Here is a 60,948-nt window from a genome sequence, read left to right as displayed (position 1 = left end):
GCTTCAGCAATTTGTATAAGTCCTTGATTTTGTATACATTTTTATTTAACACTATTCATGAACTAATACATAAGCTCTTCTAAACTAACATTCTCCTCTTGAGGTGGTTGTCTCACTTCGCTTTCATCCCAACAAAAGTTAACATTAAGCCCATATGAAACCGCATACTTGTACGGTCTAGAAATAGAGTAAGACTCTTCAAAAGATGAATCATAAGAGGAATACTTACCTGCTTGACAATCAACACATAGATGATTGTCGGGTACTACAATAGCAGATTTGTGATAATGCTCAACTACTAACTCTTCAACCGTTTTCTTAGGCTGATTGTGCTCCATCTTCACAGCATTTAAAGTTCAATATCAGGAATATATACTTCAAGTTTTCTTCCTAGGACTTGTCACGTACTACAAAAAAAATCTCGATGACAAGTTAACTAATTAAAAAAAAAGACAAAAGCTAATTCTTGAATTAGCACCAAAATTTATTTTGAACACTATTGGTTGTCAATCTCCGGCAACAGTGCCAAAATTTGACGACCGTAAAATACAATGCGAAATTAATACTCGCTAGCCAAAGATAGAATAGTTAAATTATCGTCTCCACAATGATTGAATTTAAATAATGTTCAAGTAATTTCTGATTTAATTGCTATTCGGGTGGATCAACACTTGAGTTAAATGATTATAAACTAAGTTTAACTACTAAAATAAAGCAATTGACAATTGACAATAAGGAATTAGAGATTCGCAGAGTTAGTTTCTTATCAATGTAAGGAATAAGGGTTTGACACGATAGGTGCAAGATAGCTATTTGGGATTTAACTCTAGTTTAATTCACTCTAATATTCTAATGATTCTCACGAATTCACTCGATGATTAGTTCAAACGTGTAGTCAAGACTCCTCTCTTGATCAAATCTTAACTCTACGAGGTGAACTAATATAAGCACTGAGAAGTATGCAAGCATGCGTTAATGGACTGATCCTTAGGAAAACGTCTCTTGAATATTCTCCTAACTTGATTTAACCAACAATTCAACAAGCTCTTCCGATTAATTAAGAGAATCAATGAATTAAATCAAACAAAATAATGTAAATATAATCACCAAGATATTCCTCTTTCGATTAAATAAACCGATGAATAAAGTTATAACAATTCAAAACTCCATAAACGAATTCAAGCATGAACTAGAGTCGAAATCCACAAATATTTATCAACATACCAAATCCGTCAAACCCTATAAGAAACTACTCCATAATCATGAAGGAAATAATCACAAATATAATTAAAGAATAAGAAAGTATCAATATAACGTTACAATCCAAATTCTTGTATTGAATTGATGGAAAGATGATGAAATCCCGTGTCTTGTTGCCTCCAATGCTCTCCCAAAGCTTCCAAATTCAAGAGTTCTCTAAATTTCGTATTTTTGGTGTATTTATATCATGTAAGAATGAGTCTGGACAAAACTATCCTTTTCAAGGTGAACTAGGAGAAATACTTTGTAAAAATTGCACATGCGCGGCGCATGGCGCGCCGCCCCACACAGTGTGCCTGTGGAAAAGTTCAGAGAGTTGATTTTTACACTCTGCAAGAATTTTGCTCTAGCGCCCCGTTACGCATGGCGCGACGCGGTAGTGCAATTTTCTTAGAGTAATATTTTTTCCTCACTTTTTGACATCCAGACTTAGTCATCGATCCCCGAACGTGATTCCGCCTTAATTTTTTGGGCTTTTACTTAGACTTCAAAGCTCTAACTTGTTCAAATTATCTTAATAGCTCAAAATCACTTCCTGCAAGGCATAAAACACATAATAAGTGCAATACACTAATATTTAAGCTCAAACACAAGTAAAATACAGTAATTGAAGTGCAAACTGTGACTAAAATACGGGATTTTAGCATACCATCACTAACCATAAATCTATATGTTTATGAAAACAAAAACTAAAAATCAGTTCGCTAGTTCAATTCAATGTGTACTTGTCACGCCCCAAAATGGATTGCGACGTGGCCGGCACCCAGTGCCTCACCGTTTGCACCGACCAAACCATTGCAGCTTAATATTTACCTCAACTCGCAATCGTGTAGCTCAATCTATTTAATAAATTATAATATTAGACGAGAGAAATGAGATAAACTTCATTAACAATAAAAGTTCATAGCGTAATTTGGACATAAGTAAAATGTCATATGTGATACCATGTGAGTACCCACTGCCTAAAATAATACACATACTTTATGGAGCCTCTATGACGCAACGAATGGAATAATAAAGTTGCAGGGGTAGCCCGCACTATTCAAAAATATACAACTGAAACAAAGTGGCCCACGAGTGCAAAGGTGGACTCACCAAAAACAAGAAAAGAGGCTGCAGGAACTCTAACTTGTGCGCTGACCGTCCTGCACCCGACCGTCTGCTAAACCTGATATCATTTAAACAAACGATGATGACTGAGTATTGAAATACTCATATATGCGTCAACCACCACTCGTGTAGGGAAAGAGTTATATAGATAATCATATGTAACAAAATAAATGAGATCAATAATTTCAAGTAAGATGTATAAATAATGTAAAGTACATAAAATTACACCAAGGGATTTAAATTTGCAAGACGAGAAATGTATTTCTTATGTGTCAGGCATCTTATTATAATTATTGTTCTCATTATCTTGTGTCTCAATATCAATGGCACTTATGGTGCTGGAATACATCAGGATGCCATCCACGAAGACTGACGTACCATCCCCAAACAGTTAGGCTAATGTATATAGTCAAGGATCCAAGAGGCTGCCGTACCACTCTCGCACAGCTAGACAAAAATATATTTTTCATTCTTTTATTTATTTATTTATAGAATCGTGTCCATCGACCAAGAATTATTTCATTATGTAATACATCAAGGATCTAAGAAGGCTGTCGTACCATTCCCGCACAGCTAGACCATAGGTGTTAGTCGCTATGGATAGCGTTTTAACTTTAATTTTATGTAAACCAAATAACCAAAAGAAAGGAACACAACAATATATGTAGAAGCATGTCACGAATTATATAAATCTATATGGATCAAGAATATCATACTGGTAGTGTGGGGCATCACTCAATAGCACAATATATGTATAGCACCCATAGATATCTTCATCTAATTTGAGATTTAGTCATATAAGTGATTTTATTCGTTTAGTTCCAACAAAGAGTAAATAATGCGAGCTTGTCCCGCACGTGCAAGGAATATCATCAAGTCACCAAAATAAATAAATAAATCATAGATTAGTTAGTTTTTTTTTTTTTGGAAAGCAACAAGAAGCTAGAAGCTCGACATACCTCGATATTCCGCTAAGTTAGTTAAAAGTCGCACCGGCCGTTCCAACAATATTCAACAAATTCATTCTACATATATGAGCTTATATTAATTAATAAAATATCCCAACAATATCAATTTAATTTATTATTTTTTTTAAAAAAAATGTAAGAGACAGATTAATTATTAAAATTTTCTAAATCAACCTTGCTGGTAATATCATGCTCAATAGCTTTAAGAACCTCAACAATGGTAATACTAGGCCCATTCAAGTTAATAAAGTCCAACATTTAAATTCCAACGACATTATCCATCACCCCTTCCCCCAAACCACCAACACCATTAACAACAAGCTATTGTTACACATTATGGTCTCCAACAACCAACCAACTCAAATACTATCTTTCACAACCATTACTACTCATAAATAACTCATACTTATTTTCCAAAGTGTAAAAATTACCTTCTTGAAGAAACCCCCAAAAATCAACTTTAGGGATTTTTGAAGACACTTAGTATTCTTATTGAATCTACTCAATTTAAAGGGGTAACAATGTTAATATAGATGCTAATATCTCTAACTGATACAAAATTTTGGACAAAAACTTACTTTCACTGGTATAGGAGTCGTCTTGGCCGAGAGCTTCTTGAGGAGCCACACTAACTATTTTGTTTGGTTTTGTAATGTAAAATTATCGGGTATAGCAATACAAGGGAGGTTTATTCCATGTTCATTATTTACTCCATTGTCTTGGACCCACTTAGTGGAAAAGATTCTTTTCATTTAAAGGTCCCATTTCATGACCAAGAATAAACATATACAATCAAATCTCTCTATAATAACGTCGTTTGTTCTGAATATTTTTGGATGTTACAGAGAAGTGCTGTTATACAGAACATATATTATAACATAATATAAAAATTAGTTTCGAAAAAGCTTGGCTTTTATAATGAAATGTTGTTATATAATGATTCTATTATAGAGAGGTCTGACTGTATACAAAAGCTATAATTTGGCCATTAAGTGCATATTCACGCCAACTTCTTTTCGTTCTCTTTTTTTTTTTTTTTCATCTCATATTTTGAACATAATTAAACGTTAATATATAAGTATTAACATGTCCATTAATATTTTCTCAATCCCTCGCTGTCATTGGTACACAAAATAATATTTTCTATATTCATAATCACGATTAAAGTATTAAACTAAATTCGAAAATTTTCAAAGCGCTACAGTTCTGCCGGTTTTAGGAGTTCTTTTGAGCCCCCTAGAGAAGAGTATTGAGGCATATAAGGACGATAAATACTTATTATCAATGAGTGTAATATATGTTTTGCATAAAAACTTTCAAACACTTAACCATGATTGTTAAGGTTAATTTAGTTAGGTGTAAATATCTTCGGATTAGCTTTTTGAATTTTGGGTTTTCTTATCTATTTCAAACAGTAAACTATCAATCATTTTTGCTCGTGCTAGTCCCCAGAGATTTTTGGATTTCTTGAAATATGAGATTGAATGCCAAACTCTTATTTGTATTTTGTATTTTATTTTATATTGGTGATGTTAGGAAATTTGCACACCTGATGCTATGGAGGCCTTACTTCTAGCATGCGGTTTAATGCATATTAGCTACTATGGTAACAGTTGGCGTTTCATTATAGCAAGGTCCTCGCCTTTATTATGAATATCCACATATGGTTTTGATTATTATGATATCATTCTTTGAGGCATCTCAATTAGGCTATATGATTTCTACTTGCGGCATCTCTAACGGTTCAGTACGGATAAGTATTTACTAATGCAAGACGGTGTTTGCAACTACTCCATACAATATAATCTAACTGAAGGAGTGAAGAAAGTAATCATGAACATGAATGGGATCCCATATGTTTGGCAAAGACAATTACTGCTAAAAAACAATGCACGGATTGCTGGAGTTGGCAATGCGAGGATGTTAATATTTCGAGAACAGTAAGGTGCACAATAGTTTTCGCCTTAAATGACCCACTAAATTCTGTTTCCTTACTTTGCAAATCAGGAATTAAGATCAGCATAATCCACAACATTTCACACACACTTTTCTAGCATAGCTAGGCTAAAGCTATCTTTCAAACACATGCAGTAAAACTAGCATGATGCTATTCTGATGCTACAGAACCATATACCATTCCACATAACATATATATGACTCAATGAAATTGTTGAGAGTTTGGCCAACTTATTTATGAGCTATCACACACCACAAACGATCGAGTATCCAACGTGCAGTTTTTTTTGGTAACAACTGTGAATATTACCATACCAACAATCCAACGTGTAGTTAATGATCACATTTTCAACTCTTGAATTGAATCTGAGACTTCCTAAAAATGGAGAGATATCAAGTTTCCTTCTAAGAGTAGCTTATTGTTTTTCTTTGCATGCCTTTGACAGAAAGCAGTTAGTCTCTTGAGACCATCTTCTAGAGTTGATAGTTCACATGCAAAGGTTATCCTGAGCCAATTCTTGAGTCCTACAGTAACACCTGCACCAAGCCTTATTGTCATATATCTATACAACAAAGCATCGAGTACATGCAGTAAATTCATGCAACAAAATCAAAAGCGCATAAATTTGACTTTCATATAACTCGGTTACATATATTTATGGAGTCTAAATCAAATTTGACAAATGCTTGTCTGAATACGAAAGTTCTAACTACTAAAGGCGTGCGAGAAATCCTCCAAAAAAGACATTTTCTGGAGTACGAAAATACTACTGTCTTTGATAGAGTTTGATGCTTTATAAGAGAGTTTGCTTGTTCTTTTACCTGGTAAAATTATCAAAGACTCCTCCTTAGCAAGCTTGACACAGAAGTCCAGGTCATCTTCAATGTCTTCTAGAAGGTTTAAGTGAAGTTTGACCTGGAAAGGGAAAGACCTTAATTAGATATTTGATTATATCTACTAATCTCAAACTAAAAGTTAATTAAGCTTCCATTTTTCTCTTACCATCACAGACATAGATCCTTCAGGTTTACTTGGGCAAGTGATGCAAGGTATATCCTTGATTTTGTCATAACAAATGTCTGCAGCTTGTCTTAGTATATTTACTATTTTAGAGAAGAAATCATCTTTTGTTTTCTGAAGGATCATAGGAATTGCTCCCTGTCAAAAAGAAATCAGATACCTTAGTAAAAGATGTGGAAAATACATCCAAACTAATAAGTTCTTAAATAACTACGCCATTAGACCAAAGTGTGGCTAGAAGCAGAGGCGGATTAAACTAATAGGGTTTGAACCAAAAGCTAATGGGTTCGACCGAATTAACCCGTATGCAACATGCTGGCTCCCCCTGGATAGAAGGAATAACATGCATTAGATTTTCAAAAGAAGGCAAGCAGAACAGAGTATTATAAACCTGAATAAGGGTTGCGGGGTCAGAAATTAGATTGAGATACCCCATAATAGAATCTATGACCTGCAAATAGGAAAACACGAAAGTGAGAATATGCAGACATATGTGAATATAGTACAGAATGACCATCTTTCAAAGAAGAGTAAGTACCCCATATTCTTTTAGTATTCCATTTGGATCGTTTGTAACAAGCCAACCAAGTCGCCAACCAGGGACAATCCACCTCTTTGATATGGATCCAAGTGTAATAACAGGCGCAATCGATCCAAATATTCCCATAGGCACAAATGGTTTACTTCCAAAAGTAAGATGATCATAAACTTCATCAGCAATAACTAAAATTCCAAGCTTCTTTGCCATCTCCGCCACCTGAAGAAATTAAACCACTTTGTTACAATCAAAATAACTCGAAGTCAATATATTACCAAAAGAAAAGGATATGCATACCTCCTTCAAATGTTGGTATGTGTAGACATTACCGCAAGGATTCCCAGGATTAATAATGACAATAGCAACAGTATTTTCATCTGCCAAAGACTCAACTGAATTAAGGTCTACCTCCCACTTCTTTTCAGGGAGAAGATTAAAGTGACGCATTTCAAGATGATTATATGCAGCTCGCGCTTCATAATAAGGAAATCCAGGCCTTGGAAGTAGAATATTTGCATTCGGGCGAGCAAGAACATTCAAAATTATTTCAATTGCTTGAGTACATCCAATTGTCAAGTAAACATCATCAGGTGACAACTTGTATGGAAGATCTTGAGATAAGTGTTCTGCTACAGCCCTTTTCAGAGATAAAAAATTTAATGAATTTTTCTGAATTTGAAGAAAATCAATGGTGTTTACAAGAATCAGTTAGTTGATGTTTGTTGAAAGTAAATTAACAAATACACTCTAGCATCAATTCCTCCTCCCCTCCCCCTAGGTCTAAAAGAAAATAAAAAAACGAAAAAACGGAAATTAAAAATAGATTGAGTTGTGATCCTTTAATTTGTTCACACAATGCTGATAGTTTTCTTGCCTTAGGGAGAATTCTTAAGTGGACTAGCTCCATACTTGCTTCATAGTCTTGTATGCCAACAATGTAGATAGAAGGTACAGCATGTTTCGTCATGCTTTTAAAATCAGTTTATTTTGAAAAATATTTTCTCAAATATGCTTTTCAAAAAAGATGTGTTTTTCAAAAAAATACTTTTAGTGAGAAGCAATTTGAATTTGGCTAATTAATTTGAAAAGTATTTTTAAGCCGCAATTATTATTTGGCTAAGCTTTTAAAAAGTCCTTATAAATGTATTTTCTCAAAAGTACTTTAAAAGAGATACTTTATGAGGAAAAACTACTTTTTTTCAACTTCTCAAAAACATCTTCTGCTTCTAATTGAAAGCACTTTTTTTCCTTCTAAATATTTGGCCAAACACTTTAACTTTAGAAAAAACACTTTTGGCGGCAAAAAGAAATAATTTGGTCAAACAAGCTATTAGTAAGATTACTGGCTACAACTGATACATAGAGTACGCAGGAACTATATGACAGAGGTCGATGGCTCTCTCTCAAAAAGGTCCATGGACTAGCGAAGAGCGGAGATAGTAAAGCAAAGGGAGTTCAATTAAATCCTTGTGCAAATAGGGTAAAAATGAAAATTATTCGGTATATAAACGTTTAAATCCCTTTAACATAAGAAAAATAATGCTAATACGGGTTGAAAAGTTGCCATAAGTCATAATTTTAAATCTCAACTATGACATCCTAGTAATTTTTGTAATTTTTTTAATCTCCTTATCCATATAAAGTGTTGGCTCCACAAGGAGCAGCAGAAACCAATGAAGGGAAATGCCATATAATGGACCACTATATTCATTGAAGGAATTAAAATATGTATATACCGTAAGTAGTGTACCAATTAAAGCACGGCCTTTTACTTTGAATGACTGCTTTTTTCTTTTTCTCATACTTCGAATGATTGCGTCAAAGTGTTAATGGATCAACTTCAACACTTGGGAAACTGATGGAAAATCACCTGTTGCGCATGTGAACTTTAGCCTTCCGTTAGTTTCTTAACCTTCAGTAACTAATTAGGGCCCGTTTGGACATACAATTTGATTGAAGATTTTTTTAAAAAAAATTTACTTTTACCCGAAATCGTTCATAAAATTTCCAATTTTCACTTAGATGCATTTTGAAAATTTTCGAAAATTTGAAAAACCGCAAAAAGCTGTTTTTCAAAATTTTCACTCAAATCACTCACCAAACTTCAAAAACAACTCAAACTGAAATTTATGTCCAAACACAACTCTAAATTTTAAATACCATTTTCACTTGAAAAAAAATTTCAATCATTTTTTTGAATTTTACAATTCTTATGTCCAAACGCCTACTAAATGACGTCTTTTGGTCATTTTGCTAAACTTTAAGGAAGTTTTTTGTTTACATAGATACTTAAAGGATGAAACTTAAGTTTGAATATAGTTAACGAACTAAAATAGTTCACACAAACTAAACTGTAGTAAAAGTTACACTCAGTTATTGTGACCATTAGCTAGAATGAGTAGACTAGAGCATGTATAATTAGCAAACATGTAATTGAAGAAAAGTAAAATACTCCGAAATGAAAAGTAGAATGTAGAAAGTACGTACCTTCTAGCTGAAAGTATGCCGACGGAGGAGGAATAGCCGTTGAACTTAGCTGAGCGAACGGAATCAAAGATAGCATCTTCAGCGACGGGAGTGGTCCGAAAGCAGGAGAAGGAAGAAGGGTCGCCGTGGGAGAGAGGGATAACGGGTCGGGTGTCGGACGGGTCGACGCTCTGCATTAATGTATTACGAACCACTCTTATGGACAAACCCGACCCAGCCAACAACTTGTCGTTCTCTCTAAAATTCCATCTTGTTTTTGCACCCTTCTCCTTCATACTTGATATATGCTCTCCTCCTCTACCTTCTTCCCCTCTGAATAAATATTTTAGAAGTAGATATATGGTGTGGAAGGAGGAAAAAAGTAGACAATATATAATGGAAATAGATTTCTACATGTGTACTGCAAGATATACTTGTTACAGAAATATATATAAAGTCAGAAAATAGAAAAGAGAATTGTGTTCGTGGAAATAATTACTAATATTTGTATATTATAATAGGTTGTTTATATCACTAACGGTCTTTCTTGAGGTTGTGCGTGAATACGAAATGCATGAGACTGCTTTTTTAGGTCATTGGAAAAAAGAGATGGATCATGCCTGATGCTCTCCTCCTCTGATCCTCCTCAACATTTTTGTCATTTTCTGGAGGTAGTTGTGGTGGGAGCATCAAACTGTTGTCTTGTGCAGTGGAATTCTTTTATTTTTGGTCTGAAAGATGGGGTGCATACATTGCTTTAAAAAAATTAGTATAAGAAGCATCAGTTGATAATCACACCTACTGACGAAGCTGGTGGATTAGGAGCAAAAAAGGCGTGTATCAGCAGGAGTAGGGTGGCAAAAAGCTGTTTCCATTTATTATATTCGTTCCCAAAAACATAATACTAAGTATATTTCTATATTTCTTACCTCCAATTTGGTATCTTAATTAATATAGTCTGACAAACAGTGCTCCATTGAGTTATGGACCGTAACTAATTAAATTAACATTCACCCACCTCAAGATCCTCACAAATTTAATTAGGATTCATTGAAATCGAGGGCACCATGTGATAAGACATTTAGTAAAAATACCCGAGCATATCGGAAGACTAAGCTTAAAATATCTTTATTCATCGGGTGAAATTAAATATTTGAAATAATCAGTACTATAATTCTTTAATCATGTAGGTTAGACTAAGGTCATGTTTGATTTCACATTGATAGCATAAAGAGTACTTAAAAACCCTACATTCAACAACCTGCAAGTAAAGTTTTCTAATCAAGCTCAAAACAGGAGCTGAAAAAAAAGAAGAAAAGTTTAGTGCAATACAGTCAGCAAAACAATCAATCAAGAAAAATATTTAATTATGTATTTCATACTCTTAAATGATATTAACAAACGGAATAAAGAAAGCAAGAAAGAAAAAGCATGGAGAATGCCAGAAAATGACCGATAAGAAACAAATAAAAACGATAATTAAGTATGTTCACCTTCAAATCGGATAACAATTAAATTTGTAAGTGGCTTTAAAGATACGCGGATTAACTTGATACAAAGCGATAAATTGAGTTGATATTGAATAAATAAAGATAAAATAAATTCAAACCACACGAGTTGGATAGTTTCAGTTTCGATGGAATAATCGTTCTCGAGCCGGGCTCACCACGACCGATGTTGATTAAAAAAGAACAAAAGCTTAGAGACAGAGAAAATAATAATGTATTGCCTTTTAGTGCGTATTACAGTGTGTCAAATGAATTGTTAGACCCCCTTTATATAGTAGGGGAGTCATATTTTAGGTACAACTTTATAAAAGATAAAAAATCTTCTGATTCGCTGATTGTCGGTTCCTTATCGATACGTGTCGAGATTCTTGCCGTAATATTCGGCCAATCACGGATATTTCGGGCTTCTTTTGGCTATGCTGGATTGTCTGACAATGTTCTTCGAAGTCGTTCGAGGTTAGGATCGATTCCGGGATCATGGCCTCGATATCCTCGAAGGCAGGCGTCATGCCCCCGGATTCTAGCCCGGGAGACTTTGACTCGATTTCGGTCTCTTATTACCATATCTCGAGCCTGGCTTATCTTGTCGAAGGCTAGGAATATGGCTGTCCAAAGGACGGGATAAAATTAACGGGACGGGACGGGACGATATTTAGCCGGGACAGTGGCAGGACGGGACGAAACGGTAGGTCCATCCCGTCCCGCTAACAAACGGGATGGGACGGGACGGGACGAACGGTAGGCCCATCCCGTCCCGCTAACAAACGGGATGGGACGGGACGGGTTCGCGGGCCTTAAGTACTGTTTTTAAAAAAAATTATTTAAGCATTGAGTTTGGCAATGGATATTCTTTTGACAATGACTAAGTTTTTAAAGTTTGCAATATCTAGTTTTTTGACTTATTTAATAAATTTAAAAATTAAACAAAAATTAGAAAACTAAGTAAAGAATTATAAAATATTAAAACAAAAGACCTAGCAATTATAAATATATAATAGAGTTATAATTTATTTAATATAATTTTAATCCATTAAGTAACTAAGTAAGAGTGTAAGACAATTCATAAAATAAATTCAACGCTTAGAGCCTTTTATTTTATTAATAGAATTTTCAAATCTCACATACAAATATAATTCTTTTGAAGAGCACCTAATCTACGCAGCCACCTTCTAGGAAGGGTTCTGTTTGAACTAGGCCTCTTAGTAGCCAATAACAAATTATCATACTAATATTTGTAAGCTCCTATATAACTTCGTTGTAACTTATCTATAATTTCTCTCGGACATTGTTCTGGAATTGGCAATGTTAATTGATGTTCCATGAGTTTCATGCCGTCATCGCTCCCAGTGCTAAGTATCTCATTGTATTCTTCTTCTTCCCTAGTGGTTAATTTTTCAAAACCAAGATTTCTTCTTTCTGAATTAATCCAATCTCTGAATAATACGGAAATCTCTAGGCTGTCCTCCGCTAATGAATGTCTATGATCTCCGATTTGAAATCTTGCCACGCTAAAAGCACTCTCCGATGCTACTGATGATGCTTGAATAGCAGGGATATCTCGGGCCATTATTGAAAGTGTTGGAAAAGCCTTGCCACGCTCCCTCCACCATGCCAAAAGTTGTTCGTTACCTTCTTCGTCTTTAATACTTTCCAATCCTTGATTAAGATAAGAATCAAGTTCATCATCAATAGAGGAATTAAAACTTGTTATATCATCCATATCTTCCCATAGAACTTCTACTCTAGACTTAGAAGTAGAAGGAGCAGTTTCACCACCTGTTGTTTTCATAGATTTATATTTATCAAACATTGATCTAACATAAGAATATATGTTAGCTTGGCATTCTTCGAAAGATGGTTGTTCATTTTCTTGAATTGCTAAATTCTCATAAATTTTACGAACAAGTCCCTTTGCACCTCTTAATTTTAAAGATGAGTTAAGTATAGTAGAAATTAAATAAACTTGAGAAATAAGGAAAAAATACTTTTTAAATTTTGTAATCATTTCATTAATGGCCGGTGCATAAATTAGATTAGTTTTATACTTACCAAATACAACAGAAATTCCACAAATATACCATAATATTTGTGTAATAGTAGGATAATATATACCAGAAAATTATTTTGTAGCATAATAAATTTTTTCTAAAAATTTAGTATGCTCTTTGATCTGATCCCAATCAGAATCAACAATTTGATCAGCGGGGATACCATTATGCATATTAAATACCTTTTGTATAGGCACCCAATAATCATAAGCAACTTTAAGCATTTCATAAGTAGAATTCTACCTAGTACAAACATCTTTTGGAATTTTTCTATATGGAAGGTTAGCACTAGCACATTATTGAGCAAATTCACAAATTCTACTCACTTTATTAGCCCGAAAAATATAGCCGCAAGCATATTGTACTTTACTACAAGCATCAGAAAATAAATTAATACCATCTTTTACAACCAAGTTAAAAATATGGCATGCACATCTAATATGAAAAATTACCGGATTAATTAAACAAAGTCTAGTTCTTAAGCTAGATGCTGCAGTTGTGTTAGCAGAAGCATTATCTAAGGTGATAATTAAAACTTTATCAATGAGTCCATAAAAATCAAGTATTTGTAGAACAGTAGTTGCAATATATGCTCCAGTGTATTTTGAATCAACAAATTTATAACCAATAATACGTTTTTGCATGTTCAAGTGATGATCAACCCAATGACTTGTAACAGTTAAATAATCACAACCATTAGGACTACGACCTATATCAGATGTGATAGACACTTTACAATCTAAGTGAAAAAATACACAACGAATATACTGAAGATTACTACTACTTTCACCTTTACTATTTTTTTACTAGTTTTTTTAAATACGCCAAATACATTTTTAGGTGCCATAATTTAAATACGAAATTAAATTTAAAAAGTTAACACAAAAATTAAAAACACAAATGAAACGTAAAGTAAACACAAAAATTAAGCACTAAAATAATGCGCAAAAAAATATATATTAAAATTAGGAGATGGAACGAGTGCACCGTGATTAAATATTAAAACTTGAAGAAATTGCCCAAAATATTGCTCCAAATACTTGAAGAATTAATTTGAAGCTTGAAAGTTGCTCCAAAAATTTGTCCAAATACTTGAAACTTATCACTTGATTGCGAAAAAATTGAGAGAATAATATAGATAGAATGTAAGAGATTTGAGAGAGAATGATTTATTTTTGTGGGAAGAAATGAAGAAGGATTGAGGTATTTATAGTAGAAAATAGGGTCAAAGTGTAATTTAATTAATTTAGGGATTATATTAAAAGTTTGGGGGGTAGGGGGTGCTTTGGGGGGTGAGGGCCAAATATGGCCGTTTTTAGCCGTTGGGAACGGCTATTTTTGCAATTATAGCCGTTGCCCAATGGCTATAATTCAAAAAAAAGGGACGCGGGACGGGACGGGACAGGTGGAACGGGACGGGACGAAACGGGACGAAATGGCCATACCGTGTCCTGTTTAACATGGCCCATCCCGTTTAAAATTAAGTGGGACGGGACGGGATGTCCCATCCCGTTGGACAGCCTTAGTTAGGATGCACCATGAGCTCGATTTTACCCGTATACAGATAGTCCCTCATTTTTCGGAGAGTAAACAACGAGAAACGACATGAGCTTCCGATTCTTACTTCGATATACCGAGACATTAACGACAAAACAACCAAAACGTCTCGTTAGTCAAGTCTTAATGGCATTAAATGCATGTCAGCCGCCTGTCGGCCGTCCCCGGATGCCAAACGCCGCTGAACTACTATAAATACCCCATCCTTTGTTCATTTTAACTTTACATTCAAACCTTCTACCCTCATACCCTTAAGATTTCAACACTCTTTAGCACTTTTACCGCGGTTATTCGAGTCCCTTTGCAAGAATTTTTACCCATCTTTATCTCAAGCCAACAAGTCGAATCCTTCAATCTTCCTTTCTTTCTACACCGTTCTCAGACTTTCCTCTATTTTTTCAAAGAAATGGCAAAAATTTCCAAAACCGTTCCCTAGAAAGGAATTCTTTCTACTTCGCGACCGGCTACTGAAGCCGAGGAGACCGTTTCACGCGCTGACGTCGATGAACCAGTACCTGAACCCCCGTTGAAAATGTTCATCCCTGGGGGATATTCGGTCAACGTCAATTTCAAGGTCGAAAAACCTTCCACCGTACAAGGTCAGTGTGAGGAGGTCTCGAGATACACCTACTCGATCACCGACGAGATCCTCCCCACATTCCGAAAAGACTGTAACTGGGCCGATAAGGAAATAGTGGTTCCCGATCCCGATGAAGCCATTACCACCCATGTTGAGGGATACCTAAGTGTTTACACTTATCCCTTTACATTGGTTCCGGTGGATCCGGTCATTTTGGATTTTTGCAGAAGATACAGCGTGTGCCTAGGCCAGATTCACCCATCGCTCTGGAGGATCGTGATCTTCCTCCGGTTCTTTGTGAATAAAATCGATGGGTGCTCGTTCACCATCGACTATCTTCTATGCTTATACACTCCCCGAATCTTCTGGGTGAGACTGATAAAGCTTGTGCGGCAGGCCAGTAAAGCCTCATTCTTAAGTATTGATGAGGACCGGGATCGGGACTGGCAAAGCCATTTTGTCCGAGTGAGAACTTCGGACTTAACTTCAACCGAGTGCAGGCCATTCCCCGAGAAGGGGAATACCTCACGTAAGTACGATTTACTTTTGAATGTCGATTTTACACTTACTTCTCTTTTTCTTATTGGTGCTTTGTGGTGGTGCAGTCATTGCTCGGGTACCAAATGTTGTCCCTCGACTCAAAGAGTGGATCGAGGGTATCGTATCACAGATGCCCTATTCTGAGCACTCGTGGCGCAAGCTCTCGAAGGGCCATTGGGAGGCTCATTCCTATGGTGAGACTTCTTTCCCTAATAGGTAGTATTAAGTTTCCCTTTTAACATTAAGCCCTTACTCCCTTTACTTCTTTTTTGCAGGTTTATCTAAGGATGTCGAGATGAGGCCTCTAGCCGATGGCGAAGACTTACCTACCGAGTCCCCTGCTCCGAGACAGACCGAAGAGAAGAAACTTAAGAGGGCTCCGAGTTCCCCGAGCTCGGAGAAAAAGAAAACAAGGAGAAGGCTGATGCGCAAGTCAAAATAAAGCACTAGCGCTCGAGCACCAGCTTCGGATTCGCTCTATCAGCTGAGGAACGAATTCGAAGAATAAGAACCTTTTGTTCTAGTGGCCCGTGAGCCGTCGCAGCTCAAAAAGCAGGGGGCCACTAAACCAGAGACACGTGAGGCCGATCTGCCTCAAGCCAGGAAGGTCGATGAGGAGACCAGGGCCGAGGCTTCCCAGGAAGGTCGATGAGGAGACCATCACCGAGTCATCCTCATTCACCGAGTCTGTGTATAATGAGGCTCAAATGGTGAAAGAGCATCCCAATGAGGGGGCCCACGGAGTGGACGACCCCCTTCGCTGCCTTTTTGAAGGCGTGGATTCCACCGCCACGGAAGACGTCACTAGATTAGGTGACATAGAGGTACCGAGGAAGAGCCCTTTGCTGCCTTTTTGAGGCAGGCGGGCTTAACTTGAGCCCGAAATTGGTCAACCGGTTCCCTTCCCTGAGTGTGGATCCTGATCAGAAGTGGTATATTGTCATTACCGTTTCGGAGGATGCCCGGGTTCTTTCCGCCCCCGTAGGGGTGGCCAGTTACCTCCGGTGCTTGTGACCGAAGAAGACCAGGCCAAAATGAATTAGGAGAGCCCTGCTTGTTCAACGAAGCACAACGGGCGCTGAACCGGGTAACTTTAGATAACTCTTGATGATTTTAATTTCTCATTTTATACTTGAATTAATTCATTGATAATCATAATATTTTTCTTCGTATTATTAGGCCTCGGTGCTTCACCATGAAACTTTCCTCCGGTACCGGGATTAGCTGAACCAGCTCGATGCCGAAGTCAGAGAGCTTACTAAGAAGAGATACACGTACAAACTTCTCAGTGAGTAGCGTGAAGGAGAGGCTAAGAACCTTCAAGCTGAGTTGGAAGCGGCTCGAAAAGAACACGCTGACCTGGTTGAACAGGTAAAACTTTTTGAAGTTAGTGACAATGAGCTAGGCACGGTGTCTAATGGTCGGAACCTGCAGGTTCAATAGAAGATTGATTGGATCGACCAGCTTTGAGCCGAGATAGATATAGTCAAGGTCGAGACCGAAGAGTGGAGAGGCAGGATTGACTGCATGGCCTAGGAAAAAGAGACTTCCCAGGCGTAGTTGACCTTGGCGGAGGTCCAGCTTCGAGCGATGAGGGAGAAGGCTGAGGCACGGTCCCAAAAAATTGAGGAGCTCCAGTCTTAGCTAAGCTCGGTTGTTTCTAATCGAGAGACCCTTGCCAAGGAGATTAAGACCGCCAAGTCAGTGGTTGAAGTAACCAAAGCTGATGCCGACGAGATGGTGGCCCAGTATAAGGCCGATGCCGAAGCAGCCCAGGACCGGCTGAAAGATATCGTCGAATATGTAAATTGGCAGTCCCGAAGGGCGGCCCTTGAGGAATTTCATGCTCAGGGTTTTGATTCGTCGGCTTAGGTCAAAACTGCTAAGGGGCTTGAAGCCGAGGCCAAGAAACTGGCGTATCCCGAGGACGAAGAAGACTCCGAGGGTTTGGATAGATTCGGGGGCGGAGAAGACTCTGATGGTCCCGATGACGAGGCGGGCTCCGGTGGAGACCAAGCCATTTAAGTGCCTTGTATATTTTTCTTTGTTTTTATACTTTTGTACTTTTGTACTTTTTTGTCAAGGTCGTTTGGCCTTTGTGAAGATCTTTTCATATATATATATGGCTCTTTTTTTTTCCTTCGACGGTTTTTAAGCTCGTTTCCTTTCGTTTTTTTCTTTATGATTGCAAAGATATCGAATGCCTTAGCACGTAATAATTAGGTCTTGTTTAGAGGTCCGAACAGTCTTTACTCTCGATATTATTTTTTTTAAGACTGGTGGGGGCTCGGTATGATCGGAAGCTTTCCCCAAAGTACTTAGAACTTTTAGATTATAATTTGCCGAGGGTAGCCTTTTGAACCGATTTAGAAATTTTGAAGGCCTTGTTTTTTGTTACGAGTCTCGAACGTCTTCGAACCATTTTAATGCGGCTATAGCCTTTCTAGTTCGGGTGTTGCCCAGTGGGCTTGTTACCCTGAGTCATCCGGGCTTAACCGAGATAACCGTTCCCAAATGGGGGTGGCCGTAGCCTTTAAAGTTCTGGTACTGCCAAATAAGCTTTGTGCTCTCGTACTTTATTATTTCGGGATGTCCGAACCTACCTTGGGCAGCAGTCCCCGAGTAAGGTGGCCCTTGGGCTCGATGTCTTCGGGGGATCAAATGTAAGAAAGAAAAATTTTCAAGGAGAAAAATATTTATCTACAAGGTAGAAACTTCCTTTCAATTTTGTGCATAATATACATAGTTATACATGTGTTGTTCAAGCTTTGTGTCCGGGCTCGGGTGGTGTGTGTGGGCACAGTTCATTTGACTGTTTGGCCCTTACAGATGATCTTATCGATCGAGCCTATACTATTCGAACATAAAGTTTCTTTCCTTGCCAAAATCATTTTCCAAGGGTGATGCCCCATAGTGTTCGAGGTCGATCATAGAGAAGCCTCGAACACTATCGACAACCGATCTTCGATTCTAAGTTAGCACGATCCACTGTTGCCTCGTTAAAAACCTTGCCGGAAAATCCATTTGGGATAAAATCGGTTCAATGGAAAAAGAGTGCAACGCGTGCTTTCTGGCCTAAAAAGTTGTATCGTTCTTTGATGAATACCTGCAAGTGTTTGTCCAAAACGTAAATAAATAAAAGAAGTAAACGAGTTCGTACCTTAGCAGTAATATCGTTTCAATTGAGATACGTTCCAGTTGTTCGGTAGTCGCTCACCGTTCAATTCTCTGAGCTTGTACGACCCTTTACTGATGATCTTGATAATTTTATACGAAACTTCCCAGTTCGGCCCCAGCTTTTCTTTGTTCGGATTTCGGGTGTTTAATGTGACCTTACTCAACACTAAGTCCCCAACATTGAAGTGTCGAAGATTGGCTCTTCGATTATAATACCTCTCGATCCATTTTTTTTGGCTGTCATCCGGATGAGGGCGGCTTCACGCCTTTCATCTAATAGTTTAAGGTTCGTATTCATGGTCTCGTTATTTGATTGTTCGGTTGTACATCAAAACCTGAGACTCGGTTCTCTGACTTCGATCTGTATTAGAGCTTCTGTGCTGTAAACCAATGAGAACAGGGTAGCCCGGTACTGGACTTCGTGGTCATACGGTAAGCCCATAGGACTTCGGGCATGATTTCTTTCCATTTTCCTTTGGCGTCGGTCAATCTCTTTCTGAGGTTTTGGAGTATGGTTTTGTTCGTGGACCTTGCTTGCCCGTTCCCACTAGGGTGTGTCACGACCTAAACCGATGGACTTTGACGAGTGCCCGAATTTTACCTACCGAACACCCCTAAGCATATGTCTAAGATATAAACATGAAATAAGTGTAGGTCATGCTTAACATCTGCCCCTAAACTGCTGAATCATGTGACGGGAGAAGACATACTCAAAAGACATATATACATATACATGCAGAATATAGTAGGGCGAGCCAACAAGGCCACATACTATCCAACTAAAGATGACTGTCTACAGACCTCTAATAGAGTGTAAAACTGTATAAAAGATGGGACTGGGCCCCGTCATACCCTTATATGTATACAAAAGTATCGTACCAAAACCCAATTGTAGCTCTGGATCAAATATAGCACACCAAATCTCGCTGAGCGAGGATCCTAAGGAGGGGGACCGTCAGCCTGTCTACCTGCACCCGCGGTCATGAAACGAAGGCCCTAGGCAATAGGGGCGTCACTACGAATAATGTACCGAGTATGTAAGGCATAAAATTCAATATATAAAAGGCATGAAAGAAACATGGAGTAAAGAACTCAATATGTAAGTTTGAATAGCTCTATGAATCATGAAAATATTTATAATGCCATGCGTATGCATATAAATGTCATATCATGCATAGGTATATGCGTACATAACATCATCAAGCCCTGAGGGCATCCCATCATATCATATCAGCCTCTGTGAGCGAAATCATAAATGTATACCAGCGGATCAGGTGGTGGTGCATATATAACGCCATAACCTTTCCCCCACACCCCATATACATATACTATACGTGTATATAACACCATCTGGTCATGGGTCAATATACATATATAAATGAATGCAATGCATAATGAAATAAGTCAATAAGATCTCTCAGAATGTAATGAGACCCATGAACAGACAATATGGTAGTAGGACATATGGGGAATCAAGAACATAGGTAACCCTAGTACTTCTAGGAATAGAATCATTCGTGAAGGTGGCGTGCTTGCTCGTTTCGTTATATCATATGGATCATGCCAAAAGAAAAGAAAGGATAGCCTTAACATACCTGTATAATCACTTCCTTATTACTCAACCAAGCTCAACACAACTTCTTGCATCTATAACAAGTGAAATGATATTGTCGTTAACATATAATGTCGTACCATCGTATTTGGCTAGTCTTATGGCTTAAGGAAAATCGGGAAGCAACTCCCCTATTTTTAATACATCTCAAAGACCACTAAGGGTCATCAGCAGCCCAACAATAACAACTATAACCAACAATAGCAACAACAACAATATAATCCAATATGAGTTTCTCCAATTATCTTAACAATCACATTGAGTGGCAAGCTCATTTTTACTCATAACAAGATATAAATTAAATATAACTCTTATTCCATAAATTAGTTTACAACCTTCAGAACATCATACTTATATGTACTATATTATTTCTAGTTCAAAACATCCACAAAATGCCTTTCAAAACAACCTCATATGTCTAGCACCTTAATTTTTATCGTCAATCACTTGTTTTTCATCTTTTCTTCTTCAATCAACTTAATTAACACCTAGAAAAGCTTAACAACAGCAGCCACAATATGATCAAATTATTTCTCACAATTGTCAGCCACCATAAACCATATATTTAGCCACAAAACAGTCCAACCTAAAAGACCACCATATTCCATGTTCTTTCAAGTGCTATCTTATGGTTTTTCACTCAAACAACACAACCAACACAAGATTAACCTTAGGTACAATCAAGAAGATATTATACATACGTTGGATAGCAGCTACAACTCGAAACCCTATCCCAACTTAGCTCACAATAGCCCTCAATCACACCACAACATCATAGAAGCATTCTCTTGTAGTCTTTAACACCTTTGATGATGATTTGAGTTGATTTCCCTTGAGTTTGGTTCTTGGGATCTTGGGATATGTTAGGGAGGGTTTTGGAGAGCTTTTGGACGAAATTTGGGTGATAAATGACCCGAACTGAGGCTGAAACATCTTTTAAAAGACGTAAGGTTGGTGGTCATCTCAAGTGGGTCCCAACCGAGCTGCTTGCGCAGTCTCGCGAAAAAGCAGATATCTCTATACTCCGATGCCGTATCGACAAATGGTTTAATCCGTTGGAAACTAGACTCATAGATCTTAAATTTTATATATAATATGTCCCAAAAAGACCTACATAGCACACGAAATATATTGCTCAAAAAGCTCTATTACAAGGCAAATTATTAGTCGGTATTTTCGTAACTTTAGTCCGATTTTTCCCAAACTTTATATTTTCTATCCAAACATCATATATAGCCATATTATGACTTTAAACACATTTAAATCATGATTAGAAAGTCTCATATTCATTACATCACCTTGAGACGCACAGGGTGTAACAATCTTCCCCCCTTAGACCAGAAACATTCGTCCTATAATGCTAAACTCCCAGAAATCTATAAAAATTTTGGCAGAGTCTCCTCTGTAATGGTACTACTACCAACCTGTCACACAGCAAACCCAACAATACAAAGCCACATAGGGACACATTCATCAATAACTCCAATGGCCTCACACGACCAATAACAATAACTAACATAAGAGTCAAGTATCATATGTGTACATAAAGGTTGTGATGTCTCAGTCCGATCCTCCTCCGGAAGTGGAAACAAGTGAGGATACCTAGTCTTCATTTATTCTTCAGCTTTCCAAGTCATCTCCTCCACATTATTGTTTCTCCAAAGTACTTTAACCAAAGCTACATCATTAGTTCTCAATCTCCGAACTTGTCTATCTAGTATAGCAATGGGAGCTTCATCATATGATAGCTGCTCTGTAACTTGAACATCATCAACTGGAATGACTTTAGAGGGATCTTCAATACACTTACGGAGCATAGACACGTGAAAGACTGGATGTACATAATCCAAGTTGGAAGGCAAGTCTAACTCATATGCTACTTGGCCTACTTTGCATATAATCTTATAAGGTCCAATGTACCGAGGGATATGCTTTCCTTTCTTACCAAATCTCGTAACGCCTTTCATCGGTGATACCTTTAGGAATACCCAGTCGTCTACCTGAAACTCCAAGTCTCATCGCGGATTATCTGCATATGACTTATGACGACTCTGAGATGCTAATAGCTTTTCCGTTATAAGCTTAATCCTCTCAACTGCATGTTATACCAACTCTGGTCCTATTAACATAGTTTCCCCAATCTTGAACCATCTGATATGAGACCTACACTTCTGCCCATAAATAGCTTCATATGGAGCCATCTGAATGCTAGAATGATAACTATTATTATACGCAAAATCAATCAGTGAAAGATGATCATCCCAACTACCCCTGAAATCCATCACACAAGCCCGTAGCATATCCTCCAATATCTGAATAGTACGCTCAGCCTGATCGTTTGTCTGGGGATGAAATGTTGTACTAAGACTTACCTAAGTCCCCAATCCTTTTTGGAAGGACCTCCCAAAATTAGTTGTAAATTGAGCACCTCTATCGGAGATAATAGATATATGGATACCATGAAGTCGTACTATCTCCTTAATGTAAAGCCTTGCATAATCCTCTGCTGAATACGTAGTCCTAACAGGCAGAAAATGGGCTGATTTTGTAGGTATATCAACAATAACCCATATAGAATCGAACTTACGCTGGGTACGAGGTAAGCCTATGATGAAATCCATATTAATCACTTCCCATTTCCAAGTCGGAATCTCTATAGCCTATAATAATCCACCGGGTTTCTGATGCTCAATCTTAACCTGCTGACAATTAGGGCACTGAGCAACAAACTCTGCAATATCCTTCTTTATTTTGTCCCACCAGTATATTCCCCGGATATCATGATACATCTTTGTCGCTCCTAGATGAATAGAATAACGAGAATAATGAGCTTATCCCATAACCTGCTGGCGTAACACTGCCACATTAGGAACACATAATAGACCTCGATATCTGAGGATTCCATCTCCTGTAATCTCAAATGGTGTCTTCTCCTTTTGAGGGGTTGTATCTCTGTAGTGAGCTAGCACAGGATCTTCATACTGGCGTTCCTTCACTTCAGTTACTAGAGAGGATATTGTCGTATCCTGAATAGTAACTCCGGTACCACCTCAATCTAGTAATCAAACTCCAAGATTAGCTAGCTGATGAATCTCACGAGCTATCTCACTCTTCTCTGGCTGTAAATGTAAGCACGTAATTTTTGACCCGTCATGTTTTTGAGCTATTTTTTAATGTTTAAAATATTTATTTAACTTAACTTTAATTTTTATGGAGTTTTAGCCAATTTTTACTTCAAATTACAATTTAAAAACACAAAAATATTTTTCATCTTTAGTTTAAGGTCAATTAGTATATTTATGTTTATAGTATTTTAATTTTATCATGACTTTGCCTATTTTATCTATTTTTTTTACTTTATTATAACACTTGAAAATACTAAAAAAATATATAGAGTTTCATTTTTAATTTTTAGTTTTATTTTAACCAATTAGGAGTGATTTTAGGTTTTACAAGCATTTTATATTAATTTGGAACAAAGTTAGCTTTGTTAATGAATTTTAAGATTTTCTTGTCCATAATTGAGCCCAAATTCGAATCTTCCACCTGAGCCCAATCCCTTGACCCAACAGCCCTTTTGGAGGAATTAATCCAAGCCATGCACTCCATCCCCATCTAATGGCCAAGGTCATTTTTCACAGCCATATAAAAATATCATCTTCCTAATTTCAAGAAACCTAGAGAGCCACACACCCTCATCTCCAAGATCCAGCCGCCCAACCCTCTCTTAAGCCGCCGCCGCCGGTGGTGCTCCAAACACCACCCAACTTACGCCAATCTCTTTCTCTCTTCACCCTCTCGCCGATTCCAAGCCTCGAATCCTCGAAAACCCCTTCTAACTCTCAGCCGCCCCACTCCATCTTCACCCCATTCAACCACTTTAAAATCTTATCTCCTTCACTGTACCACCACTTAGCTCCACTATTACAATCAAGAATTGAAAGCATCTTTTACACATTTTGACAAGCACCTAGCAGTCATGTAAAAGCCTCGACCGCCGAACTCCACTCCTCTTTCCACTTTCACCTTCTACACAAAGAACGTCTCTCCCCTCCATTATTCTGCTATATCAGCTTCTATATTCCAACTCTAGATATTACCATTGCATTATTACTAAGGATTTGAGATGATAATCATAGATAAGATTTTCAAAATTGCACCGCCACAGTTAAGGTTGTTCGAGTTGCGCTCGATTCTAGTTAAAAAGCAAGGTCGTCGTTCAAGCTTTACAACGAAGTTTCCGTTCTTGGCTCGACAGTTCCGGTCCCATGTGATTTCAGTCGAGGATTTCCGGTCAAGTTCTGGCCTCGGTTCCTATTCACGCACTGCTACTGTAATCAGATGACTCATTTTGAGGTCCATTTCTTACTTTCTCTCATTGGTTGCTATCTATTTGTGTGGGTATGTGATTTTGTTTAAATGATTTAATATTTTTTATTAATTTATATTTGTTTGGACTTCAATTGAAAAGCATGTTTAAATGAGTGTATGTGGAATTTGTACCCAACTTCTGATTCTCCTCTGGTGGTGTTCGAATTACTTGAGCCAATAGTAAAATTAGGAGATTAAGAATCGGGAAAGAAGTAAGGTTCGATAATTCGGATTGGGTTACTAAAATAATTAGATAGTAGTTTTTTTGTGATTTAAAAAGCAAAAAAAAATAGTTTTGGACTTTGCAAGGCAAATTGGTAGTAGCTGAGAACTAAAATTATAACGATTTGAGCGTAGGATGATTTTTTTTTGTTTTTTTTGTGAATTTTTTATTTTGCTTTATTAGTTTAACCGCTAGGAACATGTTTAGGCCGTTAATGTTCGGATAGGCAAACTTTAGTATTTTGTTTGTTTTAATTTCGAGGCGAGAGGTCGTTCCCTTTAGTTTATATTTAGGGGAATGGCCCGTAGACTCTGTAAATATTTTTATCAGGAGAATGCCCCGAAGTATTATGTAGTTAGAGGCCAAAGACGGGACGATGCGAAGAAGCGTAGAATAGAATTATAGTATTTTTATTTTATTTCTTCTTTTATTTTTATTTTTTTAGGTGGGGACAACCTCGAGCCTCTTGTGTGTTTATGTTTCTTTCTTTCGTGTGTTTTTTGCCTCAGTTTGAGTTTTCTTAAAAGCCAACTTGATCATGTATGCAACCGTTACTTTCACGGGACTTGGGGAATGCCTAGCACCTTCTCCCCGAGTCAAATGAACCCCTTTACCTTGAATCTCTGGTGCAGTCATTTTTAGGGTCAAACGTGTTTTGAAAGAAAAATTATTTTTAAACGGTGACCTGAAACACCGAAATCAAATGTCAGGTGGCGACTCTGAAAAATCTTTCGAAACACAATCTTTTGTCACTCTTCAAATTGAAACCCTTTTGAGCTTTACAAATCTTTTATTTATTTTAAAGAGGGTTAGTGAGGTAAAAAAAGGGGTGTGACAGCTTTGGCGACTCTGCTGGGGATTTGCAGGTTCGAGCTGATACTGTGATCTTGTTGGCTTTTTAGAATACTCAATTGAGGCATTTTTGTGTTTTTGTTTTTTGTGTGTTTTTACACTTTGTTGCTTAGTTGCTAATTGTTTATGTGTTTACCATTTTTCTTTATGTGTTACTGCTTTATAATTGTCATCATTTGCATTACCCGATCAATTCTTTCTACAACAAGTCTCGTAGTACGTGTGGCGTACACGAACTCTTTATTGAGTCACCCTTATTTTGGGGGGGAGGGGGGGTCGTCGGACGTATGGAGTGGGTGGAAAGCTTGAGCAGCCACCATCGACCATACGTTCCCCCGAATTGCCTTGTCTAGTGAACCTCAAACTTAGGTCAGCCTTTAGGTCATTCTTATTTGCATCATGTCATTTAGACCTAGTAGGGCTCGGTCCCAGGCACCGTGTCCCTTTGTAGGAGGCCTATCCAAATTATGTCAAAATAGGCCCGCTGGCCCAAAAGGACATTCAATCATTCTACGTGCTAAATGTTGCATCTTTGAGGGTAGAAAGGTCATTTAGCAGACTGATGTTTGGGAAAGAAGGGTGAAAAAAGAAGCAAGAGAGAATATTGAGGGTTTTGTCACTTTTATATTCTTGCTCCATTTTCTAAAAAAAAAAAAAAAGCAAAAAGATTTTACACTTTCTTATCATTTTCAAAAAAGACAAAAAATATTTTTTTCAAATTAATTGCATTTTTCAAAACTTTCTCCCATATCCAATCCTCCCGAACTACACATACCTGATTTTCGTCTTTCGAGGTGGGATATGTAGGCAGCCCACATAGAGTCCGGTCTTCCTAGTTAGTCTTAAGTTCTTGGCTTCGCGGGGTCTTAGCCAAATATTACATGTCTAGCCACATTAGGTCACATCGGCCCTTTTTTTGCAAAATAGGGATATTTTCGCAAAAAGTGATTTGTTAACCCATGTCTTAGAGTTTTAAGTCTACCACAAGGTGTCCTCTCTGTCTAAGGTCCATTCATATTTAATTTGCATGCTTAGCCATTTTCGACCACATAGGCCATTTCTGCAAAGTGGGATCATTTTCACAAAGCAACTTTAGGGACCGCGATTCCTGAGAGTTTATGGGCCTTCGTGAGGTGTTTCCATATTTTAGAGGTCGTCCTAATTGAGTTTTCACTTTTAGCCACCTTTTGGCCACGTAGGTCAGTTTGCAAAAATAGCCTTAATCATGTCTTGCATGTGTCCAACAGGAAGTTTTATTGTCTCACATAGTGTTCTAAGTCTTTAACTCTATTTGGTCTTATTTTTTTCATAAAGGTATAGATCCATTTGCCGGAGATTGAGCATGACAGACGCCCTAGGACCATCCAGTCAGGACCACTGCATTCATGAGTTGCTTGAGGATACTTTTATGTTTTGAGTCTGTCATTCATGTTGCCTTTTATTTTTAGTCTTGTACAGTAGTATCGAATCTTTTAGGTGGTGTCAGAGTCTGTCCTAGTCTAGTTGAGTTTGTCGAGTCTTTTGTTATCGTATTTCCTATTTTGTATGTGAAAACCAAAAAGAGTTATAAATGAAAAATTCAAAAAGATTTTATTTTTAGTATATTTTGTCCATTACTTTTCCAGAAATACACTTGGTCTGATTCATGTGGAACATGATACGTAGGCAACCTACATCGGGTTCGATCGAATCATTTTAGAAATTAAAAGAAAAAAAAAGAAAGAAAAAAAAGAAAAAAAGGGATGTGAGAAGCGAGAAGCGAGAGAAAAGAAAAAGAGCGATAATCAGAAAGAAAAGAAAGGGAAGAAATGAGCAAATCAACGAGCGTAAGAGAGGAAACGAAGAATAAAAGGGCAATGAGAGTAAAATTGGGATGATGCCATATGACCTTCGTACCCTCGGAGTCATTTTAGAACCGATAAATGTGACTAGGTGCATTGCACATAATGTGAGATTATCTTATGTTAAATGCCATAACGCTAACGTGATGACTTTATTTTGTTCCTCTTTGTTATCTTTATTACAGCAGAAGGGTGGTTGGTTTGTGGTTCTTAAACTGGTAACTCTTTCCTACAACATAAAGTCGAAAGGTAATGGCAGACGATAACAGAGTTGAGTTAGTCGATATTGGTACCCGAAAGTAGTTGGTTGAACAAGACATTGGGTTGGTTGAAGAGGTAAGGATGTTGAGACAACACATGTCGGACATGTATCAGGCTTGGATGTCTGGGAAGGCACCACCCCCGCCACCACCTGGCTTCCTAGATGCTACCCTTACCCAAGCTCCGATCATAGTGTCAAATCATCCACCATATTCTCCGAATTTTCCCGCTTATCACAGCTTTTATAACCTCCTTAGTAGCTCCATCGTTCGTCCTCCACCTACCTTTCCCAAAAATAGCCCTCCTGATGTTGTTGAGCCCCGCCAACGACAAGTCCCAGTGCGCGTTCATGCTCAACACTTTCAGCCTCAACATCGACCCCATGAGTATCTCCTACTCCAAATAATCCTCCCCGATGCTACTTCTCTCCACAAAATCCCCAAAGCCATACCTCACCTTCCCACTACTCTATCCATAATGCACCACCATATGCTTCATATCCACAAGACCCGCAATGGCCTGCACCACCTCCACAAATGTCTTACCCAGATCTACAAGCATATAAACCACCTACCCTCAAAAGGTTCCAACCAAGGTCGGAGTACAAAATGAAAAAGCAGCAACAAAAGGTTTCACTACTATTGGAGAATCATATGCCAGTTTGTTCCAAAGGTTGAGGCAATTGGACATGTTGAAGCCAATTTATATAAAAATGTCGAACCTCCTTCCAAAGAATTTTGATTATTTTCAAAGGTGCGCATATTGCTCTAATGCCCCCGGGCACAGTATAGAAAAGTGTTGGCATCTGAAAAGAGCAGTCCAGAAGCTTATTGATGCAGGTGACATTACCATGCAAAATCCAGATACAACGGATACTAGCCAAAATCCTTTGTTTGTTCATAATGAGACGCATATGGTGGGCATGATTTTGTGCTGAAAAGAAATGTGAGAACTCTTCTGAATCGCTTGGACGGCCACTTACCGCAAAGTTTTCAGCGCTATCAGTCTCGGTTCCAGAAGTTGATCTTAAAAATGAGTTGGCAAAAGGGACCCAAAAGTTATTTGCTAAGGTCAACGTGATCGAGACTTGTGAAGGTTCTGGTAATGTCTATGTGCGACTCAGTGGCTAAAATGTCGAGCTTGGTAATTGGAAAGACACTCCTTTCTTGGCTAGCCAGGGAGGAGTTTTGGTGGTTTATTTTGTTGTCATTTCTATTGTCCGAGTTATTTCAAGGTCGTAATCCGGATATTGTCTTATGGCTCAAACCCTTCTTCCTCATATTTTGCCTTGTTCGTTTAGTTGTAGTAACTGGTCTAGTGTTATCTAGGTATTTCCAGGGTTGTAACCCATGTCTATTTTTCTTGTTTTATTGTTCAAACCCTTTCACTGTCTGTCTAATGCAATCTCCTATTTTTCTGTTATTTCTAGTCCATCTTTGTTTAGTTCTCTTTTCCTTTTATAGTTCTTTTCATTGTTGACTCTAGTGATATGACATACATGCGTAATTCTCAGTCTGTCTTAAAAGTTAGTCTAATTATGAAATAATGAAACAAGGTTTGAAGATGACATTGATATTTGAGGGAGATAAGTAATGATTTGGACATTTTGAGATCATTTAAAGCCTGAACTATGTAAAACTGGGCCAGATAGGTTGGGAAGTTAATAGGACGACAAGGATTTGGTATAAGAGAGTGCGTCCTAGACAATTTAAAGCAAGGAACTTTGAGTTCAAGTGCATCTCAAGTTACAAGATAAAGCCAAGGGAGTTTGTCCCAAACTGATGGAGGGTATCCATTGTGAAGAAGAAATCACCCATAGAGAATTCTGTAGTTGACAAGGCACTAAAGAAAAGTGGAAGTCATATCAGTGATATCAATGCCGAAACTACAAAAGAAATGTTGTGCATGATCTTCATTTTTCATCCTCAAGTTGCATGTGTTGTACTTGGCATTTTCAGAGATTGGGAGGCCCTCTTTCAGCTATCCAAACACGTTATACCCTTCGGTACCCTTTTGAGCATGTGCTGATCTCTTTGACCTCCCCTCTTTTGGAATCAAGTTAGAGTCATAAAAAAAAAGTTCGTGTCCCCAAAGGTTTGTTTTAGAAAGTTCATTCCAAGAGAAAAATTCAAAAAAAATAGAAAAAGAAAAAAAGAAAAAGAAGAAAAAGAAGAAAAAGAAAAATAGCAACAACAAAAAGTAGTTTTTTGAACTACGTTCGACCTGATTCTTATCCCCATAAGATACGTAGGCAGCCTTACGGTTCGGTCGCACCAAATAAAATATTTCATAATCCCACGAAGTCAAGAGTGGGGCAATTTTCTTAGAAATTCCATCTAAAAAAAAAGAGGTCCAAATTCTCTTGTTTTAGAAACCGGGGCAAAGTTTTAAATAAATTCCAAAAGTTGTAAATAAATTAACCATTTTGTCTTAGTTTGATATTGAGCCTTCATGCCTTTCTTTCTTTCTAACCCTGTCCAAAAGCCACATTACAGTCCAAAAAAGACCTCCCAGATGATCTTTGAGAATGCCGATTTAGACATGCCAAGAGCATATGATATTTTTACCATGGTTAATGCTTTGTCATCTGCAGAATCAGAGGAAATAAGAAGAAAAGAACAAAATGAGAGAGTCTTATCGGTGAAAACACTCACGGGCACCATAAGGCGATGGTGAGTTGAGAGAAAGAACAAAATGAGAGAGGCTTGATAGTGAAAACCCTTCAGAGCACTACAAGTCGACTGAGGATCGGTGAAATAGATAGGACAATTGGAGCATTGAAGCCTAGTTTCACAACTTAGAGGTATGACAAGAATGGAAGATTAGACTTGCTTGACAGATCAGGCCACTTAATCCAAGATGCACGTCATGGTCATTAGAGTTGGTGTCACATCAGATAACTTTCTACTTGGTAATTCTCTTGTTAGATGTCATCTCTTTCCACTGTCCCCTTACTTTGTTCTTTTTGCTTTGTTTAAGTCCTCTTTTTGAGTCTGCTCTGTCAGAACAAGTGAGAAATGACTTCAAAATTTGCTACCAGCTTTCCAATTGCACAAAGCGGAGTGTGACTAGCACATCAAAATGGCATAAGTCAGGGAAAAGTGGCATGCGTACTGAGTTGATAACAATTGAAGTGCTTTGGGATTCATGTGAAATGCAAAGGTTCGGTAAATGTCAATTCATGGGCACAATGCAACAGATAGAGGATTTGGGCTTGAACGGATCATAGGTATTTTCTGTGATAAGGGTGACTGAGAAAATGGTTAGCCAATAACAAACAAGGTCTTTCAAGTTGAAATCAAAGTTATCATGGCAAGTATAGGAGCAATTGCCCTCAAGATCAAGGCCACAAACCAACCACTATGTTTTAAACTCACAAGTCTTCTTTGCTTGAAACAGGGACGAAGACTATGTCCAAGTCAAAGATTGGAAGCTTAAATTTTTCTGGTGTCGTGCCCAAATTTTGTGAGCACAAAAGTTGTTTGAGAAGGGTTTTACATGCTAGACATTCCCCTAGTTGAGAAGATCATACCTCCTGGGCATTCTCCCCAGTCGGAAGAGTTTTTAGTTTTTCTTTAAGTTCAGGAGTCCCGCCTATAGAATAGGGTCAATTTTAGTTGTTAATCTTTAGCATTTCTTTAGTTCAGGGGTCCCACCTGGAGAATAGGGTCAGTTTTAGTTTCTCTAAGTCGTTAATCATTAGCTTTTCTTTAGCTTTTCTTAAGTTCAGGGGGTCCCTCCTGGAGAATAGGGCCAATTTAATTTCCTTAAGTCGTTAGTCTTTAGTTTTACTTAAGTTCATGGGTCCCGCCTAGAGAATAGGGTCAGTTTTACTTTAGTCAAGTTTAGTTCATAGTTTTCTTCAAGCTCAGTCTCACATCTAGGAGACGCATTTCCTAGTCTGGGTCTTTCAGGATATACTTTTGGGAGACGCACTTCCTAAATTGAGATTTCACCCCTAGGAGACGCACTTCCTAGTTTGGGTCATTTAAGTTCATCCATAGGAGACGCGCTTCCTAGTTTGAGTCATTGAGATTTTACCCCTAGGAGACGCACTTCCTAGTTTGGGTCTTTCAGGATATACTTCTAGGAGACGCACTTCCTAAATTGAAATTTCACCCCTAGGAGACGCACTTCCTAGTTTGGGTCATTTAAGTTCATCCCTATGAGACACACTTCCTAGTTTGAGTCATTGAAGTTTCACCCCTAGGAGACACACTTCCTAGTTTGGGTCTTTCGGGATATACTTTTAGGAGACGCAATTCCTAAATTGAGAGTTCACCCCTAGGAGATGCATTTCCTAGTTTGGTTCATTCAAGTTTCACCCCTAGGAGATGCACTTCCTAGTCTGGGTCTTTCAAGTTAATATTTTAGGAGACGCACTTCCTAAATTGAGATTTCACCACTAGGAGACGCACTTCCTAGTTTGGTCACTCAGGTTCATCCCTAGGAGACATATTTCCTAGTTTGAGTCATTCAAGTTTCACCTCTAAGAGACGCAATTCTTAGTTTGGTTCAATAGAGATTTCACTCCTAGGAGACGCACTTTCTATTATGGGTCGTTTGAGCTCATCCCTAGGAGACGCACTTCCTAGCTCGGATAATTCAGGTTCTTTTTCTTAGCGGATGCATTTGCTGGTCAAATTTTCTTGGTCTTACTCACAGGAGACGCACATCCTAGTCGAGTCTTTAGTTTTACTCTCATCATTGCATCAATAGCATAGGTGATTTATAGTTTTGCTAACAGCTCACAAATCTTCCTAGTGCAAACTGGGGCAGAAAATTTTGTTTGTTGTGTTGTTTTGATTGCAGGCACCCACCTGGAGAACGAGGGTCAATATTTTAGAAATTAGTTTTAAGTTCAAGTCAGAAAGCATCAGAAGCCCGCCTGAAAACAAGGTCAACTTTCAATTTTCAAGTTCAAGTCAGAGAGGCATCAGGAGCCCGCCTGAAAAACAAGGTCAACTTTCAATTTTCAAGTTCAAAAAGCATCAGGAGGCCGCCTGAAGAACAGGGCCAACATCCAATTTTACTTTCAAGTTCAAGAGGCATTAGGAGCTCGCCTGAAGAACAGGGTCAACATTCAGTTTTCAAGTCCAACTTTCAAGAGGCATCAGGAGCCCGCCATAAGAATAGTGTCAACTTTCAGTTTTCAAGTTCAAGTCAGAGAGACATCAGGAGCCCGCCTAAAAAACAGGGTCAACTTTTAATTTTCAAGTTCAAAAAGCATCAGGAGGCCGCCTGAAGAACATGGCCAACATTCAATTTTACTTTCAAGTTCAAGAGGCATCAGGAGCCCGCCTGAAGAACAGGGTCAACATTCAGTTTTCAAGTTCAAGTTAGAGAGGCACCAGGAGCCCACCTGAAGAACAGGGTCAACTTATAATTTCAAGTTCAAGAGGCATCAGGAGCCCGCCTGAAGAACAGGGTGAACTTTCAGTTTTCAAGTTCAATTTAGAGAAGCATCAGGAGCCCGCCTAAAGAACATGGACAACTTTTAATTTTCAAGTTCAAGTTAGAGAGGCATTAGGAGCCCGCCTGGAGAACATGGTCAACTTTTATTTTCCAAGTTCAAGTTAGAGAAGCATCAGGAGCCCGCCTGAAGAACAGGAACAACTTTCAGTTTACAAGTTCAAGTCAGAGAGGCATCAGGAGCCCGCCTGAAGAATAGGGTCAACTTTCAGTTTACAAGTTCAAGTTAGAGAAGCATCAGGAGCCCGCCTGGAGAACAGGGTCACTTTCATTTTCCAAGTTCAAGTTAGAGAAGCATCAGGAGCCCGCCTGAAGAACAGGAACAACTTTTAGTTTACAAGTTCAAGTCAGAGAGGCATCAGGAGCCCGCCTGAAGAATAGGGTCAACTTTCAGTTTACAAGTTCAAGTTAGAGAGGCATCAGGAGCCCTCCTGAAGAACAGGGTCAATTTTCAGTTTCAAGTTTAAGTCAGAAGCAGCAAGAACCCACCTGAAGAATAGGGTCGACCTACGGTCTTTAAGTAAAATCAAAAGTAGCACAGGCCGCCTGAAGGATAAGTTTTGCAAGCTCAAGTCTACTCCAAATTCAAGTTTATTTCAAGTGCAAGCAGCAGGATGCCCGCCTGAAGAACAGGGTCAACTTTCAGTTTTCTTCAAATCCAAGTCAGCAGGATACCCACCTGAAGAATAAGGTAAATTTTCAGTTTCATGTTGAAGGATCAAATGGAGATTCAAGGAAGATTCGAGACAAGAAGTAGATAGGATCTTGTATTTTTCTTTTATTTTTGCTGTAATTTTCCTTTTTATTCTTGATGTAATGGCAGGAACCGGGGACCGGAACCTCGACGGCACCTCAATCGGCTCTCCACCTCGGTATACTCCATCGCTCTTCTCACTTCTGAACTACACGTGGCCTGATTCCTTTATAACCAATGATATGTAGGCAGCTCAGATACCAGGGTTCGGTCACAATCTTTTTATCCATCTCTACCTTCTTTTGAATAAGTATCGGGTCAGAACTCAATTACGTTGCTTACTTATTTCTTTGCTTGAAAATACTTTGTGTTTTCATGCAAAGAGGGGCAGCTGTAAGCACGTAATTTTTGACCCATCATGTTTTTGAGCTATTTTTAATGTTTAAAATATTTATTTAACTTAACTTAACTTTAATTTTTATGGAGTTTTAGCCAATTCTTACTTCAAATTACAATTTAAAAACACAAAAATATTTTTCATCTTGAGTTTAAGGTCAATTAGTATATTTATGACCATCGCCTCTAACGTAACTTCAATTCCTTTTGCTTGAATATATACTGAAGGCTCTTATGGTCCGTATAGATATCAACATGAATGCCATACAAATAGTGCCTCCACTTCTTTAGTGCATGAATCACCGCGACTAACTTTAAATCGCGGGTCGAGTAATTCTTCTCGTGGTTTCTTAGTTGTCTAGAAGCATAGGCGACGACCTTACTATGCTGCATCAATACACAATCCAATCCAACTCCCGAAGCATCATAATAGATAGCATAACCATCGGTCCTTTCTGGAAGTGTCAAAATCGGTGCTGAAGTCAATCCATCCTTCAATGCCTGGAAACTCCGCTCACAAGCATCAGTCCACTGAAACTTAATTGCCTTCTGAGTCAACTTTGTCAATGGTGCTGAAAGAGAAGAAAAACCCTCTACAAATCTCCTGTAATAACCTGCCAAACCTAGGAAGTTATGAACCTCTGTCTGTGTCGTGGGTCTAGACCAAGTTTTCACTGCCTCAATCTTCTGTGTATCAAACCGGATACCCTCACCTAAAATAATATGACCAAGGAAGGCTACAGAATTCAACCAGAATTCACATTTAGAAAATTTTACATACAACTTTCTTTCTTGTAGAACTCTGAGTATAGTACGTACATGATCTGCATGCTCAGCCTCTGAACAGGAGTAAACCAAATATCATCTATAAATACAAGCACAAACAGATCTAGAAAGGGTCTGAACACATAGTTCATCAAGTCCATGAATATTGCTGGGGCATTGGTCAACCCGAACGACATAACTCGAAACTCAAAGTGCCCGTATCTGGTCCTGAATGCTATCTTGGGAATATCTTTCTCTTTAACCCTTACCTGATGGTATTCAGACCTCAAGTCTATCTTCGAGAAAAACCTTGCACCCTGCAACTGAACAAATAAATCATCAATTCTCAGGAGCGGATTCTTATTCTTGATCGTCACCTTATTCAACTGCCTGTAACCAATACACATCCGCAAGAAACCATCTTTCTTTCTTACAAATAACACAGGTTCTCCCCACGGTGATGTACTAGGTCTGATAAAGCCTTTTCCAAGCAAATCCCTCAGCTGTTCTTTCAACTCTCTCAGCTCTGCAGGTGCCATTCTATACGGAGGAATAGATATCAGTTGGGTATCTGGTAATGTGTCAATAGCAAACCCAATCTCCCGCTCTTGTGGAAGGCCTGGAAGCTCATCGGGAAACTCATTAACCACCGGGATAGACTGAAGGGTCGGTGACTCTATTTTCACATCCTGTACCCGAACTAAGTGATAAATATAGCCCTTTCTGATCATCTTCCTTACCTTGAGATAGGAGATAAACCTACCTCTTGGCGATGCAGTATTACCTTTCCACTCCAGAATTGGCTCCCATGGAAACTGGAACCGAACCATCTTTGATCTACAATCAACGTTAGCATAACAAGAAGCCAGCCAATCCATACCCATTATAACATCAAATTTTACCATATCTAACTCAATTAGGTTTTCTACTGTAGAACGACGATGAACTACTACTATACAGTCTTTATATACCCGTCTAGCTATCACTGGATCCCCGACAGGTGTACACATCTCAAAAGGTTCAATCAACTCAGGTTCTATCCCAAGCTTACTAGCAACCAACGGAGTGACGTATGATAAAGTGGAACCTGGATCAATCAATGCATATACATCATATGAGGAGACTGATAATATACTTTTAACAACATCAGGTGATGACTCCTGATCATGTCGACCCGCTAGTGTATAAATACGGTTCTGAGGACTGCTCGAGCTAGATTCTCCACTTCTGCCTTTACTACGACCAGCTGGTGCTTATGAACCTTGCCCAGTGAGGCGTGCTAATGATGACGAACTAGCTACAGATCTCGCTGACTGAATTATACTTGCACCACCTCTCGTCGGACAATCTCTCATAATGTGGCCTCGATAACCACAAGTATAACAAATACCCAACCCTACAAGGCACTGCCCGGTATGCTGCTTACCACACTGAGCACATCGTGGCAAGGGTGGCCTCATCTGACTTGACTCACCCATATACTGAGAACTAAAGGCCCTGGAACTCTGACTGGGCCTTGAATATGTGGAACGATCAAATCTCCTATCGGAAAACTGGATGGGTGCACTAGCCGATGGCTGGGCTGGATACCTCGGGTACTACTATCGCTGACTACCTCGAAACTCACTAGAAGGACCTGGAGATCTCGCTCTCTTAGTCTGGCCCCTATCATGATCACGATCGGCCCTCTACTTCTGCTTACGCTCCTCTACACCATAAGCGTATGCCTGAATACGATAAATATCTATGTTTGGCTGAAGTGAGACCGACATACAGTCATTAAGCAGGTGCGGCTCCAACCCATCACGAACTGGTGAACCCGATCCTCCATCTTAGCTATAATAGTGGGAGCATACATAGCCAAAGAATCAAACTGAAGGTTGTACTCCCAAACACTTATATTACCATGCCGAAGGATCAAGAACCTATCAACTCTGGCCCGTCTAAGCTCTGGTGGCAAATAATGACGAAGAAAAGCCTCTGTAAACTCTTGACATACTGCTGGAGGGGCATCCTCACTTCTACTACTCCCAAGACTCCTACCAATTAACTGCAACATCCCGAAGTATATAGGAAGCTAGCTCAACTAATTCAGTCGCAGTGGCCTTCATTACCCTCAAAGTTCTCTGTATCCTATCAATAAATACTTGAGGGTCCTCATTTGGATCTGCTCCAGTGAATGTGGGAGGGTCCAAATTAATGAAATCGTGAACCCTCGCACTGATGGCCCTATCTGCATGACCAATACCTACCTCCTGGTGTCGAGCCTATACGGCCACTAATCGAGTCAATAGCTGAATAACATCTCTCATCTCCAGACCATGTGCATCTGGCTAAGGAACTGGGGTATTGGGGCTGGCGCTGGAGCTAGTTCCCCTCAGATCTCCTCCGGAGAGGGTAGGTTTTGTGAAGTCTAAGATGGAGTCTCACTATGTGACTCTCCCCGAGCCCTGGTAACTCATGGCGCTCGACTTGTAATCTCATCATCCATGGACTTGCCCTTATGGGCGGCTGTAGCCTTCTTGGGCATCGCTGAAAACATAACATAACGTTAGGAAAATGAATTCTTATATCGTATGATCTACGATAAGAAGAGAGGATAACATCATATATGTCTTGCAGCTTTCTGTTTATAAGTGTGGTGCACAACACACTCATAAACAAGACTCTACTAGACACGGTCTGTAGACAACCCTAGGATGGAATTGCTTTGATACCACTTTTGTCACGACCCAAACCGATAGACTTTGATGAGTGCCCGAGTTCTACCTACCGAACTCCCCTAAGCATACGTCTAAGATATAAACATGAAATGAGTGTAGGTCATGCATAACATTTGCCCCTAGACTGCTGAATCATGTGAATAACATACATGAGGAGACATACTCAAAAGACATATATACATATACATGCGGAATACAGTAGGTCGAACCGACAAGTCCACATACTATCCAACTAAAGATGACTCTCTACAGACCTCTAATAAAGTGTAAATGTCACAACCCGCACTTTGGGGTTGTGACTTCGGCCAAGAACCGGTGAGAAAAGGCTCTTCTGATTGTCTGACGTAGATCTGTCTACTCAAGTAACTTGGGATTTTTAATTTTAAGCATATATAAGGGGAGTATAGGTGATGAAAGCTTCGACCTTCCTCCCCCATACGTGCTGCCACCAAGTCGTATCGAATGAGCTACCTTGGGGGAGACCTCAAGGGCCTGCCTGAATGACTCAAAGGAGTGTCCTAGGTATCCATACGAGTTAGGGAACTCTATGTACGGCGCGATGCCTTCGGTCTAGCATTGGGCATCAAGTAGGAGCTGAAGGCTCGATGTGTGGGATGGCCTGCCCCACGGGCAGCCGAAATGTTGGAAGAGACCTCTGTGCCGATTGGATACTTGATGCACCTATCTTAGGGGCATCATATGTCGACTTGTGAGCATGGCTTGGGTTCAACCATGCGAGTAAGTGTCCGTTGGCCTAAACGTGCGGTTGTGGGGCGACACTGCACTATTCGGGATGGAAGTGTGTCGCGAGGGCTATGTATGGGCATAGAAAGAAAGACGCGCATGACAATGGCCAAGGACTAAAGGTTACCTTACTCGGGCGAAGCTCGAGCCGGCTGCGGATGCACTAGGCGAGTGTCAAGCTTAAGGATTAGGCTGTGCACGTGAGAGCGATGCTCAGTCTCAGGTGAGGGACAATACATGTCCTAAGCCAACCCCCAGGGCGCGCATGGATTATGATCCTAAGAGGAGTAGTGCCACGACTTGTCTAGGGACAAGTGCCTAGACATCTTACGAGTGGCACAATTGGAGCATGCCTTCCAGGAAGGCTTCATCAACAAGCACAGGATCGTGCTTGAAAACCTAGGAAAGGATGAAGGTTGGCCTATAGCGAGGGGAACTGCAGGTGCCACACGGGCAATTCGGTGTCACTGGCGAGCGTAAGGAAGTCAGCCTGTGACACGTGGTATCAGAGCTGATTAAGGCCATACTATGCCATGGCACAATGTCAAGGCAAGGGTGGAGATGGCGAGTGCATTTTGGATGTCAGTGCGGAGATCATGTCAAAGCAAATATTGATGTTCATATGCCACCAGAGATCGAGAATCCGATACTGCTGGTCGAAGAAAGAAATGGGTGATTCCACTTTCTTTCGAAAGTCTAGGGTGCTACTGAATGAGGTGATATGCCGATGAGTCGGATGGTCAAGAGAAGGCCATATTTGCCAGGTCGTGCAACCATATTGAAAAAGGGTGGGAGACGTGGACTATAAACATTGGGCATGATCATAGCGGAGATCTTGCAAAGGATGCGTGCGACGCATAAGTTGAGTGTCTTTCCTACGGGATAGACTTTTGGACTGTCTGAGGGCATTGTCAAGGTGAGGAGACGAATTCAAAGGAATAACAAAGCTTCAGAATTTGGCGGATTTCCAAGTTAGAAGGTGTCATCATTCTGGAAAGAGGTACGTCGAATGATCGGGGACCGTTGAGAGTCCAAGTGCGAGGCACAACCGAACCGGGAAGCCGTGCTAGCAGGACCAAGAGAGTACCTGTCTATAGGGCGAGTATTGAAGTACTACCGGGAGCATTGGGTACTTGTTGAGGAAGTGATAGTTGGAAAACAAATAGCTTTGTTCGGGAATGCGGTGATGCTATGACTTTGAGAATGTAGTACTCACCAAGAGTCGTCCCAAGGGCTGGACGAATGCCAAGTGGGACGAGAGCGCTAAGAAGTATCCTTCACATTGAGTGTGGGAGAATCCCGCCTATGCAAGAGGCATAAAGGCAAAGTAGTGAGTCCGGAATCCAACACATCTTCAAGGTAATGAAGGCAAGGGAAAAGCTACGGGAGCGGAAGGCTGTGGGAGCTATGCCGGAGGACGTTGAAGGCTATGTGAGCGATTGAGCTACTAGAGCCGCGCCAAAGAGCACGTTGATGTGCTTACCATTGAAGGGAAAGATTCAGACGAACATGAAGGCCGTGAGGGTCATGGTGTGATTGACTAGTATGGGTCAATCACAAAGTTAGACACCAGAGGGTGCAAGTGCGAAGGCACTTTCCAAGTGAACACAGAAAGGAGGTGAAGTGCAGAGGCACGCTTGGAAGATACATGGGGGAGAAGTGTATGGGGCACGACTCCTTTTGAGACAGGACTTTGAGGAAGTCCAACCCACAGGACAAAGGAAGCCGCAAAGTACATACATGAGGGGGCAGACTCCGATATGTCATAGGCCATGATGTGTCATCGGGGACGATGACAAAATGAGTGTGGGAGGATGCCACAACCCGCACTTTGGGGTTGTGACTTCGGCCAAGAACTGGTTAGAAAAGGCTCTTCTGATTGTCTGACGTAGATCTGTCTACTTAGGTAACTTGGCCTTTTTAATTTTAAGCATATATAAGGGGGGTATAAGTGATGAAAGCTCCAACCTACCTCCCCAATACGTACTGCCACCAAGCCGTATTGAATGAGCTAACTTGGGGGAGACCTCAAGGGCCTGCCTGGATGACTCAAAGGAGTATCCTAGGTATCCATACGAGTTAGGGAACTCTATGTTGGGCATCAAGTAGGCGCTGGAGGCTCGATGTATGGGACAGCCTGCCCCGCGGGCTGCCGAAATGTTGGAAGAGACCTCCATACCGATTGGATACTTGATGCACCTATCTTAGGGGTATTATATGTCGACTTGTGAGCATGTCTTGGGTTCAACCATGCGAGCAAGGGTCCATTGGCCTAAACGTGCAGTTGTAGGGCGACACTACACTATTCAGGATGGAAGTGTGTCGCGAGGGCTATGTATGGGCATAGCACGAACGACGCGCATAACAATGGCCAAGGACTAAAGGTTGCCTTACTCGAGCGAAGCACGAGCCAGCTACGGATGAACTAGGCGAGTGTCAAGATTGAGGATTGGGTTGTGCACGCAAGAGCGATGCTCAGTCTTAGGCGAGGGACAAGACATGTCCTAAGCGAATCCCCAGGGCGCGCATGGATTATGATCCTAAGACGAGTAGTACCACGACATGTCTAGGGCCAAGTGCCTAGACCTCTTACGGGTGGCACAATTGGAGCATGCCTTCCAGGCAGGCTTCACCAACAGGCACAGGATCGTGCTTGAAAATCTGGGAAAAGGATGAAAGCTGGCCTGTAGCAAGGGGAACTGCAGGCGCCGCACGGGCATTTCGATGTCGCTGGAGAGCGTAAGGAAGTCGTCCCGTGACAGTAAAACTGTATAAAGGACGGGAATGGGCCTCGTCATACCCTTATATGTATACAAAAGTATCGTACCAAAACCTAATAGCACCTCCGGATCAAATGGAGCACACCAACTCTCGTTGAGCTAGGATCTTAAGGAGGGGGACCGTCAACCTGTCTATCTGCACCTGCGAGTATGAAATGCAGGCCCCCAGTTAATAGGGGCGTCAGTACGAATAATGTGCTGATTATGTAAGGCATAAAAATCAATATATAAAAGGCATGAAAGAAATATGGAGTAAAGAACTCAACCTGTAAGTCTGAATAGCTCTTTGAATCATGAAAATATTTATAATGTCATGCATATGCGTATAAATTTCATATCATGCATAGGTATATGCGTACATAACATCATCAAGCCCCTGAGGGCATTCCATCATATCATCTCAGCTTTTGTGGGCGAAATCATAAACGTATACTAGTTGATCAGGTGGTGGTGCGTATATAACGCCATAACCTTTCCCCCATACCCTATATACATATACTATACGTGTATATAACGCCATCTGGTCATGGGTCAATATACTTACATAAATGAATGTTGTGCATAATGAAATAAGTTAATAAGATCTCTCAAAATGTCATGAGACCCATGAACAGGCGATATGATAGTAGGATATATGGGGAATCAAGAACATAGGTAACCCTAGTACTTCTAGGAATAGAATCATTCGTGAAGGCGGCGTGCTTGCTCGTTTCATTGTATCATATAGATCATGACAAAAGGAAAGAATGGATAGCCTTAACATACATGTATAATCTCTTCCTTATTACTCAACCAAGCTCAACACAACTTATTGCATCTATAACAAGTGAAATGATATTGCCGTTAACATATAATGTCGTACCATCGTATTTGGCTAGTCGTATGGCTTAAGGAAAATCGGGCAGCAACTCCCCTAATTTTAATACATCCCAAAGACCGCTAAGGGTCATCAACATCCCAACAACAACAACTATAACAATTAATAGCAACAACAACAATATAATCCAATATGAGTTTCTTCGATTATTTTAACAATTACATTGAGCGGCAAGCTCATTTTTACTCATAACAAGATATAAATTGAATCCAACTCTTATTCCATAAATTAGTTTACAACCTTCAGAACATCATACTTATATGTACTATATTATTTCTAGTTCAAAACATCCACAAAATGCCTTCCAAAACAGCCCCATATGTCTAGCAACTTAATTTTTATTGTCAATCACTTGTTTTTCATCTTTTCTTCGTCAATAAACTTCATTAACACCTAGAAAAGCTTAAAAACATCAGCCAAAATATTATCAAATTATTTCTCACAATTTTCAGCCACCACAAACCATATATTTAGCCACAAAACAGTCCAACCTAAAAGACCACCATATTCCATGTTCTTTCAAGTGCTATCTTATGGTTTTTCACTCAAACAACACAACCAACACAAGATTAACCTTAGGTACAATCAAGAAGATGTTATACATACGTTGGATAGCAGCTACAACTCGAAACCCTATCCCAACTTAACTCACAATAGCCCTCAATCACACCACAACATCATAGAAGCATTCTCTTATAGTCTTTAATAACTTTGATGATGATTTGAGTTGATTTCCCTTGAGTTTGGTTCTTGGGATCTTGGAATATGTTAGGGAGGGTTTTGGAGAGAGTTTGGACGAAATTTGGGTGAGAAATGACCCGAAATAAGGCTGAAACAACTTTTAAAATATGTAAGGTCGGTGGTCGTCTCAAGTGGGTCCCAACCGAGCTGCTTGCGTAGCCTCGCGATAACGCGGATATCTCTCTACTCCGATGTCGTATCGACGAACGATTTAATGCGTTAGAAACTAGACTCGTAGATATTCAATTTTGTATATAATATGTCCCAAAAAGACCCCATATAGCATATAAAATTTATTGCTCAAAAAGCTCCATTACAAGGCAAATCCTTAGTCGATTTTTCCGCAACTTTAATCTGATTTTTCCAAACTTTATATTTTCTAGCAAAATATCGTATATAGCAATATTATGACTTTAAACTCATTTAAATCATGATTAACAAGTCTCATATTCATTACGTTACCTTGGGACGCACAGGGTGTAACAGGGTGATAGGGTGTCAACATGATTCTTTTGTTCTTATGATCCTCGAGAAACTTGCTTAGTTTGCTGCCGACGAACTGCTTCCCATTGTCACACACGATCTCAGCCGGCATTCCGAACCTACATATTATGTGGTCCCATATGAAATCAATGACTTCCTTCTCCCTGACTTTCTCAAACGCTTGGGCTTCCACTCATTTAGAAAAATAGTCAGTCATAAATAATATAAATTGAGCCTTACCGGGTGCCCATGGAAGGGGGACCACGATGTCCATTCCCCATTTCATGAACGGCCAGGGGGACAAGACCGAATGTACTAGATCCCCGGAATGATGAATCATCAGAGCATGCCTCTGATACCTGTCGCATTTTCGTACGAACTCCTTCGCGTCCTTTTCCATGTCGAATAGTAGCCGACTCTGATTTTTTTCTGAACTAATGATTCGGCGCCCGAATGATTTCCCTAGGTGCCTTCATATATTTCCCTCAGAACATACTCAGTGTCTCCGGGTCCTAAGCATATTGTGAGTGGTACATCGAACGTTCTCCGAAACAATGTACCGTCTTCGAACAGGCTTAACCGGGCTGCCTTCATACACAGAGTCCTCGATTCCTTTGGGTTCGAAGGTAGTTTTTCGGTCTTCAAATATTCTATATATTTGTTTCTCCAATCCCAAGTCAAGCTTGTTGAGTTTATCTCGGCGTGACCTTCTTTCACTATCGATCTCATGAGTTGCATGATCGCTCCCGAGTTGAACTCGTCGTTATCGATCGACGACCCCAAGTTAGCAAGGGCATCAACCTCGCTGTTTTGATCCCAAGGCACGTGTCGTAGAGTCAATTATTTGAACTGATGTAATGTCACCTGTAGTTTATCCAAGTACCTTTGCATTTTTTCCTCTCTAACTTCGAAGGTCCCATTAACTTGGTTCACTACAAGGAGGGAATCGCACTTAGATTCGACCACCTCTGCCCCCAAGCTTCCAATTCGAGAACTGAAATCATGGCCTCATTCTCGGCTTCATTGTTAGTTAGTTTTACAGTCCTGATAGATTGTCTAACTATATTACCTGCGGGTTGTTTCAATACAATTCTAAGTCCAGACCCCTTCGCGTTCGAGGTGCCGTCTGTAAAGAGGGTCCAGATTCCCGAAGAGGTCTGCGAGTTCAACAACAAATCTCTTTCGATCTCGGGTATTAGGGCCGGTGTAAAGTCGGCCACAAAGTCTGCTAAAATTTGAGACTTAATGGTGGTCTGAGGACGATATTCGATGTCGTAGCCACTGATCTCTATGGCCCATTTGGCCAACCGTCCCGAGAGCTCGGGTTTATGCATTACATTCCTCAATGGGTAAGTGATTACGACACATATGGGGTGACATTGGAAGTACAGTTTTAGCTTCCTAGAGGCGCTTAGCAAAGCGAGCGTCAGCTTTTCTAGGTGATGGTACCAAGTTTCGACCTCGTCGAGAGTCCTGCTAACATAGTAAATTGGAAATTGTGTACCTTTCTCCTCCTGGACCCGGACTCCACTTACCGCTATCTCTGATACTGCCAAGTATAGGTATAGTTGTTCGTCTATCTTCGGCGTATGAATCAGTGGTGGGCTCGATAAATATCGCTTGAGCTCCTCCAAGGTCCGTTAGCACTCCGGGGTCCATAAGAAGTTATTTTTTATCTTCAATAGTGAGAAACAATGGTGGTTCTTGTTGGACGACCTCGAGATAAATGGTCCCAAGGCGGCTATACGTCCGGTTAACCTTTGTACGGCATTCACATTGTCCATAACAGTGATATCTTCGATGGCCTTGATCTTATCGGGGTTGATCTCGATCCCCCGGTTGGATACCATGAATCTGAGGAATTTACCAGACCCGACTCCAAATGCATATTTCTCCGGGTTTAGCTTCATATTGTAATTCTTCAATATGATGAAGGTTTCTTGCAAATGTTTCAAATGGCCCTCTACTCGTAGTGACTTAACTAACATATCATCAATGTAAACCTCCATTGATTTTCCTATATGATCTTCGAACATCCGATTTACTAGGTGTTGGTAAGTGGCATCGGTGTTTTTTAGTTCGAACGGCATCACATTATAGCAGTAGGTGTCGTACTTCGTGATGAAGGAAGTTTTTTCCTGATCACCCGGGTCCATCCGAATTTGATTGTACCCGGAATAAGCGTCGAGAAAACTGAGGATCTCGTGGCCAGCCGTCACATCGATCATGCGATCGATGTTAGGCAAAGGGAAAGAATCCTTAGGACATGCTTTATTCAAATCTTTGTAATCTACATACATTCTTAATTTGTTCCCTTTTTTGTGGACTACTACTACGTTTGCTAACCAGTTTGAGTATTTTATCTCCCCGATGGATCCTATTTTAAGGAGTTTAGATACCCCATCCTTGATGAAAACATGTTTGAGCTCGGACTGGGGTCTCTCTTCTTCTTGACCGGGTAGAACTTCGGGTCTAAGCTTAGCCTGTGAGTGTTTATTTCTGGTGGGATTCCTGTCATATCAAGGTGGGATAAAGCGAAACAATCTTCGTTAGCTATAAGAAATTGAATGAGTTTTTTTCTGAGCTTAGGATTCAACCTCGTGCCCAGGTATACCTTTTGATCGGGCAAGTGTTCGATTAGTACGACTTGCTCCAGTTCCTCGACCGTCGATTTGGTAGCGTCAGAGTCATCGGGAGCTGCGAAAGACCTGGGAACCCCGTAGTTGTCGTCCTCACCCATCTCCTGCTTCTCCGGTTGGGACAGAGCCAGTGTTAGTAGTTACTACTTGGTTTCTCCCTTGGTGACCAGACCCAACTCTTTTGGTGCCTAAAGTGTTGATATAGGGACCACCTCATCGACCGCGAACATCTCTTTGGCGGTCTGTTGTTCCCCATAAACTATTTTATTCCTTCCGGCATCGGGAACTTCAACACTTGGTGCAGAGTTGAGGGTACCGCCCTCATGTTGTGAATCCATGGTCTTCCAAATAGAGCATTGTACCTCATGTCCCCCTCGATCACATAGAACTTTTTTTTCCTGAACGGTCCCAGCAATGTTCACCGGTAACGTTATCTCCCCTTTAGTGGTCTCACATGCCATGTTGAATCCATTTAGGACTTGGACCGCAGGCACGATCTGATCCTGTAGGTCGAGTTGTTCCACGACCCTCGATCTGATGATGTTGGCCGAGCTACCTGGATTAATTAACACATGTTTAACTCGAGATTTATTTCTGAGTACTGATATTACCAGTACATCATTGTGGGGCTGCATGATCCACTCAACGTCTTCATTGTTGAAAGATAAGGTTCCCTCCAGAACGTAATCCTGAGTCCATTTTTCCCTTGTGATAGATACTTTAGTGCGCTTCAGCATCGGCCCTTTGGGACCCCACCGATGATCATGTTAATTACATGCTGAGGTTCCTCCTGTTCAACCTGTTTACCAGAATCTTTGTTCCTAAACTAGTTCTTGGCTCGATCACTTAGGAACTCTCATAAGTGCCCGTTATTGAATAGTCAGGCTACCTCCTCTCTAAATTATCGGCAATCATTTGTCCTGTGACCGTGAGTGCCATGATATTTGCACATTAGGTTAGGATCTCTTTGGCCTGGATCAGATTGTAGAGGTCGAGGCCATTTGGTGTCCTTGATACGTTCAATGGCGGATACGATGGCGGCGTTGGAAACGTTAAAATTGTACTCCGATAGCCTTGGCACTTTTTTTTGGCCTGATGGGCCTGTCGAAATTGTTTTTGCTCATGAGTCCCTGGTTGTTTTAACTTCGATCACTTCTTATTTTACTTTTCACGGGGTTTCGCCCAAATCCACTACCTTTTCGGTCTCCATTGTATGGCTGATACTGATCCCTATTCGACTTTGGGTCACGATCTATGTCTCTCCTGACTTTGTCAACTGATCTGACGGAATAAACGGATCCGAAAGGGGGCCGGGCCCCGAGTTGATCATCTTTGACAATTATTTTTGATTGATACCGATTATGTACGTCAGCCCATGTGACAGCTGGGTACTCCACCAGATTTTGCTTCAACTGTTATGAAGCCAACGAGCTTCGAACATTGAGTCCCTGGGTGAAGGCTTGAACGACCCAATCGTCTGCGATCGGAGGCAAGTCCATCTGTTCCATTTGAAATCGGGACACGAATTCCCTGAGCATCTCATTATCCCTCTGCTTCACTTTGAAAAGGTCTAACTTCCTCGTTTCGACCTTGACAGCCCCGGCGTGTGCTTTTATGAATGAATCTGCAAGCATAGTAGACGAGTCAATAGAATTAGGAAGTAAGTTGTGATACCATATCATAGCTCCCTTGGATAGAGTTTCCCCGACCTTTTTTAGCAGGACAAACTCGATCTCGTCATCCTCCAAGTCGTTCCCTTTGATTGCATATGTGTAGGAGATCACATGCTTATTTGGGTCCGTCGTTTCGTTGTACATAGAAATCTCGAGTATGCGGAACTTTTTTGGGATCGGCTTCGGTGCTGCGCTCGGAGGAAAAAGTTTTTGAACAAACTTCTTGGAATCCAAGCCCTTCAATATCGAAGGTGCTCCTGGGATTTGATCGACCCTGGAATTGTAGGTTTCCACCTTTTTGTCATTGGCTTCGATTTTCTTCTCCCCCGATTCTATCCGTTTTGTTAATTCTTCAAGCATTTTTATGATCTCGGGGTTAGTCCTCGATTCATTTTTATTCGGCCTCTCCGTGATCAGTTCATTTCTAAGGGTGACTTCCCGGGATGGCTCGGGCTCAGCCCTGCTCGGCGCTCGGCTTTGGTTTTGCAACTGGGCTATCGCTGCCTGTTGAGCCTGTAACATTTTGAAGATCACTCGCAAGTTGATCCCATAATTTTTGCCTATGCGAGTATTCTAGGCAATTGATCGGATTTCCACACGTACGTTGTTCTCGGGGTCGGTAGGCAAATTTGTGTTGATGGCCAAATACGAACTGGCGTCGATAGGGTCTGCCACTGAAACTCTGCCGAAATCGACTAGGGGCACCTCGTTATCGGGTGTTGCATTGTTGTTCTCGCCATGGTGGCTGGACTCCGCATCCGTGTTTAGAAGGGTAAACTGTGGGTTTGACATTTCGATTTTAACGTGGAATCAAAGACACTTCAAAGAACAAGTGTAAAATAGGGTGTGTTACGGGAATTTGTATTAAATCGCCGCTATTATCCTTAGCCCCACGGTGGGCGTCAAACCGTTTACCCTTAAAATCGGATAACAATTAAATTTGTAAGTGGTTTTAAGGATACGCGGATTAACTTAATATAAAGCTATAAATTGAGTTGCTATTGAATAAATAAAGATAAAATAAATTCAAACTACACGAGTTGGATAGTTTCAGCTTTGATGGAATAATCGTTGTCGAGCCGGTCTCACCACGACCGATGTCGATCAAAAAAGAACAAGAGTTTATAGACAGAGAAAATAATAATATATTGCTTTTTAGTGCGTATTACAGTGTGTCAAATGAATTGTTAGACCCCCTTTATATAGTAGGGGAGTCCTATTTTAGGTACAACTCTATAAAAGGCAAAAAATCTTCTGATTCGATAATTGCCGGTTCCTTATCGATACGTGCCGAGCTTCCCGCCATAACATTCGGTCGGTCACGGTTATTTCAGCCTTTTTGTTGGCTATGCTGGATTGTCTGATAATATTCTTCGAAGTCGTTCGAGCCTAGGACCGATTCCGGGATCATGGCTCGATAGAGCAAACCGATGGACCCAAAACAAATCATTCCGTAAAATATTCTCCAAACTATTTAGTATATTACTACTACTTAAATAGAAGTTTAGTTAACAACGAGACGTTTATTTTATACAGAAAATTGATTGGAATTAGAATTGGAAGAACATACAGATTATTTCAGTTTTGAAGTGCTATTATTCAAGTCAAATTATTATTTTGTAACAATCCTAAATATTAAAAAAACTAAATAATAATTTTATTTAATGTAAAATTTATTTTTAAAAGGTAAAAAATTGATTAATACTTTAGGGTTAAGTGCACAAGTAATCAATTTTGGGGCTATTGCTTAAACAATGCCCTAAGTTCATAAATTTTTGCAAGTCAACCCACTTCGAAACAACTTGTAGAAATGATGCCAGATAGCCAATATAAAGGGCTGATATTTAGGAATTAGCCGGTGCGTCCTGAATTTTAGTTTTTTAGTTCAAATTTTCAAGACAAAAATGTCCTGAGTTATCCAGAAGTTAAAATTTTTACTTTAAAATTTCAGGACAAAATAAGAATTGGCTAATATTTAAATAGCATCCTTGAGAATGGCTATCTATGCACTTGCCCAAACAACTTCATACACATAGGACTAGAAGAAGACTTGCAATTTTTACACGCTTGATCATTTTTTAACTATTATTTTAAAAAATAGCATCATTTATTATTTATTCCATAAAAAAGCATTTTTTTCATTATTAGCATATTATAAAAATTAAGCTCAACATTTAATAAGTTAACTGACTCACTAATTATAGGAAGTACTTTTTTTGTCCATCTCCATACTCCCTTTCCAACATTCATTTCTTCACTCTATTTTTGAAAATCTGATGCATATGTGAATGCCGCCTATATTCAAGATGTATTGATTTGTACGTCTTTTATACTTTGTATATCAAGTATCACTTTAATTCAAAATGTATTTTTATGTATATAATTGTTGTATATTTATTTGTGAAGTGCCATCTTATTTTAAGATATATTTTTAATGTATATTTCAAATGTATTTTATATGTCAAGTGCCATTTTAATTTAGGATGTATTTTTTATGTATATTTATTTTTTGTATATTTATATGCCATCTTAATTAAATTTAAGATATATTTTTTATGTATATTTCACATGACTAAGTGTCATCTTAATTGAAGATATAATTTTTATGTATATTTTATATGTTTTAATTCAATGTATATTTTTTATATATACATTTTGTATATATTAACATATATTATTATCGAAGTAAGATCTTTATGTCAAGAAAGGAAGAAAGAAGGAAGAGAAAAACTTAAGAAAGATAATTAAAAAGAAAACGAATGAAACAAATTTAGAAAATATATTGGTTTCGGCAGAAAATAAAATTAAGAAGATGAAGAAAAAGAAGGAAAGCTAATAGATAAAGAGAAGAAAAAAAGGCATGATTTTTGTACAAAGAATTATTGACTTTCTATTCAAATTGCTTATGTTTAGGGATTAATAATTAATATTTCTATTTTAATGGAATTGTGTGCTACAAATATAAATATTTTCCAGCCACAACTGTCATATTGGGTTTCATGTTAAGAATTTATTATATTTTTTTAAATTGTGACAGTTATGTAAAGTGTAACGTTGGTAGGCCACATATATGACTGGACTTCAACATGAGCAAATAAGTTCAGCCCAGTAACGAGGAGGAAGAAATACATACTGTATGAGCCAACTATTGGCCTAGTAAAAAATTGGGCCAACATAGATGTGCATTACAGCATTAATTTGTAAACCAATCTGAGGATTGGAAGACAAAGGAATGTCAGCAAATTTTTGGAAGTTTTTCATTTCTAGCAGTGCGGCACTCCCCTCTTACAGCGGCCTAACCAATTAATTTGGGTTACAAATTCTAATCGAAAAAGGATAACATCTGCTAAGCGCTAAAGAATAGCCGTCCACCCTATCACTTAAATTAAAAATAGCCGGTGAGTATATAATATATGCATAATTTATGTATTATATGTGTATAATTAATATATAATCTATGTATATGTCTAGAAAAAGTAAACAATTAATATTAGCCAAAAAGATACTCATAGCCAATCATTTTCAAATAATCCCAGCCATTGAAATAATACACTTAGTAAGTAGTATAAGTGTTATAAAGTTCTTTAGGTGGCATCAGAATAAATGTGTTGGCACTTTTTAACTCATTGATTTCTTTATCAAAATAGAATAGGAAAGAGCAAATAAGGTCAAGCGTTGAACTCTCCTAGCAATAAGTTGATGTTTTCTTCACTTTATATTGATTACGAAGTTACTCTTTATTTTTGTTTCTAGTAATCCTACTAAACTCGCTCTCTTATTATTGCAAAAGACTTTAACTTCCTTTTGCTTATTTGGACTGTTAAACCCTCTTACATTCTAGCTACACAACTAGTCATTCCCTTGACTGGAACCTTTTGACTATCCATATTGAAATCACTTCTTAGTTGCTTATCACTGTTGTTCAGATTACCTACATTACTGACATCATTGATGGAACTCTCTCTGTTAAGTACCTGAAATGTGTTTGAACTGACCATCTTCTGTTACTGATAGTTTCCTATTTGCTGTTGTTGCTTGCCTTGGTTACGCCCAATTCTCTGGGGAGTAATCCATACACTTTCCTTAGTTCTTTATTCTGCCATATTCCCTTCATTTGTATTTGTTCCATTCCCTGTCTTCACCAATGGTACATGTTGAACTACATTCTCATCACTTATGACTTTCCCATTCTTCTCCTGTGTTGCATTGTGCTGGCCCTTCTTCTTCCTGCAATTGATCTCATCGTGCCCATATTTATTGCAATACTTTCATAAGGTAGACTTCCAATCGTACACCACCTTCTGCTCCACCAAATTCCCTCTTTCATTCCTGAAAGTTACAGAGTCTGGTAGGTTCGCATTCACTTCCACCTCGACCAATAGTCTAGCAAAGTTCAATCCAGACTTCCTCTTTGTATTTTGATCAACCATTAGTTATTTTCCAACCAAACTTCCTATCTTACTCAAACCCTTAGGGCTCCAATATTTGAAATCAAGCCCAGGAAAGTTTATCCAAATTGGTATTGTATACAACTCATCTCTTGTAAACTCCACTTCAGAGTTCCAAGCTTTCACAATGAAGGGTTTGTTATCAAAATGATAAATTTCCCCCTGAATTATGTCATTTTCCTCCACCTTAGAGTCAAATAAGATTAGGAAAATTCTATTTTTTAGCATGAAAATTTTATTAATTCCATGCTTTGCCCACATCCTTTGGATAAACCCCTGTAACACAGCAAACGATGGGTGTGCACCTAGAACATAACACACCACTACCGTCTTCCAATACTCAATTTCAGAGCTAATATCTTCCAATTCAATATCAATGATGGGAGACTCACCATTCAAGGAAGGAGCAATATACTCCAATTTGAATGCGACATTTGATACCTTTGAGATGTCAAAATTATCCCAAATCGATGGCTTTTTCATTGGGTCTACTCTTTCCTCTTCATCCACCATATCTACCCATGATTTCCTCTCACTTTTTGTTGGGGTTTAACTACCTACACTTGTTGAAGCTTACATGACACTATTCCACAATTTTTGAGCTTGCTCTTGGGATATTTGTTCACTCTCTTTTTGACGAGTTACTGTTTCATTGATTTCCGATCCAATTCGAATCTCTTCCTGAATTGCTATAGCTGCCTTCTTCTTCTGCCCCCATCCTTGTGTAGCCGTAGCCTGAGCTTGAAGAGCTTGAAGAGCTTTTTGCGATTGCATGCGTGCCCTCCTTCCCATGGTCGGTGCAGGTTACTAAACGTGCGCCGAGAGAGAATACATGCCTAAGTTAACCTGCGCTAGCCTTATGCTGATTGTTATGAATGGTTTCATTTGAATTTTCTTTACAGGTTAAGCAATTATTGTAATTTGAAAATTGAATTACCATTTTATTTCGCATGTTTGGTTGCATACTTTTATAATTAATCGTATTAGTGTTTGACCAAAAAATGTAGACTTTTAATTAAACTAATTAATATTGTATGAAGAAGGGTTAAACCTAGTTAATGATAATAACTTTAGATCTATAATCGATTAACACCAATCACGCAAAAGCAGTGTTGAGAGAAGATTAAATGTGATGTATATTCAATGTTTCAAGATCATTAATGATAGGAAAATATCAAGCAATAAATAACGATAAATGACATTAAAGTAAATAAGAAGAATGATTCACCCAATATTTAATGAGATGGATGATTCCTCTTTCTGACAATGATGAATGATAGACAAATACTAGAATGTTGGGACCCTTCTCGGATCTAATAGAAAAAGTGTGGAATAGTAAATAATCGAATCTCTTTAGAAAGGTCGTGATTGTTTTTTATCTAGAGAGAAAGTATGCTTTTCAAAGAGTGTTCTTATCAGAGAATATTACATATCCCTCTTCCCCTATATCTTTTTCTATTTATATGGGACATTTCCCAGTCAACCCTAAACGTACAGACACCAAGAATATTTTCCTGAATATTCTATTACAAAAACTAGTCGTTAGCACTCGACCTCGGCCGTTATTGACTACTCGGCTACGAGCCCTGTCATCTACTAATCGACCTCGACCATATAACTTTCTACGATACCGCTTCGTGTCAAATCTTAATGAAAGAAGAAATTGACCCATACAGTTAGTCCCTCCGCTTATTGATGTCGGCCCTGGGCGATCTCGATGAGCGGACTCTGTCTGTCAGGCTTGAGAAGTTTTATGCGAGCAGGCCGAGTAGTAGCGCTTCAGACAGGATGAAAACGTGGCCTTTTGTGATCCACAACCTAGGGTCACGTTGTTTCATCGTGACGTCATGTCATCATGCGTCATTATTACGCATTTTTCCGATATCCTGTGTCGTTTCCTGTGCCTCTGCCGCTTCGATTTTTGAGCTGGGCAACTACGATTTACTTCCTCAGTATTGATGCCCTAACTCTTATAAATGGGGATATTCAGTTCTTAGGTTCACTCTTTGCTTTCTCAAAATCGGATTTCCATACCCTCTTCTTCCTCAATCAGAATCTCTGTTTCCTTGACCTTACTTCATACTCCTGCCTTCACCAATTTCGGTGGTTCTTGCTACTCGACTCTTCTGCGTTTGCACCCCCTCTATTCATAAACAAAAATGGTTAATGTGTCTTCCAGTTCTGGGAGGATACCTAATCCTGCTCCTTTGGCAGTGTACATGGCTCCCCATGATGGTGAGGCTGCCATTGTCGGAGAAGATGAAAGCTTCCTATGGTGGAGAAAATAATTTCCCGTAGCGATAAGGCTAGAACTGACTTCTCAAAGCTACCCGAGGATAACCCTGAGGCCGTAAAGTCTGAGATGGACGCGACTGCTCTTGCTAATTTCAGGGCGAAGTTCAAAATTCCAGTCCACATCGATCTGGTCCCAGCTGGACGCGATGTGGTACAGATTCATTGCCCTGGATATTGCGCGTTCTTTGCATATCTGTTCTATATGGGCAATTCTTTCACATTCTCCCATTTGCAGAGGAGTTCTGCCGCTACTACGATGTCTGATCGGCTCAGATTTCTCCTTATATGTACAAGCTCATCCTCATGGTGTCAAAGTACGCGGAATTGGCTAGTCGCGGGGTCTCTCTTTGTCACCTGATACACCTTTTCGCGCTGACTTTTTATAGAGGGATGATTTTGCACCTTCGTCACCGTGGAGGCAAAAGTTTGGTGGTAAAGATGGACGATAAAGCGAATCGTTGATTCTGATTTAATTACTTCTTTGTCAAGACTGAGGACGTGGTGGCGAACACGAACGGATTTCCTGAGGCGTGGAATTATGCTCATAAGTATTTTCACTAAGTGGCCATTTTGCTCGTTCTGGTCGTAGTCTAATTGTTCTGTCTTTTTCTCTTTCAGCTGAGATTAAGCCCCCTCCATTGGTCATAGATATTCATGAATGGGTTAGCCAGATCTTGCCCCACACAGTGGGGATTCGTGGGTGACCGGCCATTTTCCAGAAGTTCGGGCCCAAGCTTTCAACGACCAGTGAGTTTGTCCGTTCATATAGTGACTTTTTACTTATACCGTCCTGGCCTTGTTGTCGCGTGTTCGTCATGGCTTTGATAGTTGCCGTTCTAATCACTTTTGCAAGAGGGTATTCCAAGAGGCAAAAAGCTCCTGCTTCGGCATTCCGTAAGAGGAATGCCATTTCTGTTCCTGTTGCTGCGGTGAGACTTGCTCGGTCGTCAACTCCTGCGACGGGTGTCTCAACTTCGCCTCTACGTCATCTAGTTGATGAGGACGATGAGGAAGGATCGTCGCCGACTGATGATAATCTGCTTCGCCGCAAGAGGCGATCTGTCGGTATCGGCGAAGGAAGTGTTCGCGTGGGATGTTCGGTGATGGATAGTTTCGTCATCATAGAAATGACAACTATAGATCTCAGAGTTGGTGCTGAGCAGCCGACCACGATTCTGCCGCAGTCGGGGGCCGAGGGATGTACTTTGCTCCTTGAGACCGGAACGGGTTTTGAAGGGTCGTCGGTGCAGATACCCGACGCCTTTCAAGGGGACGAGACATCGACTTCTTTACCCGACGCCCTTCCTCTCGGGTTGACAACGAGGGAAAAAGTGTTTTCGAAGAGAATTATGAGACGAGCTCCAATATGGATGCCGAGGAAGTTAGGATGATGGGGGAAGGACTTACCCGGCTTGAGGTGAGGTTGAAGGGGAGCACACGGACCATTGCGATCCCTTTGAACTGGGACCTATTAGTTGATATAGAGGACGTGGTCCCTTCTCTTGGTCCACTCTGTTCTGATGTGGATGGTAAGATCCTCGAGAAGATGAAGGATTCCACTTTGTCGAAGAGCATATCCGGCCTTGCTCTTAGGGTATGTTTGGTATTCTGTTTCCTTATTCATTTTTTATGTCAATTTTGACTTCGTTCTTACCCGCTCTGGCTTTCATTTCAGACCGTGATCTTAGAGATTGAAAGTTCCCGCGGAGAGGAGAGGCATAAGGCTATCTTCCAAAAGATGGAGTCAAAATATCGCGAATATCGTGATAAACACCGTGAGATTAGCTGGCGAGTTGGTGGTAATAGAAACTTCTGGGCCCTCCGAAACGAGCTAAAGGAGAAGGATGACGAATTGGTGAAGTTCATCGGAAAATGTAGTGAGCTCGAGGGGGCGTTGATGGACAAAGAGGAGGGGCTCGAAGTGAGTAGGGTAGTTTAGGCCCAGTGCGATGACCTTCAGTCCCAAGTGGTCTCACTGCGTGCCGAGCTGGAGGAGTATCAACTTCGTGCGGCCATTTTGAGTGGCAAGGTTGCCGAGAAGGAAGCGGATTTGGAGAGGGCGGAGTTGGCCCAGTTATCAGTTGCGTGTAGAGCTGCAGCTTTAGAGGACGTGATCCGTGTTATTCGTTCTGAACGGGATTGCGCCATGGAGACAGCTGGCTTAGAGAGAAGCGGCTTGATGAGTGGATTAGGGAGTTAGAAAAAGAGACTGCGGATCTTAGTGATCGAGTTGCTGCCCTCGAGGCCGAGAAGGCATAGTTATTGGCGCAACTGCCCTCCTCCTGTATTGCTTTCCTGATGTTCCTCGGGATCTGTATGAGGAATGGATTCACGCTGAGGCCCAGCTGGACATATTCAGGGATCTGATGGGGACGGGGGCTATTTCGGAAGTCGAATTAGTGAATGCACGTGCTAAGTGTCATGGGCTGCTTTCCATCATCGACCCATGACCCCTTGGACGCGCCCCGTGGCGTCCCGGCAAGCCTCCCAATGCCTAGCGCCACGGTCGGCCCCGTTGTCTCGGCAGCGCCAAGTGACAAGTGAGCATGCGCCTCTGTCGCCCCACCGACAATCAGTGCCAGCGCCCAGCGGCTGGCGAATGCCATCAGCGCCGCGCACACCAACAATGCCGTGCGCGCAGACCCAATGCCAAGCACCAGCGCCCCGCCGCTGGCATATCCAAATAGTGTCGCGCGCACCCACAGCAATGCGCGCGCAGACCCTGATGCTCAAGACAAAGTTGCTGCCATCGGACTTGCTTCCATAGAAGACTAATTCCTTTTCATTGTAATTATAGAGTAGTTTTACTTCATTCATTTTCAGTGTGCTTCTACAGCTTTCTTAGGTCAACTCACGTAACTTTGGTTTATTTTTTTTAAGCATTATTAAGGGGGACCAAAGCATTCAAACATTCAAGCATTCAAACAATTCTCTGTACTGGTGTCTCTCCCCCCCGACACCGCATTGCATCTTGTAATAGCTTTCATCATCATCAATACAATCATCAGCTTTCATCATCAGTTGCTCATTTTTCGCTGCTCAATTGCTCAGGACATTGGTTTTCCCGTATGGCACTGACAATCTAGTCTAGCGTACGGCGAGGACCTCAGTTGGCGCATAGCAACCGCACTGACATCGGTTGCTTAGCCTTACTTCGCCCTTCCAAGGAACTTCAGGAAGGCGCCGCGTAACAGTTGGTATCAGAGCCTAGGCTCGACATCGGACGAGGGAACTTAGCATCATCATCACCATTTCTGACCATGGTGAATTACGGGGATCGCATCACGACCCTAGAAGAGACTGTTGACACATTACGGCCCATCGTGGATACGTTGCCTGATCTAAAAACCAGCCTAGTGCAAAGGTTGGATGACCCGGACCGTAGAATGCGGCAGGCAGAAATTGACATTGCAAACATCAGTCAAGACTCTGAGGAAGACCGGGAAACGGCTGCCGTCGAGGCAACCAAAATTCATGGCCAATTCGAGGACCTCCAACAGGAGCGTGCCGAGGATTTAGCCCATCGGGAACTAGAGGCAGACAGACTGACCGTCATGTAGCAAACCATAGACAACTTGACAGGCCAGCTCAATATTGTCAATGCTGCCCTTCAAAGCCTGCTCAAAGGAGGCGAAAACCACATCAGGGGTGCCATGAACATTGCCCCCATGCCACAAAAGCTGAAAATTCTGGAGCCCAAGCCATACAACGGAGCCCGGGATGCTAAAGAAGTGGAAAACTTCATCTTCGACGTCGAACAATACTTCGATGCCGTTGGACAGTTGGAGGAATCCAAGAAGGTAGCAACTGCTGCCATGTATCTTCAAGGCGATGCAAAACTCTGGTGGCGAGTCAAATACGAAGCCATCAGGGCCGGTGAAAATACTCTCCAGACATGGGCAGAACTGAAGGCCGCCATACGCCTACAGTTCTTCCCCGAAAATATGGAATACAATGCACGAAGAAAGTTGCGTGAACTCCGCCACACCAGGTCGGTGCGAGACTACGTGCGTGAATTTTCCGCACTCATGCTAAACATACGGGATATGGGGGACAAAGACAAACTGTTCGCATTCATAGAAGGTTTGAAACCTCATGCTCGTATGGAACTGCAAAGACAACGGGTAGATGCCCTACCCAAGGCCATTCAAGCTGCTGAGTGCCTTGGGGATTATCAGTTGGAAACTCAGAAGGATAGGCCCCAGCCGCCTGTCCGAGGGGGATACAACGGGAGCCAACCTAGCAATGGTGGCCCCAACAGAAACGGAGGAGATCGAGGTGCATCCAAATCCAAGACTCCTTCCTCAAGCAGCAACACTGCTGCATCAGTCAACAACAATCAGGGGAGAAAGCCCCCATCAGAATGCCGTCATTGCGGCGGGGAACATTGGAACAATCAATGCCCCAATACACAAATCAATGCTCAACAAACTGTTGACGACGATGAGTCAGATCAGGACGGCTCAACTGGCGAAGAACAGGTAGGGGCCTTCAACGCATTTGTTGGCTCCATTCATGATACCTTGGGGGGAACCAGTACTGGCAACCCCAAGAAGAAGGCATTCCCAATCGACAAGAAAGGGAAAGGAAAGGCGGACGAGAGGCCTCCCACATCACAAAATAGGACCTTAATGTTCGTTGACATGAAAGTAAACGGCAGACCTATTCGGGCATTGATAGACACGGGTGCTAGCCACAACTACCTGGCCTCAACTCAGGTGCAACGCCTCAGTCTGGCAGTGCAAAAATGCAAGGGTTGTGTCAAGGCTATCAACTCTCCATCTCAGCAAGTGAGTGGAATAGCCAAAGAAGCGCCAATCCAGCTTGGCCCATACAAGGGAATATTCGACCTACGCATAGCTATCATCGATGACTTCGAACTGATAGTGGGATTGGAATTCCTCAGGCAGACCAACACTATCCCGGTACCATACGCTAACATGCTCCTAATGATGGGAGACAACGGGGCCAAACCCCACACCATACCGTGCATATCCAAGAAGATGGCTGCTGGAAATATCACGGCCATGCAGTTTAAGGAGGGAACCAATAGACCTGAACCCACAGTTCTGGCTGCCCTCAACATCATCAAACAGACATCACATCATCGGGGTCCAACAGCTCATGGCGTCCCTCATTGTGTGAAGACTTGTCAAGCATTCCAAAACGATAAGTCGGATCACTCAGCATAAGTGGGACTCTTGGAGCCGCTACCTGTCCCACAGAGACCTTGGGAAAGCATTTCCCTGAATTTCATCACAGGATTACCCAAGGTCGGAAATCATGCAACCATCATGGTGGTAGTAGACCAGTTTTCCAAGTATGCTACCTTTATCGTAGCCCCATAGAACATATCAGCAGAAGATACAGCTCGACTCTTCTTCTCTCATATTGTCAAACATTGGGGTATGCCCAGCAACATCATTAGTGACTGCGACCCACGCTTCACTAGCAAGTTTTGGACCCAACTCTTCAGTTGCCTCGGATCCAAATTGAGTTACAACTCAAACCATCATCATCAGCAAACATATGATCAAACAGACCGGTTCAATGACATGATGGAGGAATATCTCCGCCAATTTGCAACCGGGTCACAAACACATTGGGTGAAGCTTCTGGATGCTGCTCAGCTGTGTTTCAATTCACAAAAGTGCGCCCATACAAACAAAAGCTCTTTTGAAATTGTTACCGGACAGCAACCGCTACTCCCACAAAATGTGAATGCACCAGACATGCCATCATCTCATCGAGCTGCCAGTTTCTCTACAGAATAGGAACAAACTTTGAAGATAGTGCGGAGCTATCTTGTCAATGCCCAAGACAGGGCAACGAGACATGCCGAACAAAATCGTCGCTTTGCCCAACATCAAGCAGGGGACAAAGTGATGGTAAGAACCCCGAGGCGGAACTTGTTTGCAAAGAGGACCCAAGATCCTCGCCTATTGCCAAGCTACATCGGGCCTTTTTCCATTGAAAGGCGCATCGGGAAATCCACAAACCAGCTGAACACACCAGCCTGGTAGAAAATCCATCCAGTCTTCCATGTCAGCCGCCTCAGGCCATTTCAGAAATGCATGAAAGATCATTCAGAAAGACATCTCACAACACCGAGGGAAACAGACCTCCCAGCCAACAAGAGCCTGACCAATCATCATCATCCGGCAGGTAAGGCTCTGAGGACGTCGCCAACTCAGGTGGGGGAGAATGTCATGGGCTGCTTTCCATCATCGACCCATGACCCCTTGGATGCGCCCCATGGTGTCTCGGCAAGCCTCCCAATGCCTAGCGCCACGGTCGGCCTTGTGGTCTCGGCAGCGCCAAATGACAAG

General features: G+C 40.5%; 1 protein-coding gene and 2 long non-coding RNA genes across 3 annotated transcripts; 1 reads left to right on the top strand and 2 right to left on the bottom strand.

The window, feature by feature from the left end:
* Positions 1–1,143: 1,143 nt before the first annotated feature.
* On the bottom strand, positions 1,144–4,003 carry LOC104104143 (uncharacterized). Its single transcript, XR_688071.2, has 4 exons — positions 3,917–4,003; positions 3,330–3,395; positions 2,356–2,428; positions 1,144–1,795 (listed from the first exon to the last, which is right to left on the bottom strand). It is a non-coding gene; the product is annotated as an uncharacterized lncRNA (long non-coding RNA).
* Positions 4,004–5,307: 1,304 nt separating this feature from the next.
* LOC104104148 (probable aminotransferase TAT2) lies at positions 5,308–10,043 on the bottom strand. The gene is made up of 7 exons (XM_009612154.4): positions 9,341–10,043; positions 7,151–7,490; positions 6,854–7,072; positions 6,707–6,766; positions 6,298–6,453; positions 6,117–6,210; positions 5,308–5,831 (listed from the first exon to the last, which is right to left on the bottom strand). Exons 1-7 carry the CDS (start codon positions 9,613–9,615, stop codon positions 5,671–5,673), a joined length of 1,305 nt encoding a protein of 434 aa, XP_009610449.1. The 5' UTR covers positions 9,616–10,043; the 3' UTR covers positions 5,308–5,670.
* Positions 10,044–23,821: 13,778 nt separating this feature from the next.
* On the top strand, positions 23,822–27,389 carry LOC104101937 (uncharacterized). The gene is made up of 2 exons (XR_687577.4): positions 23,822–24,697; positions 27,102–27,389. It is a non-coding gene; the product is annotated as an uncharacterized lncRNA (long non-coding RNA).
* The last annotated feature ends 33,559 nt before the right edge of the window (positions 27,390–60,948 follow it).

The sequence above is a fragment of the Nicotiana tomentosiformis genome, chromosome 7, assembly GCF_000390325.3.
Source record: "Nicotiana tomentosiformis chromosome 7, ASM39032v3, whole genome shotgun sequence".
Taxonomy (NCBI): Eukaryota; Viridiplantae; Streptophyta; class Magnoliopsida; order Solanales; family Solanaceae; genus Nicotiana; species Nicotiana tomentosiformis.
The sequence above is the reverse complement of the archived record's forward strand: the minus strand, read 5'-3'. Positions and strand labels throughout refer to the sequence as shown.

Excerpts from the sequence above, each read along its gene's own strand:
- LOC104104148 (XM_009612154.4), bottom strand. The coding sequence starts at position 9,615 with ATGAAGGAGAAGGGTGCAAAAACAAGATGGAATTTTAGAGAGAACGAC. Across the intron at positions 6,211-6,297 it reads AAGGATCTATGTCTGTGATG|GTCAAACTTCACTTAAACCT; the intron begins GTAAGAGAAAAA and ends TTCCCTTTCCAG. Across the intron at positions 5,832-6,116 it reads GTCTTTGATAATTTTACCAG|GTGTTACTGTAGGACTCAAG; the intron begins GTAAAAGAACAA and ends GGCTTGGTGCAG.